General features: G+C 33.6%; 3 protein-coding genes and 1 long non-coding RNA gene across 5 annotated transcripts; 2 read left to right on the top strand and 2 right to left on the bottom strand.

Annotated features, from left to right (window-relative positions):
* Positions 1 to 15289: 15289 nt before the first annotated feature.
* LOC106115207 (cadherin-89D-like) lies at positions 15290 to 42155 on the top strand. Its single transcript, XM_013308525.1, has 12 exons — positions 15290 to 15384; positions 25070 to 25169; positions 37077 to 37263; positions 38937 to 39045; positions 39128 to 39330; positions 39417 to 39545; positions 39635 to 39821; positions 40029 to 40187; positions 40439 to 40572; positions 41158 to 41761; positions 41877 to 42052; positions 42138 to 42155. The coding sequence occupies exons 1-12, from the start codon at positions 15324 to 15326 to the stop codon at positions 42153 to 42155; spliced, it is 2067 nt and encodes a 688-aa protein (XP_013163979.1). The 5' UTR covers positions 15290 to 15323.
* LOC106115318 (uncharacterized) lies at positions 26896 to 27916 on the bottom strand. The gene is made up of 3 exons (XR_001227751.1): positions 27885 to 27916; positions 27449 to 27587; positions 26896 to 27035 (listed from the first exon to the last, which is right to left on the bottom strand). It is a non-coding gene; the product is annotated as an uncharacterized LOC106115318 (long non-coding RNA).
* LOC106115317 (facilitated trehalose transporter Tret1-2 homolog) lies at positions 28425 to 30321 on the bottom strand. 2 transcript variants are annotated; one of them, XM_013308681.1, is made up of 4 exons: positions 30280 to 30321; positions 30087 to 30184; positions 29841 to 29979; positions 28425 to 29767 (listed from the first exon to the last, which is right to left on the bottom strand). In XM_013308681.1, exons 2-4 carry the CDS (start codon positions 30180 to 30182, stop codon positions 28515 to 28517), a joined length of 1488 nt encoding a protein of 495 aa, XP_013164135.1. In that variant the 5' UTR covers positions 30183 to 30184; positions 30280 to 30321; the 3' UTR covers positions 28425 to 28514. The 2 variants fall into 2 exon arrangements, with proteins under 2 accessions (XP_013164135.1, XP_013164136.1); XM_013308682.1 differs by lacking the exons at positions 29841 to 29979; positions 30280 to 30321 and having other exon boundaries at positions 30087 to 30173.
* Cad89D (cadherin 89D) lies at positions 41973 to 49389 on the top strand. Its single transcript, XM_013308680.1, has 11 exons — positions 41973 to 42023; positions 42123 to 42303; positions 42415 to 42578; positions 42660 to 44815; positions 44903 to 45112; positions 45197 to 45366; positions 45521 to 45589; positions 45670 to 45873; positions 47079 to 47396; positions 47901 to 48020; positions 48249 to 49389. The coding sequence occupies exons 2-11, from the start codon at positions 42194 to 42196 to the stop codon at positions 48754 to 48756; spliced, it is 4029 nt and encodes a 1342-aa protein (XP_013164134.1). The 5' UTR covers positions 41973 to 42023; positions 42123 to 42193; the 3' UTR covers positions 48757 to 49389.
* The last annotated feature ends 17062 nt before the right edge of the window (positions 49390 to 66451 follow it).

Raw genomic sequence — 66451 nt, forward strand, 5'->3', positions numbered from 1 at the left:
AACCAAAATATTTTAAAGGCAACATTATGAAAAGATAAATACATTTAAACGAAATAAAATATTGTGAAAATAAATAGTATATTTCACGAAATGTAAATTTGTATAATACGTAATTTCGACCTTCCCTTCATCGTCTTCAATTACTAGTGTTGTGCATGTATTTAGAAGAAATAAATTAATATTTTCTAACATTATGTAAATGTGTAGCAATTAACAAATTACGTTCTACTTCATCACTTGTACATTTAAATACCGCATCCAATCGAAATTTTGTTATTACTCCACTTTGCAAGGCAGTGAAAGTAAAAGATTTCAATGCAGGTGACCGCGGAGGAACACTTAGCGCTTAATGGCTCCATTGCCCACTGCCCACTGCCCACTACCCACTGCCCACGATAATCAAGTCAAGCTTTTAGATCAGACAATGCCGCTGTATCCGTCTTTTCGGTAATTCTATTATGACATGAATTATGAATCAATTAAATGCACTCTTGTGTTAAAATATTTATCTGTAAGAGTTAGAATTTCTACATCACATATATAATTCCGAGCGTTACCTTAATTTACTGAATTCATACCAAGTTATATGTATGATTTATTCTAAGGAAATAAGCCACAATTAAACATATATTAATAGTAAATATTGCAAAATAACTTTGAAAGGTAAATTTGACATGTCAATGACACTTTAATGTTGCCGTCGTGTTCCGACATGATTAAACTATATAAGTTGAAGTGAAATTAGCAAGTTAACCACACGTCCGGCGAGCGGTGGGGGTGGAGCGGGTAGGAAACCCGCGGCCCGGCAGCTTGTTGCAACTTAACTCGGGCTCTCCTAATATGTGTTATTGCTATATAACGAAATGATTACTTTCTTCCAACTGGTCGATACTTCCGGCAAACGCTGCGCAACTTTTCGCAACAAACCTGCAGTTTGTAAACTTGCTGGAGATTTTTATCTGCAGTTAATTAACTCTAAAACAACTTAATGATGAAGAAATCTAAAGCATAAAAATCAAAACAATGTATTTTTTTCTATTTGGTCCAATTGTCATTACGAAATCGTAACTTTTTCTATATTCAAATGAATTTTACAACATCTGTGAATACATAAATATTCCAAAGTGAAATATATATTTCTAACAGTATAAAACTATCAAAAACAAAATTGACAACAATAAGATAACATCGTCTTTTGTTAAATATTGAGTCCTCGTATATTGCATATTGCAGACAATGTTCCCGCCTTATTGGAGCTTCCCGGAAGTGCGGACATTTTGTTGAGTACGTTTCGCAACATGGCCGCCACACAACACAACACAACACAACACCGATGATAATTGTTCTCTATTCTGATATCATCTATAAGAGTGTTGCGTAAAATTAAAGGAATTACAAGTTATATTTATTGCAGAACAACACAATCACTATTTCAACACTATTTAACAGTATTTACGATGCTTTGACATATAATATGTTATTCCCTATTTTTTGTTTATAATATTTTATCACAATAATTCTTAAATTTTCACAAGTTAGTGGTGTTATAAGATGAAATTTAAATACTATAATATTTTATTTCAATTCTTTTTATTTCAATCAATCATTATTTCACAATTAGCTGCTGCCCGCAACTCTGTGCGCTTGGCATAAAAAAAATAATAAGTAGCCTATGTGTTTTTTCAGACAATATATAACTGTGCCAAATTTCAGCGAGGTCGATGAGGCCGTTCTGGAGATACCTTCAAACAAACATCCATCCATCAAGACATTCGTATTTATTATATTAGTACGATTTTAGACGGTAAGACGCAATGTAATGATGCATTTCTATAATAATGATATACCTAATTCGGTGATAGACTGCAACGTAATATAACTGTGATGAAATAGGAATTCAGAGAGGGCGCTAATATGATTCATTCTTTACTGTCCGTGGAAGTTAACCGTAATTTACGTACAGCTTTGTAAAGTGGCGAATACACTATCTGTTAAATCGAAGCTAAGAATTAATCGTAAGTAAATGTGCGTATAAGATATATTTATATTATTATGTTATATTTTACTAACTTCTAATAATTTCTCTAAATTTAACATTTTTCAGTGTAACACAATGTGAATGTGTATATGTCATGTCGGCTTTTTATCTCAATTTTTCAAAATTTCTTCTTTTGGAATTTCGTTGCAATAAAATTACGAAAAAGTATTTTGCATAAATTAAAGGAACATCAGAAAAAAATGTAATCAGTTTAAAATTTAAATATTAAACAAAATATTTTTTATTTCTCAAATACACACTTCCTCAATAACTTGTTATCTTTTTCTAGTTTTTACAAAACGATGCTGTTTATAGGTTAATAGTATATGCTAGATGCATACATTTAGTATTTATTTCCTTTTTATAACAAAATTACGTAAAACAACTGACAGTAACAATTTAATGCCGAATTTTGTACCAACATTCCATTTAGTAAACTCATAAATATATAACATAGGCTAAATAAAATATTGAGTTGGAATAATTTACGATTTAAATAGTTATTATGACAACTGTTACGAATAATATCGTCTCTGTGTGTGAGTGTGTAGTGAGGAATATCATTGAAAGTGTTATTTAATAATATTACGTAAAACTAAAGTCATAATGTTGGCATTACTGAGTGTTAAAATTACAATATTCATGTCATATATTGTAGTGCTTTAGGTCATGGAATAAGTTCAGAGGATATTGACTTGTAAGTGACAATATAAAGCTTTTTGTGAACTTTAAAAGGTTATCTGTTAAGTATTAGGTATTTAAAATTATTACTTAATTGTATTGTTTATACACCATTCTATGAGCTGCGATATTAAGAGCATCCGAAAACAAAGAGCACATATGCCGAGAGATGTCAGGACCGTACCAAACTGAAGACCGTACCGGATTTTTGCATATCTGTGTTACAGATGTGTGCAGTTTGTAGATTGTGTAGTGTAAACAGTTCTTAATATTATCGGAAGTTAATCAGTAAGGTCCCACGGTCGGCGGCGGCGGCGGCGGCGGCGGCGGCGCGGCTCATTGGGCGAGATGTTTACATAGAAAGCTTCACTAATCGTATTGTTACACCGCGGCCGGTGTCTGCTCCTTGCGTGATATAATCATTATTATTTGAATTTAAATTAGGTTAATTAAGTTTACGGTTTGTGCTTATTGTTTCCCCACAGAGCTAAGATGATGGAAATTATACTTACGACAAAGACTGAAAACACCAAATGACGGTCGAAATTAAAATTACTTGAGATCGATCCGAAAGTGATACTAATTACTTTGAAACTGTGTACAAAAAATTATTTGATCGCCCTTTGAACAATAGATCATGTTTTCGTTTGGTTAACCAAAATGGGGTCGAGATTATATATTAATTTCATTAGGCATCAATATTATTTAAACTGTAAAACTAAGGAGAATTTGAAGAGAATTACTTTTTTCCTGGAAATCTTACACATGGAAAGAGACATTTTGTTTTTACGTCATCAAATAAATCTCCATTTGTCAGTTGACGACAGATGACATTTGTATTGACAAGACATAAATAAGGAAGGCAAGCGGCCGAGTGTCCAGGAAGTCACAATACGCCATTCGAGCAATTTCATGACGACAAATCGCGCTAGGCGTTGCGTTGCCTCATCTCTAGCTCTCATACTAGCTGTCGCCCGCGACTCCGTCCGCCTGGAATTCCAGTTTTTACACACAGGTACTAATTACGTTTTTTTGTAATTACAAAAAACGTAATTAGTAGCTATGTGTTCTTCCGGATTATGTTCTAAATCTATGCAAATTTTCAGCAAGATCCATGCATCCCTTCTAACAAACATACATACATCCAAATATCCGCATTTATAATATTATTAAGATAACTGGTATGTGGAAGTCCACAAAATAAAGGAACGATTGAAAATTCATCCCATTAAGTGATAAATCGCTTAAAACCTCTTTCATTATTTCATGTTGTTAAAATAACAATAAAAGAATGATTGCCGCTAACTTGTAGTATTCAAAATTACATGTTAATTTAAACTTTCCTCCAGTAGAAGGCAATGAATAGGCAGGTAATAGGCATGTTATTACGACCGCCTCTAATGACAGGTTGCGCAGCCTCCCGCTACAGAAAGCCTCAGATATCACATCACTCTGCTGCGTGGAATATCTATATACCATAAATCAAGTTGTATCTTGATATAGCGATATATATATTGTAATATATCCATTTAATTACTTATATATTTTGTAAGATATTGCAAAATATTGTAGCTTATGAATTTGGCTTTCAGACTCGCAGAGTGACTAATAAAAATGCTCAATTTTTTTAATTATTAATTACAATATATAAATATGTTTGTTAACTTGTTTGTTAAATCGAATTGATTTGAACTTATGACCTTATGTTTCGTCACTTTAACATATCAGACAAACGTATCAAACAGTGGAATACAGGCATTCTTAACTGCTATAATTAATAAGCTATAAAACGTAACAACCGATGATCGTAAACATATAATATGAAGGAATTGGAAAGGTGCATCAATACTTACGCAAAGCGTTGCATCAGTCGTGCGACATTATACGAGTGTTTGACACACGCGACAAGTCGTGCGATTGTGCGACTGATTGCAGGGGACAGTCGCAGACCAGCCCTCGGTTACACAAAGCATTAGATGTCCGTAACGCATCATCGATGATTGCTAACTCCGATGTTTTCCTTTTGGACTCATTCTTGTTTAATAATATAAGAATTTGTTTAAAAAAACAATTCCAATGCTTTTCACTTCTTAAAGTGTCCATTGATAATTTAAATTCATACACACCTTGTTAAAGGTATGAGAAAGGGAAAATAAACACAATTTAAAAGCATCAACGTAAAACAAGCCGTTACTTCGTGGCGCAAAGTGGAAAGAACGAATTTTAGGTATAGAGTGGGATTAAGATGTTTCCTAAAAGTATATATGTTTTACCTGTTAACATTTGCCGGTAATGTATGCCTGTACGTCATTCTGGTGGCCTATTTACATAAGCCGCGGCGCGACCGACACCCGTCAATCAGCGCGGCTTCGGTTCCGATCACAACATAACGAAATGCGAAATATATCTTAATCGCCGTCGATAATCTCGGCTCGATTAAAGTTCGAGGATCAATTAAAATTACATTAAGTCGGATGTGCGCCTGCGCGGCGTTGAAAGGCGAGCAACTTGTTAAACTTTAGACATGCCGACAATTTTATACCACGATAAAAAATAAATGGTAAATAATATATTTATAAAGACATCCAAAGATTGCTAAGTAACCTACAGATATACATCCACTTGTTGTACATACAAAATAAATATTTACTTGCAAGGAAACAGCAGCGATGTCACGGGAAAGGAGAATGAGAAGGGACTATGACCTTGTACTATGTGCTACATTAGGTAACCTTATATTTATTTATGTTACGATACATGTTCTCCAATTATTTATTATAATAAAAAGAATAGTATATGAAGCACGATCAATCAAATACAGTCATTAAGTCATTACTACTTCAGCAATGGAAAATAAATTAAAACGAGATGGCGCTGGCATCGCACATTAGCAACAATATCATTGCGACACGGACTCAAGAAAAATGGACCGATTAATTTTGTTAAGATTTGAAATTGATTAGAAATGATCTGACGAAACTGATTGTGGAATGTTGTAAGCGCGATTTGTTGTTTATTAATTTTAGTTTATTTATTTCTGTTGCCAAAGTAAAGTCAAAAGGTTATGATTCATTATAATATCAGCTTAACCCTTTTAGTGATAATTTGCTACGCGCGACTGCGTTGTTTTTTATTTTAATTGTTAAAGTCTGATTTCTAAAATTCAATATCATGTATTCAATCAGCTCAACATTGTGTAAACAAAGTAATAAAATTATGAAAATGTTATTAAATCACAACAAAATGTTTTACGTTAGAATCATAACAAAGTACGAGTAAACCAGTTTACGCATGCATAATGTTAAATTTCAAGTTGTCAGAGTTACGCTACACTGACATAACCTGTGACCCAGTGCGCGACCACTCCACATGAGAAAGTAAAAGTGGTCGTCTTCACTACGATGCTACACCCGCGCCTCACAGCGGCCGGAACTACTTACTAATCTTCACACAAACACACAAGTAATACTTCATTCAAACTTAATGGCGTCTCTAGTTGATGAATGAACATGTATGAAATTATGAAAATCATGTTATGTCCAGTCTCTCCGAGCCGACACAAAGTTTGCATGACATTATACAACAAACAACACTCAGTGGTTGAGACCGAGTCAATGACATTGTTTTAATTACAAATGAAACTGAATTTTGTTATTTTACAATAGTTATATTTAATTTAAGAGAAGTTTGTGTTAGATACGCAATAACTTCTGTTTTTAAGAAATTTAAATAATTGAACTATTTATTTTTATCTTATTGTGAATATTTAATCCCAATTACCAACATCCGCATTTTAATGTTACAGCAAGTAAAGTGATAATTATAATACATCTTATACATATTATTGTTCTAGCTGTATAAAGGAATCACTTATTGAATATTTTTATTTATTTATTTGGTGTAATTATTCCACCACTAGCTATTGCCGGCGACTCCGTCCTCGCGGAAGTAAAAAAACTTAATTAGCGTATGTGTTCTTCCAGGATATGTTCTACATGGATGCCAAATTACAGTGAGATCCATGCAGCTGTTCTGATAACTTCTATCAAACATTCATACATCTAAACATTCGCATTTACAACAGTAGTAAGATTTTAAACAATACCAAAAATCATAGCCGATCAACATGTATATGTATATTAGAAATTCAGGCCGTATTTATCATTTTAGATATAGCATTTTGAAGGAATGGTTTAGATATGTGTACTCGAGGTAAATCGGTCCATTTGATAGAGTATAAACAAAATTTAAGATGATAAGTAAACTATGACACAATGAATATCTCTCTTCATTATTCATATTTAATTGTTCATTATTCTATTGTTTTTACATCACGGAATCAATGGATTTGATCAGAAATGTCTAACTCAGTAGGTCAGCTTTTGTAAGGTCACACTAAAGTTAATATATATAATAAATTTCACTGATATTCGATTTTGAATACGGTGTATATGAGCAACGAGAAGGGGTAATCATTGCCCAGTTTGTCACCACAACTAAGGACTATAATGTTATATAAGATTCAAGTTTTTAATCTATAGAATGTATATTAAAGTCCTATCAAATTAGGCGTGATTAGGTAATAGAAAAGTGATAGTCAAAATCGTCTCGAATTTCGAAAAATATAATCATTAAAAAAATACACTATCATAAAACTGTCAAAAAATCGCGTAACTAAAATTTAGGTCTTGTTTGTAAATCGTCCTCTGACACGATTCTGTTATATTTGAAACAAGTTGCGTCGGTGTGCACGCGGCCTATTGCACAACATTTAACAGCCGTAAAAGTAAAACTTAAAGTAATTTAGAATCAAATTTTATAAAAAGTTTGCGTCGGAGAAATTTATCTAATTTAATATACAGAAAAAGGCTTGTATCTTCGCCATTGAATTATAGCTAAACTATGTAAATCAATTATGTAAACTGATATAATATCACAAGTTAAATTGCCTACCAAAATAGAGACGTTATGCAATTTATTATGTGAGACATTTTTAAATAACTAAGTAAAAGATCTTGTTCGATAAACACCTACTTTTTATGCTTTTTTTGGAGAATTAGGAAATAGAAAGTGTATATATTTATTATATACGAGGATACCTATAATAAGTAATTATGTAAAAACTAGCTATCGCCCGCGACTCTGTCCGTAGTGATTAAAAAATAATTAGTAGCCTATGTTAACACATACCAGACTCCATTGCAGACTGTGTTCTACATGTATGGCAAGTTTCAGCGATATCCATGCAGCAGTTCCGGATCTACGTTCTAACAAACATCCATCCATACATTCGCATTCATAATACTATTTTCATATAATTACGCGAGCATTAAAATTAATTAATATAAAATTGTTAGCTTGATTTATGTCTACAGGAACGTTTTTTCGAGCCTTTACAATACAAGTAAATAATAGCAAATGGAAAAAAGTGTAAACTATTGTTTTTTAATTTGTCTAGCTTTAACTTTACTTTTATCCCTAACACAAGTTGTAACGATTTCAAGTTTTCTATATGGCACAATGCTGACAGCTCAAATATTCTAAATTCAAAAATTCTGGACCACATTCTTAGTCGGAACATGATAACAATACGAATCATTCGAAGCATATTATAACAATTTATTTTTCATAATAGCTGTCGCCCACGATAATTAAAAAAGACTTAATAGCGTATGTGTTCTTCCACACTTTCTTTTAATTCTATGCCAAACTTCAGCGAGGTATGTTGACTCTTTCCGGAGATATCTTTAAACGAGCATCCAACCATCCATTCATACATCTATACATTCGAATTTATAATATTAGTAAGGTTTTGAAAATCAATGACAACCCTAATTACGGCGGCCAGGTAATTGTCAGTAACGGTAGGGTTGTCACCGGACCAGTTTAACCGCGCTAGGTTTATTGCGATTTCGTACGCGATAAATCGAATATGTTACGCGTTACGAGAAATTAGCTCACAGGAAAATTTTAATTAACTTAGTAATCATTCAATTACATCATTATATTAATTCTTTGATTCAGGAAATTTCTAGTAACAATTTTAACTTTGCAAAGCGTAAAAATTAATTTGAAGAAGGGCCTTATTTGCCTATTTGTTCTGTGAACCTGATTTAACGATGTTTCGTTGTATCTAATTATAAATTAAACTGTTTATAAGGTAAAGAATAAAAATTTGATAATAATTTTGTGCACAACTAGCGATCGCCTGTGACTTTGTCAAGGCAGAATAAAAAGTAGCCCATAATACGCCCACATATATCAGCTTCCTTCCCGTCAAAGTCCTGTCTATAAGATGAAAAATCAATCCTCAATTGTTTCTAAGATAAAAATTATATCACACATAAACACGTACAAAGAATATAATTAAGATCTAAGTTAAGTGATACAAACGACCGCACGCACACATACAAGAGAGATGTTACATTTCCCGCGCCATAAATTAAGTAATTCAGTAAGTAACATTCAACTTGGCGCCGATAAACAACAGACAAGTAAACACACGAAGAAAGGGTAACAGGTGAAGCACCACCACGGAGGCTGCTTGAACCACGTCTGCCGTCAGTCGCCACTCGATCGCCGTTCCGATTACACGTGGTCCGTGTGCTTTCTGATATTCCGATTATTACGAGAAATTTGACGCTTTCTGACTTGAAAGAAATTTATGTCAAATTCAGTGCATCGGTCGCAGCTCGCACGTGTCTTTGATTGTAATTAGCGCGTTTGTTGTGTGGATTTTATTGTTTTGTTGTGGTAAGTCTGTTTTCACCAAAACTTTCATCGGACTTTTATTGTCTTAACAATTCAATATTATTTTATATTGCTTCATTAATGCGCACATGTTTTAAACTTTCTTTACAATGTAATCTGTAGTTAACTTCCTGCCAATATCAAAGATTTTACAGTTATTTTTTAAGTCCATTAGAATTCGCATTTTATATGTTTAAAACATACGAAATAATATTTTTCATGCTTTATATGAATGTCTGATTTATTTGAATGTACTCAGATTCATATTAAAAAAAAGTAACGTATACAAAAAGCAATTCGTTTCCCGCCAAATCTCACACGTCATGTATAATTTGTATTCATAAATTGACCGAAAATATATTCCAAGACACTTAATATAGACTTTAGATGTTTATACAACTGCATCTGCATGAAAAATATCGCTAACCCTTTCATTCTATTTGAAATGAACAGAGATAGTAGATACTAATACATAATACAAGAAAATCTTAATAACGTTATTCAATTGTCAATAAAAATTATTCCTTGTGCTATTATGTTGTTCTTTACATTCCAAACTACGTAATAATCAAATGGCTACAGATGGAAACAAAAACTTTCGTTTCATAATGTAATATGTTTTTGTTAATGTAATTTTGCTACGATTGAACTAATCATTGGCAGGGCTTGCGTGAGTAAGTTATTTTCTTCCTGTTATATTATTTGCATACGGCATAACATTTGCATTAACTTATTGCATAAAGGAAATAAAAATGTTCATATTTCTGTACCGTCTTTTCGGACTCTTATGTGTGACTGAAAACTAAAAACAATACATTTTTTCAAGTTGAAAAGAGTCATAATATGTTTTCGTACCTTCGATTTGGCATCGGAAGCCTACGATTAGTTTGACATATCACTCTAGTAAATAAATATTCGATAACTTTTCGTATAAGTTTATTACATTAAGGGCCTGTTTCACAATGTATAAGTAAAGTGCTGGATAACTAATGAAATAAATTAACCGCCATATTAAACGAGCTGTCAAAATAGTTTGCGTTTGGTTAATGTGAAATGACCTATGACTACTTTATTTGACTAATAAGTGGTTATTTCAGGACTTACTTGTATATTGTGAAACAGACCCTAAGTTCAAAAGAGCTTTTTGTTACATTATAGTATTTTAATAATGTATAAACTTAATAATTCATGTTATTTTACATTAATTAATCATTTAAATGCCTTAACAATGTATGTATGTTGAAGCGTGATTAAAACATTACATAAAATTGAATTGAAGATCGCGAATTTCGTAATTAAAAAACTGAACCGAAGTAGAAAAAAATATTTTGACATCTTGCGTAACTTCCTATTCGAAATTTAAAAACTATTCGAATTTCAAAAATGCAAATTCAATACCTAATTTGGAAACTGGAAATAACATAAAAAGTTACGTAAGACCTCATAATGACCGAAAAGACCTTAACTGCCTAAAGAAAGCGAACAAAGTTACATTTTTATGGTTTTTTGAATAAAAGGCATATCGATTAGATTGTAACGGAAGTGAATTTAAATATCAGGTTCTGCTAATACGACAACTTATTACATAATTAAAAGGTAAAGGGAAAGTCTTAAAATTGTTTTAAATTAGACGTAGAACCTCTTTTTAATTATAGAACTTTAGTTACAAATCTAATTAGAGGTAACTTTCAAAATTGTAGCTTTGTTATAATTATTAAAAGTTTGATTTTTCTATTTTCGGTAATAATGTTTACCTTAACTTTAATAATGAAAATGACTTAAAAAATAAAAAAATGTACACTATAGGGGCAAATAAGTATATAATTTCTAATTACGTTTACTCTCTATCACGATTAATTTTAGCCGTGGTCAAATAAACCTCTATAAAAAGTCATCAAAACAAGGTTTCTCTCCTTAAAATTATCTCATTGAAAGTTAATTTCTTCTAAGATAAATTCATTTTTATTTGAAAATAATAATGGTCTAAGTGAAGTCAGATAATTTAATTTAAAAAGTAAAGATTGCAAATTCGAGTTAAAATTCTACAACAATTTAAAACAGAAGTAATGCGTTTTATAATAATGATTTGTGTAATCAAATCAAATGCTATTACGACATTATTCTATCACGCTTTCCTTTTATTTTATTTCAAATTACGCTTCGAAAGCAACTTAGTTATAATATAACGTAATGCAGATCTGTTCAATTAATTGAAGACAACCGGAAAAGATTGTTCATTCTGCGGCATTAGCCAGCACTTTTTAGATGTAACGGAGCCGCGAATCTTCGCTAACAATGCTCTCTTCTAAACAATTAGCAAGATTTACGAATATTACGATATGCGTATGTAAAATATATTAGTACATCTGCAATTCTATAAAGATTTTGTTTAATATGATACTTCTACTCTATTTTAGTTGTTTGAAGTTTTGAAGAATATTCTCGTGTAGTTATTTTGGAGTTAGCCAGTTCAATGTTGATTACTTTGTCGACTTTTAATACAAATATCAGCAGTTTTTTTTTTATTTTTGTTTTAAACATATTGTAAAATTATGAAAGCTGTCAAGGAACTATGTATAAATAGTTTGCGTATAACGAGATGCATCGCGGAGGACGGGGGTGGGGGACTGGCACGGTGCTGCCATCCAGCGGTACCGCTCGCGCTCCGTTACGCGCACGGTTCATCGGGCCAGTTAATTATTCTGCTCAACATTACTCTTCAACTTACTCGTGTGGATGTACCTTATACTTTAGGTCTTATATTTAATGTCAGAATAATAGCAGTAATACTGTCCAAAAAAAGTCTACTGACACTTCGTTTTGACTTTTAATAACTGAAAAACTTTTTAAAATAAGTTTTTGTCTTGCTCCGTCGTTTGAATTCGCGTTTAGCAAAAAAATGCAAGTAAAACCAAAGTAAAACATTTATTGATTATCAATCTTGAATTCTTCTATGTGTTCTATGATATTTCCGTCGCGATGAACGATAGTGAAACTTACTTGCGGCTGTACAAATCACAATATGACAAATGCAATAAAATGAAATGGTACAATATTCATGTGTGTGAAAACACATTTATTTATAATGCTTTTCGAAACTTAACTTATTGGAGATATCTATTAACGTACACACGTACTCTGAAAATAAATATTATTGTGAAATATTTTGATCTAGATCGGAACATCCGATGACAATCGATATATCGATAAATTATAAATGGATGTAAACATAACCTAAACGTTAAAATTACCGTTAAAATATCGCGTGCCTTTAATTGTTAGATGTAGATGCGTGGGGAACGATCAGTGTTCAGTCGTAACATCTCCGTGTACAGTCTGAGCCAGTTTTTACTGTTCAGTCGTGAACACTTGCATTGCGAATGTTACGTGTTCAGCAAAAAAGTTTTCCTCCGTCAATGATACAAACAGGTTTTTAAGGATTAATAGAAACAAAACAAACCTAATCCGTGAACTGCTCTTTAATAAATAGACTGAAAAATATGAATAAATCAGTCATCCATAAAAACTGGTTGTACAATGAAATTAACACAATAATTTCTGTGCTGTTCTTTCGGAACCCTAAATTACAATTAATAAATAATATTATTACTTCTTTGTTTTATTTATTCGATATAATTTTATGGATTCAAAAATATGAACTCCATTGAGGTGTACAGTCAGCGTCATATAGATCGTCACAGACAAGATATGCAAATATATAGGTACACCAAAAGTATTCAATTATATCGGTACAACAAAAGTCCTCAAAATAATAGATACATTCACCCTGCTCAAATACATCGGTACATACACAGCGTCAAATATATGAGTACATGCAAGATGCTCATAAATATCGTAGCAGCCACAGCGTCATAAGTAACGAAGCAGTCAAGGTGCGCAAAAATATCGGTACATTTGACAAAATTAAACTCTATCTCTATATACTTGTGATACAATTTGGAATAAAATACTTCTCTTACATTCATTTGACATTTTGCATCAAACCATTTTTCAAAATTTACTAAAAGTGTTCGACGCGGATGACAGATATTAGGTAGATAAAACCAACATCAAATTTAAGTTTGTCATCATATATGCTAGTTTGGTCTCGTGGCCTTACCGTTCGCTGCCGTTGGTACGTAAGGTTGGCGGTTCAAATCCCAAGCCACTATTTTTTTTTGATGTTTAAACTTTTTAATTTTAATATCGAAGCACATGTAATAAAACTCTATCGCCGTAGTTATTAGGTACTTTTTGATATTGCCTTGGACTAATGAGTTTGACCGTTAAAGTACTTTTCTATTTCAAACAAAAATGAAGGAGATAAAGCGATGCTATTGGCATGTAATTTGTTTATTACTCATGTTTGTTAAACTTGTACCGGTAAAAATAACACTTTTACTTTTACCTTTTACTGATACTGATTATATTTAAGAAACAAAGAAAAAAAATCTGAATGTCAATATCCAAACTACATCAAATTTTTGGTCGATTGCAATAAACATTCCGGTGTGCGTGGGCGCGCACACATATGTAGATAACACTTGTACGTATAGTTTCCGCGCGTACCATTCTTAAAACCCGCAAAGACAATCCACGCTCCGCCCACTCACTTCACCCGCGATGGTCTGACCTAATTGTTGTTAACTTCATTTAAATTTCTTTCTACCCGACAGCGAAAATTATAAAAAAAAATTGTCGAGCAAAATTTTATATTACCAAATTTTTACTGGTTATGAAAAAATAACCCCGTGATTGATAAAATGAAAAAAAGTAGCCTGAGATTCGAACCGGTAAACTTACATATTACGGCAAACATACTAGAATACTGCGCCAAACTAGTATTATATATATTGTGACAAGGCAAAATTTGATATTAGTTAATACGTATCTGTCATATTCGGCGTGACAAACTTTTATATTTAAGCGTTATGACAGGAGAAGATAAATATTGGGTTGCCCAGTAAGTTCGTGCCGCTTTATAAGGAAAATTGAAACCCTGTTCTCTTAAATTTTTGGAAATGTTTTTAAATTATATTGGTACGACTCTATACCTAAAACGTCTTTTATTATTGGATAAAATTTTAAAAATTAGTTTTTATCTCAACCAATGAAATGAATTTATTCACAATATAGAAATTTTTGTTACGTTTGATAATGGTGAAAATCCGAAAATGAATCTACTTCAGCTACAGTCTATTGTAAGCTTTATATCAAAAATCAGAACGAACTTTCCGGACAACCTATAATGTTAATACAAAGTGTCAAATGAATGTAAGAGAAGTAGTTTATTCCAAATTGTATCACAAGTATATAGAGATAGAGTTTAATTTTGTCAAACGTACCGATATTTTTGCACACCTTGACTGCTTCGTTACTTATGACGCTGTGGCTGCTACGATATTTATGAGCATCTTGCATGTACTCATATATTTGACGCTGTGTATGTACCGATGTTTTTGAGCAGGGTGAATGTATCTATTATTTTGAGGACTTTTGTTGTACCGATATAATTGATTACTTTTGGTGTACCTATATATTTGCATATCTTGTCTGTGGCGATCTATATGACGCTGACTGTACAAACCCGCGACCCATGTTTTGCAATAACTTGGGAATCAGTCGAAACAATAATCCAATGTCACGTAAAATTTTGATAGTGTTTTGTTGCATCTCCCCTCTTCTTTCATTCCTTTTCCCTAAAACTAATATGATGTCATTTGTTTCAGATCAATAATACCATCAGAGTGCGCGCTATGACATGACATTAGGAACAGTGCTCGTGTGGTGACAGTGCGTGTGTTGTGTTGTGTTGTGGTGGTATGCGTGTGTCGGCAGCTGACCTGAGGTGAAGATGGCGGTGGTCAAAGTGTTGGTGTTGTTGCTACTGACGACTGCGACGAGGCACACCAGTGGTATGTAATTTTAATTGTTTTTAATTAACTACTGTCGATAATTACATATGTTTAAATGAAAAAATATTTTATTACAAATTATAACACCAAAAAAATATATAAGATAACGGAAATTATGCAGTTTCAATATGGCAATACAATGTTTACATTAAATATTAATCTTATTAATAATAACGCGAAAAATCTGTAGAAAAGAGCGAACATGATTTTTGATACACTTTCTTCACTTGGTTTTACAAATTTCTCGCGTCGCTGATTTTAAACCGTTCCGAAATTACTTTCTTTGTTATCTGCGGTTTCTTGACAAATATCATTTGATTACAAACTCAACGGTCGATCATTTACATTGACAAGTAATGATCCTTACATATGATACGATGTAATTGTCACATTTACTAAATATTAGGCATTCATTAAACTGTTAAATGCGCGACGCGGGTTGTTTACAAGTAATTTAATTGTAATTATGGTCAAGAGTTCATAACATTACGCGCTTTCAAAACTTTCACCGGAGCGTAACGATATTCATTTAAACCATTCAATGTAACAACATTATCTAAGGAAAATGACAGCCTTGCAATATCAATATTTCAATATCTTCCTATACAAGCTAACACAAGCTACAAGCTAAGGCTTCGGTAACCAATTTAATTCAAAGTTTCTTTTTTTTACGTAATAATTTGAATAACAAGAAACCGTAATCACAAATTCAAATCCACTAAATTGCAATATTAAACTATTAGTTTTAGTTCCTATGTTATTGCGACTTCGACATCGGGAGAGAAATGTAAATAACTTATGATAATCATCTAAGTTAGTCTTTGTTTCAACTTGATTATATGTTATTACAACTGCGCGGATTACCGCAATGGTGCTGTATATTTATAGACCTTCACTTAGCAGTTGATAGCTAAGTTAAGCATTAACTGCGGATGACGCAAACATTGGCTTTAACAACATTTTTATGTTTTTAAAACTCTGCTTTACGTCTAATGCAAGACAATTTCACAACTTTACTACAATATCTTTTAAAATAATAAGAAACGGTTGTAAGAAATGTCGGAATTTAAAATTGATGGTACAAATTCACCATGACCAAGAGCACATACTTCAAATTACTTTTATCGTGCGACACAGTTGAGAAATATGTGGAGCGCATCTCACGAGCTCAATCCCGTACGTCAAGTGCGCGGTATGGTATTTAACTGAACTGTGACTGACGAGGAAAGTTATGTTAATTGCCAGTTAGGTTTGAATATCACGGTACTACAATTATTTAATAACTCTGTTACAATGTGTTTAATGGAATGTACAAATCTTACCTTCCTATAACAAATAAACATGTATAGAACTACATATATTTGAGAGGATATTCAAACATTTGTGTAAAAACAGACTCCCATTGAATCAGGAAAATTGACTAACTAGAGTAAGCCCGAACCCCTCGGTGAGGATATCTTCATGACATCTATGGAAATTCTAAATGGAAATCCATTGGTGGTTCACTACCGCCGTTAGTATTATTACAAACTTTTATGCACACTTTTATTTTATTCAAATTACTTGCTTGTCTGTGGTTATTTAAACATCATATTCATGGTGTTCTCAGAAGCGATACGGAACGGTTCCCCCAAAAACGTAGTTAACCCACTTTTAATTTTTCTTGAGAAGATGTTTCTTACTACAGTTATTTTATTAACGGGTAAACGCGCTATAAACCGTTGGAAAAAAGATTCAAAATTTCAATGAATAATTATTATGGAAACCATAAGGATCGAACCTACTCAAATTTATTGTTTAAATTTAAACTTTCTCTGTTTATTTTCTACTAATTGAATATCAACCTTTAACCTCTAGTCATAACAAACGACATTCATCTGAACATAACTAATTATTAATTAAAGCACTATATGTATGGAGAACATTTAAAAAGAAAGTCATGTACTCGTAGTTAATAATGTCACGTAAATTTTGTACCAGTATAGAATCGTGTTAATGTCGTATGTATTTTAATAGTGAATGAGAAAGATGGGAATATAGTCGATAGCTACGCTCTAAGCTTAGTCGTGTTGCATGCCTCGTGTCCTGGAATCAATATTGCTCTTATATTAACATAATACAAGACATGACGTCGTAGTATTTGGTCAGTTTTCTCTTCCATTGTTTCCGAACTAAAGATGTTACTTGACTTCCTGTCCGTTATTGTCATAATCGCATCGATTAACATACAAAAGATGTCACTTTCTGACATGTAGACGACGGATTACAAGGAGTTATGAATTCATTTGAAAAGGAAATTTTACTACTTTACAAATAACTTATGGCGATTTTGTTTGGTACAAAAATAATCTATTTGGAGCTTATATTTCAATAGTTCTTAATCAAGCTTCGACCACGTAATTGGATATCCCAAGTCTTAACCATTAAGCTGTTAGCGCTTTTAAAAACAACGCCATAAATGACAAATTATTGCAGAACTTTTACAATTAGTAACAACCAGAGTAAAACTTGAGCTTCAATTACACGAATTAACTCCTATCTAGCATACTTATACATAAACTTTCTAGAACACACGTGACATTCGCAGTATTAAGACTAACTGCCTGATGGCGTGACCTTACACTGAGTTACCATGTAAGATAACTGACAACTCCCATGGGTTTCTCTGCACTGAGACATTCAATTAACACTAGAGAACTGCTGCGTTGCTCACATCCAGTACGTGTGCCAAACATACTTAGCTTTACAACTATGATATGCTATTTACAACTTTATTGGACTGTAATAAAGATGTTACTGATGGTATATATTTCTTGTTATGTAAAGTCGATCGTGGGATGCCTTACTTAGCATTTGGAACAATACTTATGGAATTGATTGAGGTCTTTGTGTTATATACTTTTTGAGAAAAACAATATTAAAAGAAGTCGAAGAAATCCCAGCAAGTAAATAATGAATTCGGCTGAACTGCTGTACCTAAATTACGGAATAAAACATTACAGCTTAATTTTTATACATTAGTAAGTTATTTTAGTTTTAAGATTTCTTTCAATTAGAAACATTACGAGTGATTTTTGGCCAATTATAGTACCATGTGACATAAGCGATGGCACAACCGGAAAGGGCGTCAATAGCTTTCCTGTAAAACTTGTTGTAATGAACGACCAAAGTTTCTTAACTATGGAAAATCAATGTATGTCAAATAGTACTAATATTTTATGAAAAATACGCGTCAAAAAATACTAGAATAAAATAATTATCTTAGCAAAAGTATTTGTTTCAATAAATCACTATTTATTACTATAACTTAAGGATAAAATTTCACAAAAAATGTAAATAAAATATATCTCGTTGTAACGGTATAAACTATAATTTTTTTTTAAATGCCAGATCAAACACGATATAATACAAACATTTATTTTGTTAATAATTAAATACAAGAAACATAGCAATAAATTATCGAAATAAAAATTAAAGATTGCCAATCAACTTGAGAGTTTAATTGGAAGTAAATGTTTTCAAGTATCAATACTTGCTAATCCATAACCAGTTGTAGTTAGGGTTGTCATCTCTTCGTTTTTCTGTCCGCGTCAAGGACACAAGAACTCAACGCTAAAGTCGCTAGTGCTCTGATCAATCTTAATTGAAAGTTGGCAACCCTGTGTGTAATCCCAGCTTGGCCATGCTTGACACACCACTTTCGCTGGCGTTGCTCGCCGCCCCCCGTGCCCCTCTCTCCGCCCCCCGCATGCCTATCACGTTGCAAAGGTACCTCCGCTCATGACCTAGGTTCTAATACACAGAAAGCGCCGTAGATCAGTTACATTTGGAATGTTATATGTATGGTAAGTGAGAGTTGGTGAGTCAAGTTACCTGTACGACGTATAAAGGAGACATTGAATCGAAATTTCAGTTAATACTTTGACGGTTATATTTTGTATGCCTTTATCTGACCGTTTGAAACAGTAAAACTAAATTGCTATTAACTTTATTATTTCTATCAATTCTCTTATAAAAACAACTTAAATTTAATGTTGTTTGCTAGTTAAAGTTTATCACCTAATAAATAATCAAGTCATAAATCTAAAAATCTATTCGCGTAGACCTAATTAAGAACAGTTTCTTGATGCTAACAATCTTTACAAGCCTAGACCGCTATGCTAGGCTAGGTCATTGACATCGACAAAAAGGCGGGAAACTGTGGTTGAGAATTGACGTGTGGTGTGCCGCGCCCGCGCTCCCCGCGCTCCCCGCGCTCCCCGCGCCATCTCGCGGTGGGAAGCGATAGTTCCGCCTGATTGTGTCCGATACAAAAAGATATTACAGATTGAGCTTTAACGCGTACCACTGCGCATTCCGATCTAGTCCATGTCTTAGGTACAGCGTGTAATTTGTAGAAAAACAACTGTACGATATCGTTTTGACATTCTTATCGCAGCAAAATCATTAGATGACTACAATATGGATCAAAAAGTTATGTCAGTCCGTGTGTTAGTCATGTGATTAAAATATTTTCTTTAATTAAAAAAAAAACTTAGTAGAATTGAAAACAAAATAATATTATATAAAAAAATTAAGTTATAAGAACTATTTAATTCCTATTACATTTACGACATTATCGAAATCAAAAATTAATTTTTTAGTAAAAGTTTATAAATAATTGGAACTGCATCAAAATCGTGATTGTAAAATATTGTTTCTTGTTCTGTCTGTACAAAACCACTTAAACCAAACTATAGCAAAAAGATACAGTCGAGATAATGCGTTACTACGTTCATAATGGAATTACATAAATGAATGTTCACACTTTAGGAAAAGTCGCAAGCCATTTGACCGTTGTCGGAATGCATTATTTCATACCGCGATTACATAATTTGCATAGTCATCAGACGAGGTGAGATGATCTCAGGTATTACCTCGACGTTTATCAAAAGCGCACTTTCATATCTTCCTACTTTACAATTACAGGTCATTATCACGCGTAAGTCGTTAACATTATGTTACTGAAGTCAATGAACTTACGTCATTTTAATATTATAAAGAATTATGACCACACTCTCACCAATACTGTGCAATAAAAATAAAGTTATGCTTTTTAAAACTATATAACTGAAATGCGGGCGTTCTTCGTGACATTAATTAAATATTTTAGTGAATTTAGAAAGCAACGAAATGTGACAGGAAATGGTAACTAAATGCGGGTACAAATACGGATAATTTGGAGATAAACATACGTTTTTTTTTTATAGAATACTGCACGACAATACTGCTTTCTTTTTTTGATAACATACCAATATGTACAAAATGATTTTAAAATAAAAAAAATAACGAGTTTTATGTATTTTTTATCTACTAAGATATTTAAAAAAGTAAAAACAATAATAACAAATACTAAACATTGAAATATATTTATTCAGATGTATACAATATTAAATTCGCCTTGACTTGTCGCCGACAATACGACCAAATAAGTGTTGAGTAAAGTTTAATTCAAATGTTGGCTGGGATTTGATCGTGATTGATAATTTGTTACACTCGAGTTACGAGCGCCGGCCGGGGGTTAAGGTTCACATATTAAATTATATTTAAATGCAAATGTTCAGTCACCATTAAATCTGCATTAACCTAATGTACAACAGGTGGAGCACATTAGTACAAAACATTTATCTATCGAATTATTTGTTTACAATTGTTCACTAAGAATTTGATAGAATTCTTGTAATATTTTTGTGTATTCTGCTCTGGTACAGTCGAAAAATGTCTTCCGGAATGTACTCCGCTATATTATTAAATCATTTACACAAATCGTATGACAAGTAAAATTCAAATTAATATTACTAACTTACTAATATCATAAATGCCAAAGTTTAAATACATGTTTTGTTTGAAGGTATCTTTAGAACGGCAACATGAATCTCGCTCTAATTTGGCATAGATGTAGAACAAAGTCTAAAACACATAGGTTACTTATTAAGTTTTTTTAATTCCGCGCGCGACAGCTATTTTTTCTAAAATGTTGATGAAACATATAGGTTAACCATGCTTAAAACTATTTGAATTAAAAGCCGATATTTATTACCGGCGAACCAATCAAAATATTTAGGTATTAACATAAATTATATAAAATTGTATAACCAATGATCCATCAATGTAAAATACAAATCGCTTAACTTTTACTCGATTTCGTTTCTTGCATAATATATTTTTGGCATACAATTAACAAAAATATATCGACACATTAATAATTAATAAACGATTGACATTTAATTTAACAAGATACAGATTCTGTGATGAATATTTCTCGTACACGTTGACATATTTCTTATTCAGCTGATATTAAATGAATGCTGTAAACTGCACACAATCTGATAGTATTCACGTCTATTTTGATCTCATAATAAAACAATTTGATTATACTATGATATTAATTTATGTAGCTTCTATAAAGTATTGCAAAACATAATAAAACAAGAGAAGATGTATTGTGTAATTTCACTACTCAATTTCTCATTTACGTCAAGACTTATGATAAATATATACAACATTTTCTGGAAATTATAATGATACTGAATGTTTTAAGAATAACTTACACACTATGTAGAAACAGTTTTGTATAAAGTGCACATTGTTGCACGTTAAGAGAAAAGTTTTCTTGGCGTTCTCTATATTTATATAACCTATTACAACTTCCAGGAACTCTTCAGCTCAAAGTCGACAAAATAATAGACGCAAAGTAACAATTTAAAACGAGACCCCTCATCGATAGCTGTCGAGATTGGTCTAACGGTCGTAGGTAATGTAGGGCTAGACATGGCTGTAACTAAATAAATAAAACATTTAGAAACGGTACTTTTATTTATAAAATTAGTAGCTGACGCAAGCGAATCCGTCCGCGTCGAATTAAAAAAAAAATTAGAAGCTAATGTGTTCTTCCTGACTATGTTCTACATCAAAGCCGAAATTCAGCAAGATCTGTTCTGGAGATACCTTCTAACAAACATCCATCGATCCATCTAAACATTTGCATTTATAATATTAGTAAGATTAATGATTTTATTAAACACTCTTTATAATTAAAGCGATTGGATTGACACAAACATAAAGCATGTTTCATAAACATGGGCGTGGGTTCGAATCCGCTATTTTATAAAGCTTCATATCGAAACCATAATTAAGAAAGAGTATGGAAAGTGCTGATAAGAAAAGGTCACAAATTAAAGCGCTCGTTCATCGTTACATAACATACTACGTTGTTTGACCGCGTATTACGTATACTTAGTGGTAAAGAGCAGTAGCATGCAGGTGATAAAGTGACGATCGTCAACAGGCCGACAGATGTCGCTAGTAGAAAGTGGTCCCCGTGACGTAAACACAACCTAGTCGCTTATACTCTGCCTATAATTAATCACAGCTTTAACAAATGATTCAGAAGGTACTCAGTAACATGAATTAAACACTTTCTTTTTAATTTGAATAAACTTTATAGTAGTTAGATTGGCCATTCGTGTTATGTTTGATTACCTAATTTGTCGTTTACAAGCGAATATTGCTTTAGGGAATCAAAGAAATGGAAGACTCAGGGTACATTCCTTTTCTGTTTCTTTAATCTTTTTCCGTGGTTCTCCAATCTAGAACCTTCACTGAAACTGTACAACGTGAGATTAAGATAACAGTTTTGTTCTGTCGAAATTAAGAAATTTATTCATTGCAAATATCTAATGTGGAATTTCTTGAAAAACTGTTTAAAAAAAACAAAATAGCTTTACTAGAATTTTGCAAATAGCAATTCAACAAGCCAGCGGTTTATCTATTTTATTTGTGTACGAAACTCAATCGTTTGTGACTATTAGATCACAATTATTTTGAATATAGTACGCATGCCGCATAATTTCCGCAGCTCTGTCTTGTCAGGACGGATGTGTCCCGCTAGATTAGCCTCAGGTACGATCCCATAGCTTACGGTATCCATAGCATTCACATCAGCGCCTGTAGATGAGTCCGTTTTTATGAGTGCACGATCTCACGGCGAAGAATAAACGACGTCATCTACGTAATATGACATCATTTAAGACTCGGCTAGATTTACTGTTAAATGTGGTAAGCTTAGTTAAAGACATATAGTTAGTGTTTAGATCTTGGTTATTTTGTATACCGTACTTCTCTTAAAAATAAGATCGAGATCGATAGATGTCTTTAAAGTTCGCGTAATTGCTCGGCCCATTAGCTTCCGATTTGTTACGAAATTTTCGATTATCGGATGAGAAAATTCTTGTTTACAATACCGTAACTTCACTGCTCTTCGAATAAAATTATTACGGATGCTTTAGATTTTGCTGCACATTGCTAGTGTTGTGCAAACTTGTCACGGGTTATGAATTTTTATTTTAATACTAGCGGTCGGCCGCGAATCGTCAGCGCCGAATTAAAAAAGGTAATAATAATAAACAAACGCGAGCTTGCGGACAGACATACAGATAGACAAAAATTTTACAATTGGTTTTCATTCTTTTATACAGACACTTCAATTTATTAATATACATTACTAGATGCTAATTTAATCAATCAAATAAAAAATCGCTTTAACTTTGGTTATAGTTCTATGATACATAATTGTGCTTTGTGATACAAAAACATGTTTTTTTTTTATTTCTTTGTTTTCTTATTTTAATAAGAGAACGAGACACAACTGAGCGTATTTCACTGACAGTAAAATTATCCACACTTTTTTCTTATAATTTGTTGTCACAGTAGAGTAGGCACGTAATGATTAAGTTTGGTCATCGATCTGATCAATGATTATTTCTCTTTCAAAAACAACAAATATTGTCAATTCTCCACGCTGCTTTTTAATACTTTTTTGTTCAAATATTTGAAAATCAATTTGTCGCGGCGATTAGAACCGGTATTTTTTTTTGTTAATTTAAAGTTGCTAACTCGACTATAATGTTGTTTTATAGATACTTTGTATCGTAGCCTAGCGATAAAATAGACATAGGATATGAAGTACATACATACTTATTGTAAATTAAGTCATATCTTACTTCTACTGCTGTCTCTACTGTTCTGTTAAACGTAGGATTGATGTAATAATATTGCGCTATTACGCATGATATAATAATTATTAGAGGAAATATTTATCTATAAGAGCCTATATATCATGAAATATAATTCACCCTGTATCATATACAGTGGGAACATGAGCCAATCTATCATTACAAACATATTTTTTAGTTCAGTGACAGCAGAATGGGAGCTATGCTAGAGCTAGAGCGGTATTGCTGAGACAATCGCCGATTGAGAAACAATGAATGATTCGACTCTATTGAGCTGTAGGACCGGACTCATTTGTATGGGAGTATTGCAGTATTGTCTTCATGGAAGATATTTAAGTTTTTGGTGTTGCATTATAATGGCTACATTGTCCCTATATAAGTTGATATAATAAGATTCAAACTTTAAGCCAGCTCGTAGCGAGTGTGTCCTCACCGCGGGCGGAAGAAACATCCTACTGATATATAGAATTATACGCAAACTGCGAGCGGTTTTGGATGGCATGTACATTCTTGTTTTGCGATTTAACCAGTCAAGTTTAGACTATTAAGAGTATTAAGTTTTTACCTATAAGTATTTACAAAATCTTTCGTCACAATGCGTTTAGGTTTAATAATAATTGTATTGTTTTCAGGTTGTAATTTCTATCCTGTGGGTGAATATCTGAAGTTTGTCAGGATACCGGAGAACTTGAAGGTCGGCGATGAAGTTTTACAAGTTGAAGTTCATCCGAGGTAAGGATCTAACTCTAGGTTTTATCGTAGTCATGTTCTACGATTTCATTTTTCGTTTTCTAAATGTTCAAATAAAAATATAAGTCAGCCTGCGATAGTTTTTAATCAGCTTCTATTGCATTGTTGTAATTAAAATTATCAACATTTTATTAATAGAAGCCGCTCATGCAGTTAAAAACCTGCGAGACGGTATGCAATACATTACATGTGCAAATTGTTGTCTTAACACGATAATACCAGGTTTTTTTTATTTAATACATTAAGAATTATAAATCACCAAAAAGGTCGTATAGTCGAAGTTGAATAATGCTCTGAATTTAATTTAAATGTTCTAAAAGTAACTTATTTGTAAAAAAATATATTTTATATGGTTTAAACTTGTGGTTAAAGGATAGAACAGTGTATACATTTATGCATGCAGATAAATCTAAATCAGATTTCCCCAATAAATTGTCTTTACCCTTATTAAGTTGACTGAGAAAAAAAACTAATCTACTAATATTATACTTAAATGCGAAAGTTTGTATGTTTGGATGGATGTTTGTTAAAATGTGTTTCCAGAACTAGGCTACTAATTAGGTTTTCAGTAACTATGCGCGGACGGAGTCGTCGAGCGACAGCTTGTATAGTACTAAAAGTTTTCCCGTTCCGAATTAACAAATAAATTTTCTATCTCAAGAAGTGTTTTGTCCTTTGTCTCTGGTAAAAAATAATACAACAATATCAAACAAATCATTGCTAAAGAAGCGTAGATAAAGCATGCTCCTGATAATCCACATGTGGAAAATAGAAAGGGGCCGATTTTAATAAAAGTTGCGAAAACGAAGGTCGCATAGAAAGATAATACGCAAGCAAATACATTCCTAAACGACAATGGAATGAGTTCGCTCACGAGAGATGTCGACATTATCATAGGCCCACAGCTTATAGATAAAGTGTAACATGTTAATAATAATAACGATACATACATGTTCTCCTTTATACCATAATATCCCACTATGAATAGATACAACGCTAATGAATATAAAAACATAATACCGAATCCCGATGTCAAAAATAAGAATGATCTTCTTCTTGCAATTTTGGATATGGCACAACCAATATGCATACCCACAATAGTGACCCCGTCCAAAACTAACATTCCTGTGTAAGCTGATGATTCACTGCCGGTTATTTTCTTAATAATATCTATTGCATAAACAGTAATCGTTATTTTACCTAAAGAATTATAAAGCGTTATAGCTAACATCGATAGTAAAAGCGGCTTATAAAATTTTCTAGACTTTAAAACTCCGTAATATTTCGTTATATAATTTTGTAAATTATTCCTTACTCCTTCTTCTCTCAGATTTGTATACCGATGAATTAAATTTTCCAATTCCCAGTTCGACTCCTCTCTGTCACCTTTCAACCAGCGCTGAGCGCTCGCGCACTCACGGAATCTTTGTCTACTGGCCAGCCAGTACGGTGACTCCGGCCACCTTGCAATTATTACCAAATTATACAATGTCGCAGCACAACCCAGTAGGGCAATATTATTCCAGTGCCAAAACGTTCCTATAGTGTTAGCTATCCAGATACCCCATAGAAATGACACAGATTTCATCGTTAGGAATATTCCTCGATAACGAGGTGAAGTATATTCTGTTATTATCATTACAGATATCGTTAATTGACTCGCAAAGTAACTTCCTTCAAAAAATAATCCAATAAATAGATGCGTTGACGTTTTAGCAAAATACAATATCAAGAAACCGATCAGCGCTACCATTGTTAGAAGAGAGAAAGATGCCCTTCGTCCCATACATTTTGGTAGAACCGTAACGAACATCACCAGCACTGTTCCACCGTAGGAGACCGTGGACGCTGAAATAGTTAAATTAATAAATGTTAGTAACCAACGCTTCGATAGTACATTGAATTATTTAACAATGGTAGAATCCGCGGAAGAATTGGCTGCGAATGGCCTCTTCGCCATGAGCAATACTACGACCACACAGGCGACAAGCCTCTGATGAGTGTGAATGTCGAAGACCAAATTCTATTCATTTTCCGCAAAGATGAGAATGTGGAATGTGTATTTCACGTTGGACAGGACGTATAGGAAGAAGTATCTTTTTTCTGTAAATCCCCTTCCCTGACCAAAAAAGGTAAGCAACATATATGCTACCGTTTTAAATAGTGCCAATGTCTATAAGTCTATGGGCAGAGTGACTTTGCTATTTTAGCGAAACTACCGCTAACATGTTTGCAATTTACTTTAAAAGGGCGAAACATACATAACCATGATGCCATGGATTGAGTGATAACATCTGTTGAATTTGCTTCGCGACGAATTTGAGGGATGATAACAGTAGGAGCGCCAATGCAGAGACCATTCGTAAAATAAGCAGACCAGATTACACTGCAAACCATCATCTGCCAATAAATAATATAAGCTTTAAGCCAAAAAAAACTTTCAGTATGATAAGGAAATAACTTTAATCAATTTTCCTTTATTAAAACTTCACCTAATGCCATCCTTTATGTTTTTGCTCTCTAACTTTGCTCTATATTTTTATTTTACTTGCATAAACTTTAAATTTTATTAATTAAATTAGAGAAAATGTCTATTAGGTAACGTAAGGACTGGCATTTCATATCTAATACATATAACTTGTAATAATTCTTTACAATTTTCAAATGAGATAGTTGCAAAAAGTTTGTTTAACTTACTTGGCGTAAGAGCAGAATCCAATTTAATTTATTTTCCCCATTCTTAGACTTACTTTCTTCTCTTTCCACATCTGTGTTAACTTGTTTATAAATATAATTTTCGACCGATGCCATAATTATTCAATGTTTCCATTAATTTACATTAAAATCCTCCAGAGAACATTTTAACAGTCTACTGAAGCAAGAATATTTTAAATACATATTTAACATTGCATCGCATACCAATGCGGGTTTATCTTTGTTAATTTGCTTGTTTTTATGTTTCAATTAACTCTATCGTAATAATTTATTTTTAACGTCTAAGTATTATCTATAGTAATATTATGAAAGTTAATATATGTATGTTTGTATTTAACTAATAAATTCAAAAACTACGCTATCGCCGAGTTACATAGCCTGTATTTATAATAACTAAAGCGAAGCTGGAACAGGTTGCTTGTTATAATATAAAAGAAAAAATACTTGTGTTAAATTGTATAATAATAGCTTAATATTAGTTCCGAGGATTTCGTATGGGCTTTAGTTAGTCATATAGAAAACAAACACATTTCTATGTTCAATCGACTTATATTTGGTAAACAAATTTTGGGCTACCTTGATGTCAATATTGGCTAAAACAGAAAAATAATTTTACTCCTTCCGCAGTTCGCTTTGCTTATTGCTCTTCGGTTCATTATTTGTATGCAATTGTTCTATTTCAAGAAGAGTTTTGTCTTTTGTTTCTGGCAAATAAATGAAGATCAATATGAGACAGCACAAAGCTGTGGAAGCGTAAATGAAGAATGTTGCTGCAAAACCATAAGATGTAAAGAGGAAAGGAGCTATTTTTATAAAAGTTGCAAAAGCGAAATTCGAAAATGTTCCGATAAGAAAAGCAAACATGTTTCTATTAGATAGCGGCATTAGTTCACTGACCAGAGACGTGCTCATTATCATGGGGCCGCCGCTGACTGTAACTGTGTAACACAACAACAGCAACAAAGACATATGTACGTTATTTTCAACAATACCACTCGACACCAAGTATAAAAACAAAGATAGTATATATAAAAACATTATGCCGAAACCCGAAGTAATAATTAGAAAGGATCTCCTTCGAGCATATCTGGAAATAGCACAGCCCACATACACACCAACAATAGTTACTCCGTCGAGTACTAACATTATAGTGTAAGCTCTGGACTCACTGCCTGTGAATTGTTGAATTATATCTATAGCATAGACTGTACAAGCCATTTTGCCCAATGAGTTATACAGTGTTAAAATTAACATGGATAATAACATAGGTTTGTAAAATGTATTTCTCTTAATAACAGTACATAACGTTTTTAAATTTTCTTGATCGTTTTCTTCGTCGCGAGATAAATCTGTTTGCCGCTCGATAAGATTTTGAAGTTCTTTCTCAGATTCTTCGCTATTTCCTTTAAGCCAATGATGTGCAACTCTGCACTCATTCAGTCGACCTCTAGTCGCAAGCCAGTAAGGTGACTCGGGCCAATTTAAAGTAGTTATTATAATATAGGCAGTCGTAACACATCCAACCACAGCAATGTTGCTCCAGTGGAAGTAAGTTCCTATGGCATTGGATACCCACACTCCCCACATTAATGATGCAGATTTCATAGTCAAGAAAATACCTCGATATCTCGGCGATGAGTATTCAGTGATGATCATGATGCAGATAGTAATTTGACAGGCGAATAGAACTCCTTCAATGGATTCAAAAATAATAAGATGTGTCGCAGTTTTTGAGAAATATAACACAACAAAACCGATCATAGATATAAATGAAGCAAGTAGAAAGCACGACTTGCGTCCCATATATTTTGGCAGAATTGAAAATATAATCACTTGTATTGTTCCGCTGTACGCAATTCCTGAAGCTGAAAACAAAATTTTTTTTAGTAATTTGAAAACATATAAAAAATAACAATTCTTCTACAAAATTGTCCTCACATAACCATGAGGCTATTTCTTGACTTATTGCATCTGTCGAATTAAACTCTCGCCGGATTTGCGGAATGATTACTGTGGGCGATCCGAGACAAAGGCCTAACGAGAAATAACTGGACCAAATTGCACTGCAAACCATTATCTAGAAAATGCACAATAATTTACATTATCGTTGGCTTAGGCCATCGTTTTATATCAAGAACGTTGAATTATATCTTTACTAATCTTAAAAGTGTTAGTCTTTGTTACCTGGCGCAGCAACGAAGTCCTATTAATCTTATTTCCTTGAATGTTCTTGTGATCTGCTTCCTCCTCCACAACTTCTTTGTACGAGTAGCTATCCATTGCTGTTATTAAAATGTTAAGTAATTGTATAATAGTTATAAAGTCCAGCAATAGAAATATTGTTTAGTTATTGGGTAAACTAAAATTGTGTACTTACCTTATGTATCTTTTTCTTCACAAAATAATATTTATTTATTTTTTCTTAATGTACAATTTTTTTTAATTATGTTTCATCTTAAAATTTGCAAAATACTTTTTATCATTCTAAAGAAAAGTAACGTTTTGTTTCAATAATTACGTTTATACAAGTGTTCTTTATTGTGACTATCACAAGATCATCTGTTTGTCAAATTGTTTTTCCTTATCATAGATTGGCCTTTTTGTTGTTAATGAAATAAGAACTCCACGTATTAAAGATAAAAAAGTTTGTACTTCTTTATATCTTAATTAAACATTATAAAGTAGTTAAAATAAAACCAAACAAATTAATTATTTGACCTACATACCCAGTGTTACCTTTAAAGCAGGTAAACTAGTTAAAATAACTATTTGCAATGGTAATCATTGAAATTAGTAATTTACACACTACAAGACTTACTCATGTTCATAAATATTCGCCTTTTGTCTAACGCGTTTATAGTAATCCTTTTGTATGAAAAAACATCTCTACTTGATGTTCAGGAGTGCCGCTAATATGTGTTATCTGATAAAACTAGACTAACGAATCTCCAGCTACTGCTTTTGCTCCGGAAAACTCGCTAGACAAACGAAGAACGGCTTTTAATGAAGGTACTAGCGGATCGGCTCTTACCACGCGGCCCAATTCACATTATCAGTCGCTGGAGATGGTAAAAATGGTACGCAAGTTGCACTATAAAATTATTGATCAAAATAGAATTTGTAATAGAGTGAATAGGCACTTACTAAGCTAGCGCGTACCATCTTTCGACCAAGTCTCCACTTCACCAGGTGGGATCGTGGTCAAGCGCTGGCTTATAAAACGTAAAAAAAAAGTAATCCTTCTTGTAGGAAGCCCTTTAGAGTAGTAATGTGATGATATTTATAATATAAAATTTATTACTTTCATTGGCGTAAAATAAAATGCATTTTATATACAAAAATTTATTTTCAATAAATATCGACTAAGCCGCTATGTTTTAGTTATTAATCTTTCAATTTCCAATAAAGTTTTGTCTTTGGTTTCCGGTAAGAAAATGTAAAGTGAAATTGTAAAAATTGTAGAGAGTATTGCATAAAACAAAAACAAACCAGCAAAATCCCATAAAGAAAAAAGATACGGAGTTATTTTTAAGAATGTTGCAAAACAGAAATTCCCAAACATGCCAATAATCAATGTAAATATGTTTCTGTGTGTCACAGGAATAAATTCACTGATCAATGAAGAAGACATAATTAATGGACCACTGCTTACTGCTAACGAGTACAAAGATAAGAGGACGAGACAAACGTAAATATTATCAGCTACAACATCTAGATGAACAAGATATATAAACAAAGATAAAAGATAAAGAAAAACAATTCCGACAACAGTGGTTATCAACATGAATGGTCGTCTTTTTACTATTTTAGAGAGAGCACTTCCTATGTAAGCGCCTATTAAAGTAACACCATCTAATACAAGCATTCCTGTGTACGCTGTAGATTCTGATTTTGTTATTTTGTTTAAAATATCAAAAGCATAAACTGCGTAAGTCATTTTACCCAAAGAATTGTACAACAGATTGACTAATATTGTCAGCATTAAGGGTTTGTAAAAACCTTTCTTCCAAATAATCTCGTTTTCATTTTTCGTGGAATTTCTTTTATCAGGGCTAAATCTTGGATCGTCTTTGTAAAAGGCTATCAAATCTCTTAATTCTTTCCTTGACGTGGAACTGTCTCCTTTCAGCCAATAGTGCGCCGTTTCACATTCTCCAAACCTCTTTTTGCTCGCTAACCAAAGAGGAGATTCCGGCCACAATAATATTGTACCCAAGATGTAAGCAGTTGTAACAATTCCAACTAAAGCGATGTACTTCCAGTGAAAGAAGGTGCCTATGATATTCGATATCCAAACTCCCCACAAGAACGACGCGGATTTCGTTGTTAAAAATATTCCACGGTATTGTGGCGAAGAGTATTCTGTAATAATCATGATGCTGATAGTAATATGACTTGCGCTGAGGATACCGTGAACTATCGTACTTATTAATATTTGAGTTACCGTTGTAGAAATATAGAGGAGCACGAATCCACCCATAGCTACTATGGATACTAAGAGGAAACAGTGTTTTCTTCCTAAACAGCTCGGCAGAATGGTTAGGATAACAACTTGTAGCATGCCGCTATAGCTGGACGAGGACGCTGCAAACATAAATAATAATATGAATTGTTAAATATATACCATAAGAAATAAATAACAAGCCTTATATACTGTAATATTATGTAGACTTTAGTGATGATAACTTAATGAATTTTGAACAATAAACCAACAACGTAATACTTACACAACCAAGAGAGCATGTCATCGCTGACGACGTCAGTAGAGTTGGCGTTTCGCCGCAGCTGGGGTACTATGACGGTGGGCGCGCCCAAACACAGACCCAGCGTGAAGAAGTTCGCCCACACACCAGATGATATTAAAACCTGGAAATATTTCCAATACTACGTGACAATCAAGCGAACACAACAAATGTTAATTTACCTTTGACTATAGTCAATTGCTACTTTTATAGAATATACCAGGTCCTTATTTCGTTCCTTGACTATTCGTGTCTCCTTACGCATTAGAATAAAAAAATATATTTTTGGGATGTAATTATAGTAGGATGATAAGTTTTTGAACTCACCTGTCGTAAAACATATTTCCAAGGTATTTTATCGTTCTCCTTGTTTATTACGTCAATAAATTCTTCTTTTAACTCATAATCAGTTTTATTTTGTAAATTTTCCATTTCTCTAGTCATCGTCATAAACAAACCAAAATAAACTTTTGAATAAATGTAACGTTACTCATATAATATCGATTTTACCTTCTTACTGGCACCAAAATTATTTCAAATAGTTTTTTCTATTTTTATTTTTAGATCGCAAATAATATTTATATTAAAATAATTGAACGAAGGCAACAAACAACATCGTAAGTCGATTGTAACAAAATTAATATTCAATAGAAATTTGCACACAACACTTTTATCTTCGACACATTCCAGAGGATTCGTTAACCTGAATGCGTACTTGTATATGATCTCATTGAGTCTGAACTATCAACATAATACGTATGGCTTGCTAAGTAGATTAGACCACAATTAAACTAAACTTTAATATAACTGAAAGGGAAAACGCGTTGTTCTAATACGTTGTTAGTATTTATTTACACAGTTGTTACAGAACAGTTTAAAGGGAAATGTGTTTGCCATTTATATCTAATTTTTATGTTGCGGTCAAAGTAAACTGTGCGGGCATTTATCATGGTACCTAGGTTATTTAATTTTGAAGTGATATTTATCTTTCTTTCAAGTTTACCTTTCCTTTGATTCATTTACCAAAGCGTTATGATAGAAAATAAATCACTCTAAAGGTATTATAGTTTTCAAATATCTTAGGCGCTCTTAACTTCGCGGGAGTTACTGCGCAGAACACAATGTTTGGTGTAGCGAGGTGTATCGGGATGCGGGGGGAGGGCACTGCGCAGTGTGCTGATCGTTGGCCGCCAAGAAATTTGAACAGATTAATATCCTGTACGCTATGAGTGAGTGTGCGTGAGTGAATCAATAAAGTGTATAATAAAATAAAGTAAATAAAATGTTAACTTTTACAACACTGCTGTTATGTGAAGTATGTCATACTACACTCTAAATCATAAACAGATGGTGGTACTAATAATAATGTCTCATTTACATAGCGGTTGTATTCAGGTTAATTAGATTATACTCTGATGATATCTGATTCCGCCTGCTTCACGTGTGTGAAGGCGAGCCCATCCGTGAACTCGGCTCAACTTGTAACTTCACAGAGTTTGTGTTACGAGTTGAAATTATGAGTGACCATCGTACATCGCGATGACCTGTGAGCCGTACGACAGTTCAAGTCTAAGTGACCTGAACTTTTTAACCGGTTTACAGCTGATTTACACATGTTTAATAACCACATCATGTTATATCATCGCGTCATGTCGTCGTGTATGAGAAACAAACGGCGATAGAGTCCGGATTAGCATGCCCGCTCTTCCGGTGCGATGTGGCTCCAGAAAATAGGCGTCAAGTGGATCTTATAGCATCTGAACCACTTTCTCTTTCCATCTTCTTCTCAAGGAAAGGGAAGAAGTATAAATTATTGATATCCTAGACATTTCTTCTGTTGTTGCATTGCTAAACAGTTGCAATAAATGTGCAACTGCATCGTAAAATCATTGCTACATAATCCACTTTGTATTCAAAGATATTAACATCTTTATTAAAAAATGTTAAGCTACGATTAGGTAAATAATGCTCTCTAGAGATCTGTCGTAACTTACCGCATGTGTGCACATGTTTGATTGCATTGCATTATATTGTTACATCATCAATTGATTTAGTTGTAAATGAGAACGATAAAAATACTGTAGAAGAAATATAATCTAATTAATATTATAAATGCGAATGTTTATTAGAAGTGATCTGGAGATCTCAACATCTTCTAAAGAACGGCTCAACGGGTCTCAATGAAATCTAACATGGATGTAGAACATGTCAGGAAGAACACTTAGGATTTAAATCTGCGCGGACGGAGTCAGGGGGAAAATACTTGCTAAACTAGCTATAATTTAGCAAGTATTTTTTCTAATTCTGTAAACAGACATGCATTAAATAAGAATTACTTAAATAAATCAAATACTATAGTAAGAGTGCGGTAATTATAACGAACTGGTAGTATTCGCACGGAGCGTGAAGAAATGCCCTAGTTAACACTATCACTCATACTGGTAAACACTGATTTGAACTGTGTTTATTAAAATATATAGAGAAATATATAGAGTATATATACTTTGTACTACAAATTTTAATTTTCTATTCTATTTTAGTACATTATAAAGATAATATACTTATGTGACATTTCCTATTAAACTAAAACATTTACATGACCTTTACAATAATAAAAACTTACTTTTGTAATTATGTAAATATTGTATTCAATGCCATCTCATAGAATATTATCTCGTATAATTTAGTATTCATGTGTGTATGTGTGATAACAGTTCATATTAACAGAGAACTTTGAGCGAGGCTGAACACATCCTTGCGCAATGCGGAGACTAAAAGTACAACACGTTTATGTATTGGCCGGTACAAACAAACGATATTAAAACGCTTTAAACTTACATCACATCAGCTCAACAAATTTTGTCATAAATATTTGTTCCTCGATACTTTCTGTTATAACACAATATTTAAATCTTATAATCTTATACAAATGGATTAAAAATATTATGTAATTAAAAGTAGCAAAATCAATTTGAGATAGAATATTGATTTCGGCAATATACGTGGATTTCACGATATAATACCCTAAGCTAACAAGCGTTTATAAAACGCGTTTCAGCCGCTCGTTTATACATGCATCATCTCGACATCAATTGGATTGTATCCATTGACAGGTAATTACGAACATGTTAGCGAATGACTCGACAATTGACTCAAGATGTATCGAGCGGACTACATATCGAAATACGCAAACACACTGACGAAACACTTTCGCCCTAATTACATATCAAAATGTTACGCGAATTTTTTAACCTGAAATTTATAACCTTCGTTTTAATATTACTGTTTATTTTTATTTACTTACGGCTGAAATTTAAATTCGATATCAGACCATTTTTGTTCATCCGCAGTTATTTTATTCTACGATTTTAAATCTGTTTGGTTTACATTTAAATGATTGCAATAACAATATTAAAACATTGCTTCATCGTTAGGAATCATTGGTCAAATATTGATTTCAGTAGTAAAACTTGTCAGCAAGTGTAAAATTTATTTGAATTTTTATAATTTGCATTGTTATTTAATTGTTAAAAATAAACTACAGTTAAGGAGACCTGTTTTTATTCAATTATAGAGCGATGACTCTAGTTTCACTTTTATAACATTTCTTGCGACTTGCAATGATTACAGCGACCATCGACCATCGCCCGTTATCTGCTTCATTACAGGACTTTTACTTTCTAACATTAATCGAAAAGCTTCTAATTATAATATGAATTTTGAATAAATTCCTTGTGTGTATCTCTATTCATTCCGGAGAATAATGTATACTGAATATAAATTAAAACAACAACGTTTTGTAAATTCTGTCCGTTACAATTTATTCTTATTATTATATCTATTGATCTCCGCACCTGACAGTTTAAAACCACCAAATTCACACCAATCTATCCACCATAAGATGGCTATAGATCATGTCTAGTAGCTAACTCAATTCTTTGTCAGACGAAAGAATTCCCACGCACTGCCAGCTCCGGAAGCGGAACCTATTATGTCATAATCATCCGAAAAGTTCTTAAGGCTTTTGTATGCTTATCATTAGTGATTCATCTTTCAAAGTAATTATGTTCTAAATATAGTTGATGGGTATTTAAGAGATAGTTGTAACATATGAGAAGCGAACGTCAAAGTTGACACACATTAAAATTTAGTATCAAAAACGTTAAAATTTGTTTCAATGACTCAACTGTGGAAAACGATCGTTTACGTAGGGTCGATCCGATTTGCATAAAAAGTCTACTAGTTTGTAGCGCACTTAAAATAAAACGAGGTATGGAACCCTAAAAATCTTATTATTACATCGTACAGCAGGTTTGCCAGGCAACAGCAGGTTAGAAGTAATGCAATAACTTCCGCCTAACCTTTTGGGTAACTTGCATACGTTACTTTATTGATGTTAATGTCTTATTTAAAATTATTGTTATTGTTTCAGGAAGAACTTGGTGTTACAAGCAGTGGACAAGGAAGAAGACGCTCATTTGTTCACATACCGCGATGTGAACAGGACTCACGTGGCGGTGTTGCTGGCTCAAAGCGTGGACCACCTGGTCGACCGCGACGCCCCTCAGAATGTCGTTAAGTTCCGTCTCGGCTGCGACTTCCACACGGGAGACGACCTAGTGAGTATAACGCAACTAACATTGCTGTTAGAGCGACATAGGTTGTCAATTAGTAACATTGATAGACTATGTAAAATTTGCAAAGAAGTAAACACGAAGCAAAAGACCAAAACAACTCCCATTCTTTCAAATTATGAAAATCACCGTATACTGCCATCTAGGTTTTACTTTTGTAACTACTTGGTTTTCAAAGTTTTTACGATTTTTCCACTCGTCACAAGATGGCGCTTGAAATGCATCAAGTGCTGCCATCTAGGTAAAACTTCCTTAAACTATTGAACTATTTTAATCCAGAAACGATTCTTTTCCTCGCTGCTAGATGGCTCTTTTTCACATTTGCAACGACGAAATAAATTTCGCGCTTTTTTGTACTTGAAAAAGACATGATATATTTCTTTACAAAATTCTTTAATGTGGCAAAGATAAATATATTTACTGCATACGAGAAACCAGAATAAAAAATGGGTTTTGATTTTTAATAATAGTTTCATAGAACCTCTCTGTTATAAATGCTTATATCTATATATCTGCTTGGGTAAAATACATATTTATCCATTAATGCTATTTTCTGTATCTTAATTGGCAATTAGAAATCGACTTATCCACGATCCTGTCGAATTCCGCAGTCGTACAGGAAACAAAAGATCGACAAATTCTACAATCGCTGTCGACACCTCTCCTCGTAAACTGAGAGATGATTGAGCGATGCCAACGACCTCTATCGGCCGCCGACAGAGTTTAATGCCTTACCTCAATACATAAAGAATAAAGTTTAAAATTACATAAAAGCTTTTCAGCAGCCACAAGAGTAATTAGCGAAACGCAAAATTTTTGATGCGTTGGAAGTTAAATTTATTTTCGTAATATTGTTACTGCAAAAAATAATATTACCATAATAAAAAACATTCACGCCTGTTTAAGATAAGCGTTAATTATATACTTACTTATTTATTTAAAGGTTTTTTGTTAGACCTTTCTTATATTTATAAACTATGATAAAAGGTAGACGGTTTTGTTGGAACAAGGATGGATAAGCAATATTAGAAATATTTAATTTTGGACCTTTTCAGCACAACTTATGAAATATATTATTATACTACTTAAATTGTCTTCTGTTTATGTGCAGTCCCTTTCTAATCCGTCACTATATCCATCCTATGTAAACGTTAGATATTTTATTAATTTGAGGAACGGAGAGAGGCCTCTTTAGAGCGGAGTTTATTAATATTAAATAAAAAGTCTATTGGAGCGCGTAATAAATTTAATAATGGTGTGTAAAGCGGCATCGCTCGCATACAGCCGCCATTGCCGCCGGCCTTCACCCATTTCCCTTTGTTGAATTATTTGCTCGCCGCTGAAGCCTTCTGTTCCACTCCAGTTGCCTTGTGCATGCCTCTGCTCAATCATACCGATATTTACAAGCCTTTAAATCTTAAACAATGTTTACTTTTAATATCTATAGTGGATGGTCAATTGAAATAAAGGATTTTCAGTGAGAGCTTTCTATTTAAAGTCTTGAATAGTAATCTCTATATTCTCATAGAAGTTTTAAAATTATTATGTTATGTTGATGACTTTAACGTTTTCTAGTATAATCGTTTATCTCTTTGATTGTACACAATAAGTAATTTGATTTGAAAGTTTAATAATCATTAATGATATTTCTTGTTCAGATCTCGGCGTACCTGTCGGTGACTGTGTACATAGAGGACGTGAACGACAACGCGCCGCGCTTCCTCGACCTGCCTTACAGAGTCACCGTAGACGAACTCACACCTCCCGGTACACACACAATTTCCCTTTTTTTCATTGTACCAAGTGGCTAATCAAGCAATCGACCATCTTGATTATGTTGTTATTACAGGTCTGACAATATTCAAAGGCATTCGTGCATTTGATCGCGACAAGCCCAACACTCCCAACTCCGAGGTGGAGTACAGTATCACGGGCGGTGACCCTGCGGGCAGGTTCGCCCTGGAGGGGCCGCATAAGCCAGGTCTCGTGCTCGCCAAATCAATAGACTACGACGCAGGAGACCGCGAGTTTCTACTCACTATTACTGCATCTGTTAGTATATTATGTAACGATTACGTACATATCTTCTAAGAGCAGTACTTACTTATCGATGTTACTAATTATGACGTATGTTCCAGGACCGCGGGTCGCCACCGCGCAGCACCAACACGACGGTACACGTCATAGTGGCGGATAATGACGACCTGCCGCCGAAATTCACGCTTGACGTCTACAGAACCAAGATACCAGAGTTCTATCCTCTACTGGTGAGCACTTAAAGCAAAGTTTAAAGAGTGTGCGGTCTGGTTTTTCACTGCTCGTAATTTTATACTAATAATGTTCTTATTTGTGTCAGGGCAAACGCATCCACAAGGAGTTGGTGTTCGAGCAGGCGGTGCGAGCGTTCGACCAGGACGCGGGTGTGGGCGCGCCGCTGCGTTACGAGCTGATCTCCGGCGACACGCGCCGCTTCTCGCTCGGTCCCCTCAACGCCACTCTCTTCCTCGACGCTGAGATCGATCTGGACGCTGAGTCGTTGCCTGGTAAAATGACATCTGTGCTGGAGAAACTTATAACTGCCGATTTCTTAGCTGGAGGCTTGTATAATCATCAATTATGAACAGTTAGAGCTTTAAGTAGTGATAAAATATCTAAAATAAAATGACCGACCGACTTGTTTTTGATTTACTAGCACATGTTGTTCATGTAGGAACAGTTAAGAGTTAACAATTGTATCTGTGTGTCTTCAGGCAATACGTTTGTGCTGGGCGTGCAGGCAGTGCAAGTGGACGACCCGCGGCGTGCGGCGCGCGCCCGTATCGAAGTCGAGGTGCTGGATCTCAACGACAACCTGCCCGAGTTTGAGGTCGACTTCTACAACATCAGCATCGTCGAGAACTTACCCAACGGTTACTATTGTCATTCTGATGTCTTCTTTTGGTACTTCTACTAATGTCCCGTTTTCTGTTTTGTCTAGTTGCATTTATACTGATCGTATTTTTCTTCTCTTCACAATTTTGTGCCAAATCAATGGCCCTCTTAAATAATTTGCGGCTGCTCCGGTCTTAAATTTTAAAAGCAAGACATCTCAATTTTCCTCATATGTTTTCATAATACAACTTCTGTGATATTCAAGCAGTAATAATATTGTATAACACAGGCTTCAGTGTTCTCCAAGTGATGGCCACGGACAAGGACCAGGGGGACAACGCAGAGTTTACGTACCAGCTGAGCGACCCTCAGGGCGCGTTCTCCATTGACCCCAAGAGCGGGTGGCTCACAGTCAGGAATCAGGTATGTACAGAACAACAGTTGTGGAATAATTTAGGAATAGGAAAATAAAGATAAACGTTAATGGAATATTTCTTAGCATAATATAAATATATTGACGCCTCTTACTTTTTATCTTTCAAAAGACGATGCTTTCCTCTTATCAAAGTCTTTAAAATAAGTGTTTATTTAAGATTACGAACACTAAAAAAGACTGAAGAACCCACACTAAAGTTTCCTGATAATATCTCATTAAGAGAAATGTTTCAAAGGATCTTTTAGTCCTGCCCTATAAATCTTGTAAACTTTTTTTACTATCTTTTGTACAAACATAATTCGTTAAGTTGTGCTTAATACTTTTACCTAGATCCCACAAAACATTCCATTAAACAACAACTTCTGTACTTGCGGACACAGAAATACTTAAATACAGTAATCCTTGACCCGAAAACAACAGTATAACATTATTTTAATAGTTAAGGTTGTTAATATGATATTTACCAAGTAAACATGAAATATTGTAATGTTTTGGATGTTGTAACTTAAAGCCTCTAATTTTTGACGTCGCAAAAAAGTAATGTAAAGTAATTAAACGTTATTTCTTTTTAGACTGTTTTAGACAGAGAGCAGCATTCTTCTTTAAGAATGAAAGTGTACGCAAAAGAGAAAAATCCGAGCGTAGTCGGCACATTTCTGGACAAGCAAAGACTATCAAAATGGCGCCGTAACCCTCTGGTACCCGCTCTGCCGTTAAAAGAAAAAACTACGTACGTTTATCCAGATAAGATAGGCACCAAGAATGAAAATATCGAGTACTTCGAAGATATAAATCAGCTTATGTCTTTTGTAACAGTTGAAGTGACACTACTCGATGCTAATGATAATAATCCGGTGTTTGTTCCGAGCAATCTGTACGAGTTCACAGTCAAATCGAACGCTAAAATCGGAACTTTCATCGGTAATGTTAAAGCAGTAGATCCAGATCTGGGGACCAATGGAATTGTTTTCTACGATTTACAAAGAACAAGTAATCTAACGATTACTTCCCCATTTCAAGTCGATGCTAATTCTGGTGAGGTTACAGTTGCTCAATCTCCAATACTGGAAGGGAGGCATGCTTTGTTTATAGAGGCTTCTGATCAGCCCGCTAATCCTAGTGAGAGAAGATACTCCTTAGCCGTGGTGACGGTTGATGTGACTAGGTCTAATACAGGTAATAAATTAAAATATTATCTCTTTTCTTGTCAACTTTTGAGTTATAGGAATTTGAAATAAAAATAAATAAAATTACAACACATCATCCTTTCAACGTAATGTTTAAATGACAGACAAACCAGATTTCATCGGCGCACCGTATGAGTTTTGGGTCGGTTCAAACGTCGGCATTGGAACAAGTGTTGGTCAAATAAGAGTCAACGAAGCAATGGAAAAACCAGATATATCTTATGATCTCTTACATGGATATGAAGAAGGAGGTAATTTTAATCACCATATTGAATTTTTAGTTTATTTTTTCGCCTTGATAATGAAACATAAATTTTTTCAAATGTTATATATGACTTTCTTGTTGTCAGTGCCATTTGCGGTAGAAGAAAGATCTGGAGTGATAACTGTTATACACGAACTATCAAAGTTCAATCGTCTAATGTACGACTTTGAGGCGGTCGCTATACAGGAAGGAATCAATTTGAGCATAGCCACTAACGCGACTATACATGTTGTGGATGCGGATGACGAGAGAGGTTTCCTATTGAAGTAAGTTTAATTACTACTATATAAAACACATGCTATTTCAATTTCATTAAAACAATATTACTACTTGATAAAGTTAATGTATAATTTTTGGAAAATTATTTGCCATTTTAGAGGTACCCAATCACCGATCACATTCCATGTTAAAGAAAATCTATCAGGAGCTATGATTGGACAAATTTTCAACATGAATAGTAGCAGTACTACAATAAATAAAACTGCAAATATAAGATATATCATAGCCAATCAACAAGATGTCACAGATGATATTGCTATTGGTATGGTTTACCTTCAGTTATTTTGAGAAATTATATATAATGTTGAAATGTTTATGTATTTAAATGTTGTGTTTTGTACAGGTCAAGATGGCACTATCTATGCGCAAAAACCGCTTGATCGAGAAAAACGTGACTCTTACAGAATGACAGTTATCGCCGAATTTAACAAAGGAATCGTATCAGGAGCAGGAATTTATCAAGTGAATATATTGGTTGATGACGAAAACGACAATCCTCCAGTATTCGACAACCCCATTTATGAAGGTGTTATCACTGAGAATGCTAAAAAGGGCACGGAAGTGAAAATGACAAACAAAATTAGAGCAACTGATGCTGACTTTGGTCAAAATGCAATTTTCTCGTATACATTGTTTGGAGATGGCCACGATTTATTTTCTGTAAATGAATTGAGTGGGGTTGTTACTTATGTTGGTAACAAACTTGATCGAGAAGAAAGAGGTTCATATTTATTGAAAGTTGTCGCCAGAGATAAGGGAAGTCTTAAATCTGAAGCAAAGTTGACTATAACAGTACTTGATGAAAACGATAATGAACCGAAGTACAACCAAATAATTATTCCATTAGGAGAAAGTGTAGATTTATTAGAGGTCCACGGCAGAACAGATGTGAAAATATTTAAAGAAAAGAAAAATGACGTGAATAGTGGCGTTGCAAAAATAGAAGTTAAACCAAAGAACAAGTTTTCAACAGCTGTTGACGCAACAGGGCCATTATTTTTAGTTCCCGAAAATATAGCGATTGGATCAACAATATTGAAATTAAACGCTATAGATATGGATAGTGGAACGAATGGTCAAATTCGCTATGAATTTATGTCTGAAGTTTTCATACCACCAACCGCATTGTCTGGAAATGCTTTGCAAGTACGAAGATATTTTGTTATCAATGAGCGCCATGGACATATTATTGTGGCTAGGGCATTACCTCCAGAAGCTGAATTTAGGTTAAATGTATCCGCAATAGACGGCGGAGGACTTAGTGATCATATTACAATACGAATATTTGTCAAAGATATTAATGACCATTTCCCAATGTTTAAAAAGTCGTGGTATTCTTTTAATGTTGATGAAGCCCAATATAGTAGACGAGTTCTTGGAAAAGTTGACGCTACAGATGCTGATTTTGGACAAAATGCGAATTTAACCTACTTCTTACAACCAGACAGTAAAGATTTGCCATTTGAAATTTCTCCATTAAATGGAGTTTTAAGTATAAATGGTGAACTAGATAGAGAAAAGGAAGATAAGTACATTCTCACTGTAGTAGCCAGAGACAACGGCTATGAAAAAAAGCTAACTTCATCCGTAAGTGTAGAAATAGAAGTTTTAGATGTGAATGACAATTCGCCTAAGTTTTACGCCTACGACGAGTTATTAGAATGGAAACACCCAGAAGCAGATAATATTTCTAATCACAATTTTGAATCAGTCATGATGATTCCTGTCTATAAAACTACCTTAGAAGAAAATACTCCAATTGGAAGTGTAGTCACACGAGTCTATGCCAATGATTCCGACTTAATAAGCAATGGAAATGGATTAATACTTTATAGCTTACCGCAAAGAAAAAATCAAATGAATATTTTTTCAATAGATTCAAAAGAAGGAATAATTACCACTACGGGAAGGTTAGACTATGAATCTCAATCCGTACATAACGTGACTGTTGTCGCATCAGATTTAGGTTCACCGAGCTTAAGTTCCACCGCCATAGTTATGTTGACAGTAAAAGACGTACCAGACGAGATTGAAATCTCAGATAAACCAGTTTTCATATCAAGGTATTATGAACTGGAGATCGAAGAAAATGTTCACACTCCCGTGGAACTTGTCACTCTGAATTTGACGGAACATTACGAAAATTTCAAAATGAGGTATTTCATATTAAATGAAAATGATACAGATATCAAAAGAACTTTTGTAATAGATCCACGCAATGGAACATTATATCTAGTCCGAAGTCCAGATAGAGAAGTCAAAGATGTCTACGAAGTTTTGGTTAGAGCGGAAAGACAAAAGATAAGCCGGGAGCTGCCGCACATGATTTATCCGGTGTCAGATGACGTGCTGGAGGGAATGACGAAATATGATGTAAAAATTGTAGTGAGAATAAAAGACGTCAATGATAATGCACCGAAGTTCGTTAATGGAGGTCGACCGATGGTTACAGCTATACCAACTACTGCTCCTTTTGGATACGAAGTGATTCAATTGCAGGTATTATCTTATTATATTTTAAAATGTTTGTTATAGTCTTTATTCAAATTAATTTTTATCTTTTTATCTTGGAATATCTTTCTACAGGCTATCGACGCTGACATAGGACTGAACGCGGATATTCGCTACCAGGTGATTAATTCTGCGGGCGGGCGCTTCGCGGTGTCCCCCCGCAGCGGCGCGGTGCGGACCGCGGGTAGCTTTGCACATGACGCCGGCAAGGTTTTCGGCTTTGATGTGAAGGCTACCGACCGCGGCGGCGCTGATGACGGACGATCTGCTATCGCTAATGTCTTCGTATGTCATTTCTTTAAGTGGAATTCCTAATATTTTGTAAATTGGTAAAATGCTTAAAAAATGATTGACTTTAATTGGGAACAGGTATACGTACTGGATGAAAGTAAGCAGCTGATCCTTGTGGTTAGCGCGAAACCGACTGAAGTTGAGAAAGGAATGGAAAATATAACGAGATCCCTCTCTAATATGACGGGCTATGACATCCGAGTGCGAAGGCTAGAGCCTAGCTTCAAGGGCTCCATGGATGGACACGCGTAAGTTTTTACTTTAAGAAACGGATTTAACTGATACATGGGTACCTAATATCACGCCCCAAAAGCACGGTTTTCTCAGTCGGTGTACATACACTTTAGAGATCAAGACTTATGTGACGAATGCATATTTAAAATATATTTTTTTTTGTTACAGAACCGATCTATATATTTATGGTGTTGATCCTTTGTCAAACGCCATCATCGATATGGATGTTTTACAAAAGTGAGTATTTGGCAAATTGTACGATTAAATTTCCACTCACAATTTTCAACATTTATTGACTATCCGTTTACTTGCAATAGATTGATAATGAAACGTGAGGTGTCTGAGCGTCGCGAGATCGGTGGCTTCAAGCTGCTGAGTGTGGGTGATACGAGTACAGTGCAGGCGCGCAGCGGAAAGCTGCTCAGCACCATGGAGATCGGCGTGGTTGCACTGGGCTGCCTAGTCTTCATCGGCGCCTGCACCACCGCCGTCTGCATACTCTGTGTCAGAACTAACAAGAGGTAACACACACTTAACTCTAAATATTACACTATAACCAACTTCACTCATCGCATGACACGATTACCACAGTACTAAGTTCTTTGGGTCGCTGTACAAGAACGCCAAATGCTCATAGCTTGTCCGTGTACGGCGGCCTTAAACACATTATGTTTACAAAGTATCGAAGAATAACGTAAGATATTCTACTCTATTATTTAAATGATAATTTTAACTATAGGAAAATGTTTGTTAAATGGACTTTTCTCCATTCTTTTTGACCTTTATCTCCCTTTCTGTCTTATTCGAATTCTGGATGTAAAATTTCATTTTTAATCATCAATTTAAGAATATCAATTAACTCGACAGTGGCAGTGAGTTTCAAAAGACAATTAAATATATTCAATTGCATACAATAAACGTTATTTCCAAGATGATAAAATGAAAGTCACCGAAGTATCGTAGAGACTGCAATCTCAGTGAGGGCCATTAAGAGTTCGTATTATACAGATTCTTTGGTGTTCCGTTTATTGCTCCTTTGGAACTTTGTAGCCGCTCGATGCTCGCCTCTCATTCGACTAATATTCAATTCTATATTTGCATATTTAAATTCTCCTTCATACTATCTAGATGTGCCGAAGTCATTTTTTAATTGATTTAATTTGTAATAAACATATATTTTATATGCATGCAGTCTATAATATTTACCACATACAATGAATAAGTTTTAAATAACAGGTCTTAACGTTTCTTGGCCTTAGTTTAATTCCAATGAAATGTGGCATTTTAAGACTTTATGTTTCAATAAATCAATAACTAATGTTCCTCTTACAAATAATATAAACCTTAATGTTATTCTCTAAAAACCCTAAAACATTGTCTTGGTGACAGATAGTATTAGTTGCTAACTTCTTCCCGTGCAATTAAGTTTAATCAGTTTATAAGATAATTAACTAGTGATGAGGTAAGTAACAATTTATTTTACTATTGCTTTTCAGACATCATCATCATCACAAAAGAAAGCATGTCCATCAATATTTCATTTAAATCAACCAAAAGCACGTACTAATAAATTAATTTTAATTATTTATTTATTTAAATTTAGTTGTTAAATTGTAACTTTAAATAAATTATAATTTCAATGCAAAAGAGTTTTCTTTCAATGATCACTTAGTCCCGGTCTATAACTCTAGATGATTGACTCCCATTCTATCTTTTGCCCTAACAGAAAACGCCACAAATCATATTCCCAACAACGCCTTAATGCTTTCTCCACTGAGCACCTTACAAAATTCAGCGGCCTCTTTCCATCCGGAGGCAACCAGTGCCAGGAGATTAACCAGTCGTATAGCGAGGCCGACTCCTACATCGACGTGCTCAACCATAGCACGTTGAAGAACACGTGTCCTCATGGTAACACGGTCGAGGAGTTCGGCAAGGCGCACCAGAAGTGCGTTAAAAACCAGTTCAGTGAAAACTCCGATGTATTCGGTCAGAAGCACGAGAGAATGTGCATTAAGTACAACCAACGACCATTGCAGAAGAGGTGAGACCAAGTTCTACTGCATTCATGAAACCGAGTCAACGGGTTTGGGGATTTCTTCTCGCTTACTTTTTGTAAATTGCTGTGGAAATTTAAATAAACATTTTTCTCAAACAATATTAACAGACTTATGCCTAACCTTTTGACTCTGTTGGCTAAAACTCTAATTCTTTTTAATTAAAAATGGTTATTTTTTTGACCAGATCTTTTGTTTTTGCGAACTACACTTTTCTTACTCTAACCAAGCAACTGCAAGACATAACACATAAACTATGCCAAGTTACACTTCGCCGCTTCAAATTCACTAACATTTGACAATGATGAAATTTACATTAAAAAAAAGCTAATTGGTACTTGGTGTATAGCATGGACTAGACTAAAAAAATCTTTTATTAATGAGTCGATTCGTATTCTATTAATGTCGATGATTCTTCATAAATGTAACACTAACCATTAACTCAATGAACAAATCAACATAGACTGACACACGAACACGTTCCGCACTAGGAAAGGGCAGGACACTTCGATAACGTCAGTGAATTCCAGTGGACAGGACTCGGGGATAGCAGAGGCCGGCCGCTGCCCCTGCGGTCACTCCACCACGCACACCTCAGAGGAAAGCAGCGGGTCAGTATACCCATAGACAATGATTGTAGTATATGTGACCATAAATATAATAACTGTAAAAATAGACCAACTGTAATAATTGATCCAGTCATTTTGAATATAATTTCTGATAAATGTCATTTAAAACGTTAACAAAATTCCTGTATCATAAATTCTCTCGGATCATTCTTTAGGTATAACATAGACAAAGGTTAAATACTTTAAAGAAGCCTAATTATAATATTTTAGTTGCAGTTACGAGGATTCTTTGAAATCGAACCACAACCTGGATCCGCATCCAAAACTGTATCGAACTGAACCGGAAACCCGTTTTCTTCGACGAGCTTCCTTCGGTCACCAACCACTAGACGTGCGAAGATTTAACGCTCGAAGACAATCATTTTCTGAAAATATTCAAAGGCATTTCCCACCATTGGAGAAAATGGGGACTGGGGGAAGACTGACACGACAAATATCTACTCCAAATGTCAACGTGTCACAGACGTATTTTATGGGTGGTAAGAAGAATTTGCGAAGGATAGAAGCAGTTAAAGAGCCAGTAGTTGATTACGATCAAAGTGAAGCGGAAGATCTCTTTGACACAAGACTGGATAGAAGATTAAGTGGACAGAATCGCAAGAGAGCAAGCTTTATGGAGTTGAATGGTCAAACTGCGGTGTTTGTCGCGACTCCAGCCGCAGCTGAAATCATGAGGCGACAGGGAAGTGAGCGACTGATGTTCGCGAGACCTTTATAGCAGTTAGAGTTTAAAGGAAATGTACAGAAGAGGCTTTAATTTATATTAATTTGTTAGAACAGAACGATAAGTTGATGAGAGAAAAAGTTATATGAGGGCATTTAAAATCAAGAAATTCGTTTTATTGAAGTTTTTTAAATATACATGCCACTCTAATTAGTACCTAATGTAAAAGTCTAATGATTTTGTCTTAGATTGAGTAGGTACTGCTACTTTTTATCGAAAAACGATTTAACAAACAACAAAAAGTGACACATTGATTGGATCTCAGTTCCAATATTTTTTTGATGTTTAATATTTTTGTTTGTACTTTTTTATTTCGATTAAAATTTTAAATTAATAATGAAATGTTACCACGATGTATAAGTTAAGTTCTAAGATTTTATAAGACATATGTAAATTGTAAATGTGTAAGTATTGTCTTTGGAATAAAATGAATCCAAAGAGAAACATTTTGTATGTACTCGTAGTGCTTATATAAGTAAGTGCCATTTGGTATAGATCTTCTTACAGGAAGATATTTTAACTTTAACCACCTTTATAGGTTTAATTTGTATAAATTTGTCTTAATATTTATGTATAAAAAGTGTAATTGTAATTCGTTGTAAATAATATATGAATTTTCTTAAAATATAAACTATGAACTCGTTTATTTATTTCTCAATAGCTCAAGCAATAACTTAAAAATATCCTTATAGAGTAAAATTAAATCATAATGACTGAACTATTTCACACAGAAGATTTTATATATTTAAAATTTAAGTATATTAGAGAGAAATTAAAATAAAAAACCGGACTTTTATATTAGCATTTAATAAAGTAGTGGATTCAAAAAAGGTAACAGGTATTGGAAACAACAAACATGATGAATCAGTACTGTCTCGAATGAAAGTCAAATTTTCTATTTTACGAGTAAAATGTCAACCTGCAGGTATATGAATCAATGTGATTAAATTCCCGCTTCAATGAGCGTGACGTCACAATGCAGCACGTCACGACCATAACAATTGACAATATATTTATCTTCTCTCTACTAGTTCAGCACAATATCACGATCTGTCTCCACGTACCAAGTCAAAAACATGCCGCATTTTGATTAATATCAACAATATTGTACTGCCGTTGAGTTATGACGGAGAATAAACAAAATTCCTACGATTCGGTCCAATACAGATCTTAAAAAAACTATGTGGAGGTTTTCTGTTCATTTATATTGTCCATTTCTTGTCTCATGTCCGATAAATATTAGTATAAAAGAAATAGGATCTATATTTAAACTGGTCACTGAACTTTGGACTTAATACTTGTAACTAGCTTGTAACGTTTTAGACTTAAAATGAAAACTTGATAAAACGATTTGGTTTTGTGATTTAAGATCCTAAACCACACAACACTTAAAATAGATTGTTGATTACGGAAATTACTGCGCAAGTCTTTAAATTATTGCACGAGTCATTAAACCTTAAATAAGTATAGTAGTTAAATTAAAAGATCGAAAATTTTAGGTATTAGACAAATTTCTTTTTCGTTTAACTCTCCGTAGTAATAGATTTCTTATTGACTTAAATCCGCATGTTAATTAAAGAAAAAAAGCTATCTAAAATTCTACGTGCAAATCGTGAAATTCCTGATTGCCGTCTACGAACCTTAATTGGAAACGAAGTCCCTAAAATTATATTGAACAAGCCGCAAATTGAATCCGAATTATCTAGCTCTATTCAGACGACGATTTCTTTGGTCCTTTTAACTTCAACGAGTAATTAGAAGGTAAGTTGAAATTGATTAATCCATGTCCCAGTTAATACTGTAAAGGAATTAAAAGCGGCTTGGGACTGGTCATGATCTAGATGTGAGTTGGTCAGTGTAAGCCATTAATATGAGTGTAAGGTCAATGAACTTTCGACTATATGATTCAGAATCGCTAAAATAGCGAAGTTCTTACACGTCAGAGAGTTGCCTGTCGTAGGAACTAGAGGCGTTTTTGTTTCTCATTAGATTGATGTAAAGTTGAAGAAGTCTAGAATTTGGCTTCCGATACTAAATATAATTAAATTTGAAACCAAAATTCATACCAAATCAGTATCTATTCAATTATAACATATTTTCAAGGGATGTATCCTGAAAGTGGTTGTTGTCTCCCTCAGTCTATGATCGTAAACGGGTCCTTTTAAGATGGCGGTAAAAATTAATGGACGATAATACCGGACTCGGCCATTCATTTACTCGGCCTTTTTTGGGTTTACGACATTTTTACGGGGTGAGAAATACATAGGCGTATGTCGCGGCCAAGAGCAGCTAAGCACTGGCTGTGACTTATTGCACACCTCTGTTTCTTGAAGGTAATGTAACCTACTAAAAACTACTAAGTATTAAAATTTACAACCAAAAGTTTAGCTAAAATTTTAAAGATCTAAAGTGTAGAAGATGTTCCAGGTTTTTTGGCACTGCAGACTTAGCAGTAAAACTTTTAACCATTTAACTTGTAGATTTCAGCTTTCCTTTCGCCATCTTGTGGTATTGGCCGATAAATACAAAGAGATATCGCTACGAGTGGAACACAACCTCTTATCCCTGGGTTTTTCAATCTAAACTTTTACAACACACTTGCAAAGGGTTGAACGAACTGTGTATAAGAAAGATGTTAGGGCACGGATACATTAAAGTGTTTGCATAGACAAAAAGTAAGCAATCTGTCTTGTGATCTATATAAATACAATATTATGACTGGTAATTTTTTTTAAATATTTATTTCTGGTAAAACTATTTTATAGTATTTTCTGTAATTAATAATCTATGTAAATTCCAATTAAGTATAGCAGCTTCATCACTGTAGTGTATGCTAAACCTAATATGTGCGAACTTTGCCAAACAATTTAAGCATTAGTCAATTGAATCGCAGTTTTTCGTATGATAATAAAATTTCCGGCCCGAAAATGTCACTTATCTTCTTAATTGTGAAGTAAAATTTATTATATTTGATGTTATCTTTATTAAAGTAAATTCAAGATGAAGAATTTAAAGTTTAAACATGTTTTGTTTTAGTGTTGTGAAGTAAACAACTTTCTTCATGTACTTAAAGTTTATATTTTGGTGTATTATAGATAAATTTATATTTAAATAAAAAAAAACAACAAAATAATGAATATCTAATAACAAAAGAATCAAGACTAACTTTATCTGAAAGAAACAATGAAAGAGTTCAAACAGTTTTAACTACTAATTTACATATCATAATCCAACTCAAGTTGTTTTTTAAACCTTCCACCATTTTAAAGTGTAGGAGCCAGCGCTAAAGAAATGCTGACTGAAACTTAGGATTCGATATTTTTATCGCAAAAAATAATATAAGTGTGTACGTAAGCGGACCCGAGTAACTTTACTCTGACTTATAAACTGTCACATCCAGTCATTGCATTGACCATCTCATGCATTTTGTTGAATATGGAAGGATATTTTCTACTATATAAAGAAAATTCCCAATCAATATATTTATGAGTATAGGAAGTGATGTTTAATTTATTCAAAAAATATTACATATACATTCTACTCATATCTGGTTTCAATTTTTTACTAAAATCTGTATTTCAATTAAACATCAATTATAAAAGTTTAGAAATAACAAATAAAACAAACAAATCACATAATTAACTTAATCCAACTTTAACTTAATAGATTCTTGAGTCAATAACAGAGAGCAGAGTCTTAGAGTTCTACTTATTAAGTACATAAGACGTTGTAACTCCGATTATCGTCGTATACAGACATGTTAAGCACATAATATAAAATGGGGGATTAAGTTAAGCCGTGTTACTCGTAAACTGGGCCTCGGCTAACTATAATGGCTCACTTAGTTGTACTATCGCACCGCACTTACTATAACTTAGGATTAAAACTGATTTATTGATTGTGTGTTAAAGCGTTGGAAAAGTACGAATTTGTAGTCATCTTTATAATAAAAACATATAGCATATTATCGCTCCCGTAACAAAGAAGGGCAGGCAGAGACAACTGTAGTATCATTACATGCATGTTCGACAACGTGAACCTCTTATATTGCCTTTCACGAGAATAATCTGAACTACGTAAATTATTACAATAATCGTCGTTGTATTATAATACAACTAGCGGACCCGACAGACGTTGTCCTGTCTACACGTCTTTAATTCGAATATTATTTAAAATTTGACACTGCGATGGTAGCGCCGTCTGTCGGATCCAATGTAAAACATTCCAAAATCAACAACTACTAATAAATTAAAAATAAATTAAAAAAAACATTGTCCAGCGGACAAAATTGTGAATCTAAACCATTCCCAGATCTCCTTGAACACACACAAAAAATTTCATCAAAATCGGTCCAGTCGTTTGAGAGAAGTTCAGTGACATACACATGCACAGAAGAATTATATATATAAAGATAACTTATGAAAAGACGAGAGTTTTAATTTATGGAAGAATTTAAATTAGAAAATAAAAACTATTAATTAGGTATCGCTACGAGAAAAACACAAAACTTGGGAATACTATAGTAGTGATAATGATACGTGATATATGCGAGCTTATTAAAATTTAAGTTTCCATTAAATAGAGTCCCTCTCGTACAGCTCCGTGTGTTTAAATCCGTGTAACTGGCTGAATATCACGTTTGCCGCAGCCTCGCGTGCGATGTGCCGAGGTTGTTTTTACTCTGGGTTTACACTGCTCAAATATTACATACACGGTTCTCTATAAATGGTAAGGTGATTGCTTTGGAATGACAGTTTTTGCATAGTTCCGACTTAGATGCGCCTCCTGAAGCTCCTTACAGTTAATTCTATCCATATTGTTAGTTCCAATCCTCACCACCGCTATGAATCGCAACCGTCAGTGCCAAAATGGCAAAGATCAAATAGGCACAAAATACTGAGGTTTATAGCCTGGCCTTATACATTACATATGTTTTCTTTTTTCTTTTTTTTAAGACTGTAAGAGTGTAAGGTCTTGGCTGCAGAAGTTGACGGCTACATTGTCTTTTTTGCATTTTCACTTTGCATGTTGATTGGATAAGCTGGGTTGTGGTGTGGGGGCAAGGAAACAACGTTACTAAATCGTGCCTACGAAACCATTAAGGTAGAACATATTCAAATTAGAATTCTAACTACAAAATTGTGTAGTCTCTATACATTGCTTTATTTATCAAGTTAAGAATATAAAATTAAAAAACATAATTGGGAAAATTACCGTTTTATCCGTTATAAGTTGCACTTAATTTTAAAAGGAAGTGTACATTCAGTGAAGAGAAATAGCTGTAATTCTTTAGCGAAACTATGAAAGGTAAAATCTATCAGAAAACAATAAATCGTCGCATTTTGAACGGCATATGTCACGGGGTCAATGACCCGCCCAGTTCGCGGGCTTGTGCACGCCATCTAGACGTCGACACACAAACCTATGGTAGTAGATCCTCTATGATGTATGACAAGTTGACTTACACGATATTAAATATTTCTTGAATTCTTTGACAAATACTATCGGGTACTTTATGTTATGGTAATAACGTCTTCAATTACGTACTAGGTGCCGCCCGCGACTCCGTCTAAAAAAAATAATTAGCCTATGTGTCCTTCCAGACTATGTTCTACATGTGTGCCAAAATCCATTAAAATCCGTTGAGCTGTTCCGGAGATACCTTCAAACAAACATCTAACTTTACATCCATCCATGTAAACATTCGCATTTATAATATTACTAACATTTCAGGATGTTCGTGTTAATGCGCTTGTGCCGATTGTTGGCATACCCAATAGCGGTAGCGCGAGATTGGGCGATCGCCCAGGCGCCACAACCGTGTACAGAGGGGTTTTTAAATCTGGCCTAGGGCGCCAAAATGCTAAAACTCGGCTCTGCTTTAAAGGACATAACGTACCAGTAAAATAGAGAAAATAAGCTTTTAGTCAAATCTAGCTGACAAGAATTTTAGAAACTCGTACAATTGATAATAATAATAATTTATACAAAGAGAAAAATATGGTTACTTTTGTACAAACAAGTCGGCCGCAACTTGTGTAGAGATTGCTAAATGTGCCGTAAATGATACAATAGTAGATGTTTCTCTCAATTGTAAGTCGTTTGCGGAGTTCGCTCCACATAACACAAAGATTATACTCGTATGACTAAAGGTCTTTAACACATACGCACTGTTGTTCTATGTTTATAACTCAAAGGTACACAAATTGTGTTCCTAAAGGATATTCGATGACGGAGCCAACGACCCCCGGGAGTATGTTTTTGTTTGAACTTGTTACCGTGAAGGAGAAATCTTTGTGGTAATAAGTTCAAACGATCATTGGGAGAATTTTATTAGAATTCTGTTTAAATTCTTTTTTACTGTAATTGTAATAAAGCTGTATAGTTATAAACAATTTAGTTATTACTTTTATGATTTAAACATTTAATAAAAATGCAAAATAACTCACGCATATCAACTTATTTCCTATCCAGCTGTCACGATTATGATCAATGATGGCAAATTTCGATTATTACTTTCCTTGTATATCGCTCTGTTTTCATAGCTCCATGTCGGGATTTGAAGGGTCCCATGCGCTAAGAGCTTGTGTTCTCGGCGCAAAAGTGTCTGATTACTATCGGATCGGGTTAAGCGAACGACGCAATACAAACATACAAATAAAATGTAAGTATATAAAAATAGCAACCTTAATTAAATAACAAATGACAAACAAATATGACAAGCGAAAAGTTCATAATGATTCCCGATCCTAAATACGAATACCAGTGGCGCCATCTAGTTCGTTTCTTCAACTTGCTCTATAGTTCAGAACATATACTTTGATATTTAAACGATTGGTAACAGAGACGATCTTCCATTTGACTAGTAGCGTGAATCTGTAACACCAATATTGATGGCACTTCGCGGCCCGCACTCTGCGGCGGTCGGCAAACTCTTTGCTTACAGAGTCAACGCACTTTGTTCTTAACTCTTTAAGGCTGAGACACACTATTTAAACACATAATGCAAAAGTTAATATTATGGGTAAACAAATGCAAAATGTATTATAGAATTGTAAATTTTAAATTCGTACAGCAATTGTTGGTTTGTTGGAAATATTGATATGTAATTTTTTGCGTATATTTTGCACGTTGTGTGTTGCCAGCCTTAATTATAGTCAAATAGAGAATGTGTCATTGCTGTGCATTTTAATATGAGATTAATGAATCCTGAACAAATTTTTAAACTAACTTCAATCGCTGTCTATCGAGTTTTTAGTATTAAAAATAATTTCACATAGATTTTGGTTAAATTATATATGGTAGTACGATAACACAAGTATGTTATTGTATTTATTCAAAAAAAGTTTGTCTACTCTCTTATATCTTCTTAATGGCTTATAGAAAAGCAATTAACAAAAACAATATTCTACAGATCTATTAGAAAAGTATTTCCCTTGTTTTACGAAGTTATAATTTTATATGAAAGGTATGAAAAAACTTTTGTTATTCTATTTACAAAGTTGAATGATGAAGGTTATTTGAATAACAAAGAATAAATATATTTATATGATATGTTGTTAGATGAGACGTAAGCGAGTTATAGTGATTGTTGACGATGTTTCTTACAACTAATAAGTTGACTGTTGATTAACTGAGATTCTGTGAGACACAGCAAATGTCTTTGCTTCTTTATGACGACGGATTATACAAAAAAATATTGTTTACTTTGTTGTTTGTAAAGCGATGAACTATAACAATTTCACAAACACATCCCAGAGACAATGAATTTAAATAAATTAATAATACAAGGAATGGTTTAAAGCATTTTGTATTGTACGATTAAGTTTATATAATAATTTGATTTCACTCAGAAATTAATTTAGTCTTAATTAAGGAATTTCGTTTATTTTAAGCAACATTTCGCGGAAAGGAAGCCTTCAGTTCATTCACCCGCGCAACACTTTTTGTGGGAAGATTTTAAATAGGACATTTTTATAATCAAGATCATTACAGACATTAATCAAATTAATTAACAAAGTTTTTGAATTAAAAAAAATATTTTATCCGCTTTCAACATAAATTTTCAGCGACTTGCAGTGAAAAAACTGAATTTATAAAAAGATGACTAAAAAGATTTAAGATAAAAAATATTTTAAGGATCTATTTAAGTTCTCGTGATACCTTTAGAAAAGTTATTTTTAAATATGTAAAAACTCTCTATAAGGATTAATAAATAGCGTATTAGTGCATTTTCTTATGTGATACTCATGTTATATGGACAGGCGCAACCGTAGTATTCTGTGCTTGTTTGATCTTCACCATTTTGGCGCTGATGGTTGCGATTATAAGCGGTGGTGATGATTGAAATTAAAAATAAAGAAAGAATTCAGTTTAAGGAACCTCACGAACGGGTCTATGTGGGAACGATATAAAAACTGTCATTTCAAAGCAATGACCTATCCATTTACAGAGATTAGTGCATGTGATAGACACTTTCTTTTGTTTTATTTCGAAAATCTATGCACGCTTCACTTGTTTTATCTCCTTTGCTTAACTTTTAGTATGTGTAGTATTTTACGACTCATATAAACTTCCTAAGTCCCGTAGTTTGCGTTTAAAGTACGAATGAATGCATCTGAGACGATTAATCCTTTAAAGATCATTAGCATTTCAACTATAATATATCCATTTTTACGTATATATCTTCACGGTGACGTGTTATGCTAAAGTAAATAAATGCATTTAAATAATTTCAGTTACCATCAAAGTACAGAGCAGGTCACATTCTGCTTGATTTTTACACAAGTTCAGTAATCTTAGTGGACTTGTGGAAAACACCATTTTATATTTTTTCTCGCCTTTTCCAAGACTAAAAAGCGATGATAAATTTTCTGCGTAAATATTAGGCAAAGGCCTGAAAGACTTTTATTTCTTTTCAAAAAGGTCACTGAAATTTGCTTTTGTAATGCGATTCAACGAAGTGATAATAGTTGCGGAGGCTTAGTAATATAATACATGTGAAACTCAAATATTTTTTACGTGTGAAAGTGAACCCGATATAAGCTGAATTTAAATTCATCTTATAACACCTACAAGACTAACTAATACTCATGATCATTGTTGTCTATGTAAATGTGAATTATTTTGTAAAATAATAAGTGAGGTTTTTATCCCAAATGGAAATCCGCAATAGGTCGTGGTCGAGAGGCAGGGTACTTTTTAATTAATAACAAAGTAAATCAGAATGAAAGAATCCGATAAAACAGATATATGTCGAACGTTGAATAGATGTCAGTGTGGTCGGGGCGACTTCCTGCCGACCCACTTTGCCTGTGCCGGTATCGCAGTTTCCTCTCTAGAGCCGACTCCGCACATCTGTTCAAGCGTGGCATTATGCAGAAACTGCTCGATCTTAGGTAACCTAGTTAGAACATTAATAAATTGAAAATAAATTTTTGATTTAAATCCTTCACAATTAGTGCTTTTGGACTTGTGAGATTTAGCAAAGTTAAAAGAGCAAAATAATACATATCTAAAATGAATAATTAACTCAATAGACGAGACAATTGGCCAAAGTTAGTTTGATTTATAATACATAAGTGATTGTCAGGTTCAAATGATAGTTAAATGATGATAATATGTAACTTAAAAAAAAACAAGACAGAAGGTGATATGTAGAAATAAGTTACGTTAAGACAAACAAATAAACACTATTGTTTATGTGCATATGATAAAAACTTCTAACAACAAGATGCTTATAAAACAAGGAGACTTATTATGGCACATAACACAATCATGTTTCTTTGCACCCCCTAATATATAATGTTTGAAGCAGACAAAAACTTTATGCAAAGTATGTATTATGTGATATTCATGCATTGACATTGACCCGCTTCCCGAACATTATCGAATATTTGCTTAATAATTCGTAAGATTTGCTGAGACACGTCATCAAAGGTGGCCACAGAGTTGCGCCTATGGCAATAAACTTTTATGGAGATTGTCATAAACATTGACGTTACATTTGATCTTCTCAATGTTAGTAAAGGTTGAAGGTTATGGCTGAAACCAAGGATATGTTTTACTGCGGAACAAAACACATCTGAGATTATTGACAAAGTAGGATGAAAGAACAAGTAAAAAGGAAGATCTAGCTTTTATCTATCGTTTGATATTCTGTAGTCGTAAAATTTAATAAGCCTTTTGTATTTTTTTACTGGTTTCATATTTCGTATGCGTTTCAACCCTGTGACTTGATGAGACGATGTTCTTTCCAATTGAAGTCAAATCGTATAACATTAAACACGAGTTCTAAGCGTACTCAAATGTCATTCAGACTGCAGGCAGACCCTAGCTCGTGACCTGATTACCTAGATCTGCGGGGCCTTGTCTCAGCCTCTCCACTTTATTTACTGTTCGTCTTCCTGCAGGAATTATATTACTGACAGTTCTCATACTTTACAAGATATTGGAAGTAATACTATAAACTTGTCTGTTTTATGGATGTCATTTAGTAAACTTATTTTGGGAAGGGCATAAGATTATTTTGACTTTTTGCGTGTACAGCAAACGATATTGTTTTAATGTTTACATCTAAGTAACAGCTCATGTTACATATAAGTGTTACATGAGCTTGAGCATAAACATAAACGTAATTTCATTTCCTACATTAATTCTATCTTGCTAATATTATAAATGCGAAAGTTTAAATGGATCGATGTTAGAAGATGTCTCCAGAACCTCTGAACGGACCTCGCTGAAATTTGGTATAGATGTAGAACATATTGTGGAAGATATCATAGGCGACTAATTCGGTTTTTGTTTTAATTTCGTGTAGATAATGTCGCGGGCGACTATGCCTAAATAGCTTTTCAAAGTGTTATAATGCAATGATGTAAAATAGCATTTTTATTAATATTTTTACAAATGATTGCCACCAACCCTGAAGGTATATGAGAACGGAAAATAGATTGACATTTAAAGAGATCATGAGAGCATTCCATCACAGGCGGCGAGCCGCAAAACGGGTCAAGTGCGCAGGGGGTGCGGGGGGTGCGGCCAAGTCGCCGTGCAATCTGCCCTGAACATCTTTCTCATGTTTGTTTCAAGTCGTCTCTAAAAAGAAATTAAGTTTTCATAAGTTTTACTTGGCATCATTGGACGATAGGCTGATACGACGGGGAAGTCACTTACTGGTATGTATTAAAATAAGTTAGAACTTTAACTATCTCAACTTCGGATTATACATATATCCGCCTGCTATAACTAAGAAAAATATAATTTATTAATAAGATCTTTGATGACTATGATATACTTTCTGAGTTAGGCAGTAAATCTCACACGGTGTGGTGATAGACCCTCTCTCAAATTTTAAGTTTTGTCTATAGTAATGGGTTCTATACATCAGTTTAGACAACCAGTGAAGACTTCGCCTGTTATACAATAATGACAATATACAATAATGCAGGAGATGGTGCGGACAGGTGGCGCTGAAGATCACTTGTGGCGGATGCCAGATCCCACTTTGGTTGCTGCGGAGTTAGTAATGCAAGTTAAGCTTTATATATTCTATTATACTGATTATTTACGTATTCACAAGGTTTATATTACTCGACGTTGCGCAAGTTTATAAAAAAATGTTTTTAATTGAATGTTAATAATTGTATTAAAAAGAAATAACAACAATGTTTATGCAATCAAATGCGGTTACCTGGCGCACGGGCCGTATCGATCTGAGGTCATGCGGAGTGCAGCGCCCTTGAACCGCGACCCGCCGGATGTAGGTCAGCGAGACCTACCCCTACCCCTACTCGAACCCCGCCACGCTACATTACCTCTATCTTCTTCTTTCTAGGCTTCATGATAGTATACAGTTTTAGTTATCTCTGATTTTTGTTTTCAGCGTAAAAATAAGGCACCATCACTCATCGGATAAGACGCTTTCGCTTAAACACATCTTACTTTTTACTATGCAGGCTTAAAGTAACCATATTTTTGTTAAATAACGCAGAAGTTCTCATAAGGCTGTGTAGTAATAGCTGCAAGTCTTGGTTGCGCTGTCAATCTTAAGAATATTATTATATAATTATTTCAGATAATTTAAAACTTCTATATTTGATAAAAACACAGCACACCAATACAGACGAACTTATTGAAAAACATATTGTTTATGTTAAATGCTTGAGTGCTTTCAAACTCCTCCTATGTTTTTCGTAGTATCCAGAATTTAAAACAATATTGAACCAGATGTAATTACTAGGAAGACATTGTAGGAATAATCCGGCGGGGTAGAGCGGCACTGAATGCATCGGGCACAGGGGATGCGTGTACCTTGAACTGGTATTCGGGTCAGGAACGGCAGCCCCACATCGCGGGACCGATCGGGCCTTTGATAGTTCGGGTTGAAGGTTACATCGTACAAATTATAATGATTTTAAGTTAGTTAATAAATTTGTATAATATTATTTAAATAGCAAATATTAGAACAAACAAATATACTTTATTTTCTAGTAACTAAGGCTTTATCTTCCATCTCAGTATACCGTACTACAGGAATGGCGAACCAATGACACGCGTACCAATATTATGAGGAGCGAACGCAAGCCATCCCTACGCTATGATATGTTTACAATAATCACAAAGTCAAAATTATTTGATTGCACGTTCGTACGTAAAAGTTCGCCATCCCTTCCGTAGTATATACGTAGTAGGAACTGGGTAAGGAGTCAAACTTAGTCGCCATGATTTAGAAACCTTCTTACTTTTCAGTTACTGATGCGTAAAGTTATACACAATCGCATATTTTAGCTTTTTTTTATTGCGCTGACTCTTCGGTGACGATTCTACAGTATTTACTTATTAAATTATTCAAACTTTCGTGAGACATTATACTAAACTGATATATAAACACGGCTAAACACTCACGTATATTCGTCTGGTGGCGGCACCGACTAGTTTCGAGCCCATCGGTGGCCCTTCTTCATCAGGATGAGTGGTACTGGTATATACGTGAGTGTTTAGCCGTGTTTATATTTACTTATTGTTCTGAGAATTTTGGCTGCTCACGTAATTAGGAGGAATTAATATTTTTCATGTGTTTTGTAAAAGTAACAATTTATTACTAGCCAATTAAGTAGACGTATTGATCTCGCTCGGTGGAATAAAATACAATTATATTGTATAATTTGATGTCGGTGTTAAAGTATGAGTGTAGTAAGTATATGTTTGGTATGAGAATGCAGCCTTGACGTGTATGCTTCAAGTTATCGCAAGCTATCGGCGGAGAGGAAGCGACGTCGCATAATTAGGTTATATCTAGGGAATGAGAAATGTGACCTAGAGCCCTAACTAATGAGTTTAAAGCCTTATCGCGCGTCCCTGAGGGGGCCGTGAACCGAGCTTTTTGGGTCACCGGTGCGAGGCTGCAGCGAGGTAGGCTGCACTCGGCGATCGCTAGGGTTGTCACACTATCGAAAATGTGAAATACAATGTTATGCTTAATTAATTGTAATTATCATGTCCGAGTTATTTATTTACATTAAAAAAACTGGAATTTAACAATTACTTAAACAACTATATATGATTTATTTCAATATTTTGTTTGTTTAGGGAATTGGAAATAAGACCGTATTTATTTTATCGACCTGTGAATTCAATACTGGAATTTATGTTTATATAAACGTTTCCCGATGCCTTGATTCGACAAGGCTAACATAGGCCTAAAATAGGCTACACTTACTATGTTATCTATGTTCTATCTTTGCATTAATCTAAAATTCGGTATTTAAATATATTAACTACAAGTAGTCATATATCAATCAAACTGATGAATGATGATGGCAGGGATGATAATAAAAGTTACAGGAAATTATAGTAAATTGTCAGGTATTGGTTAGAAGTAAATGTGTCAACCCTATGCGGTGCGCCGAGCGCTGTGCGCCGAGCGCTGTGCGCCGTGCGCCGTGCGCCGGGTATTTCATGGTCGTGTTACTTTTGTTGATTGCTTCGCTCGTGAGATTAATAGAGGTTTAGTTTTCTTTTGAATTTATTATTTTATATTTAAAACATGTCATCATAGTACACTACAGTGAGTCTAGTGATTCTTCAATTGAATGCTTACTGACTTTTTGTCAATTAAAATATTTACAGTACTGTGAACTTACCATGAATATTTATCGTATCGTCATTAGTATGAGATTTTTGATGTTCTTTCCGCCCGATAGGGGCGCTGTAAACATTTTAATACAAATTTTGTTAATGATCATCCGCATGCGATTGCCACAAATATGCGTACTGAGCGCAGGGCTAATAGAAACATTAATGAATCCTTAATTATCGGAAAAATGACGTTTTAAAAATATTACAATCCATTAGTTATTTAAGTGAAGAAGATTTGTCTGATTTATGAAACGAAATTGGATTAACCAAAATCTATCTCACAGACTTTCATAAGCAGATATTTAGACTTTATATTTAAGATAAAATTTGATTTATTATTACATAATTATGTTTATCAGAGCCGGAGCTGCGGTGAGGAGGGGGGGGGGACATGGCTCGGAAGATACATCCTGTATGGAGGCGTATTTATTCTTAAAGATATGTGTACATATTTCATCGGCAGGAAGAAGCAGAGTTACGCGTAATTTAGCTTAGAGCATTATAGAAATCAGAGCTAGCTTGGTGTATGTTTACATAAATATAATTATTAATCAGGTTTCTTAGACTCCATAATAGTTATGTATTCAAATCTTTTAATAATCCATTACTTGTTTGTAAAGGGAATTACAATAAGATTTTTGCTCAGTTTAAATTCGTATTTGCGGAGTTTATACGAGAGTTCGTTACCCTGTCACACAGACCTTTATTTCTTGGAGTGGGCACTTAACGTCTACGTCACGGGGGCGATGACCGAATCACAAAATGTGACGTCAAAACATCGTAACGTCTAAAAGTTATTAACGATGCTTCTCTTTTAAGTCACTTCTATTGCTCATATTTATCTTATGCGTTAAATACCCGTTAAAATAGGTAATTAGACACTTTATCTATTAAAAAGGCAAATTATTAAAATTTTCAAAAGGTATAAAATGTAACTAGGAAATAATTTTTTTTAATGATATTTTTATGGACCAGATTGAGACTTATTAGACAGAGTATTTGTTTATGTTAACCATTCCAAATAAGCTAGAAACTTGTGCTAATACAGAACTAACATGAGCAATTCGTACCTACGTCCGCGAGTTTGGAAGTGCCCTTAATAATTAGATGATTAGCGGTTGTTATAATTAAGCATCGGTAAATTTATCTTTAAATTGCTTATGTGTTTTTCATAATTGCTATAATTATTAGGTCATCACGATGTTATTTTCGGAGCTGGCACAACATTGTTTGATGTGTGTTACGTTGGATCGATTTCCATTAATTATTTAGGCTGCGACGTTATCAAGGAACAATCGAGGCCATTGTCTATTCCAAATTTGTTTTCTTATTTGGATTATAGGTTATTTTTGACAGATTTCTTATTTAATTTTGTCGCACATACAGCTTCGTTAAAGTTGGCGTTATATATTTAGATTGTCTTAGGTAAAATAAAATATTTAAAAGAAAACACTAATTGTTATTTTACATTAATTTATTTATTTTAACTTCAATGTCTTGTACATAGATATTAACATTTTTCTAAGCAACTCCAATGAATAAGTTGACTGACTACAGCCATACAATAAGTTCATTTCACACGTTACATTCTGAGTAGGAATCAAAAATAATACAGATTAAGGATTAAAATATATTATAAACTAATTTAATATGGACTAAATTATCTTTTAAATAAATTATAGTCCTCATGGAAATTTAATAAAAAATATAAAAAAGAAAACAGACGAATATTTCTATTGCAGACATTAACAACGATTAAAAAAGCTATAAAAATTTGTGCTTTTATATTGTATACAAGTTTTAGTACAAATTGTATTCTAATAACATTCCATTCAATTCCAAAATAATTAATACCTTTGTCATGTTCACGAGATAAAGTATATTATTGCTATTTCCAACTGTTTGTATTAAAAAGCAACTACATACATTAGTAAACTGATATATAAACACGGCTAAACACTCACGTATATACGTCCGGTGGCGGCACCGACTAGTTTCGAGCCCATCGGGGGCCCTTCAAGGGGGGCCTTTCTTGAAAGGCCCCCGATGGGCCGTGTTTATATATCAGTTTAGTATAATGTCTCACGAAAGTTTGAATAATTTACATACATTAGTTCTTATATTATCTAAAAGAAATTATAAACAAGAATGTTTTCTTACCAAATTATCTATATTAAAACTTCGATGTCAAAAAAGAAACTTCCGAAACATCTGGTAAATATTGATATGTAATTAAATTGTACGGAATTAGAGAAATCTGATTATGTTTAAATTGCTTTAGTTAACTTTGCAGTCGATAAGTTATTAGTTAAATGTAACTTATTACATTGACTATTGTTAACATGATTATAACATAAATTATCAATTAAACTTATGATAATAAACTTGCTTTAAAACTAGTAAAAACGATGCTTAAACTAACAAGAAAATAATTAAAGCAACAAAGAAAAAGTAGTTTAAAAAATCTTTAGTTGTATTCAAAATTAAATACCTAAGAAAAATAAAACACATAATACTATTTATCAAATTTTAGATGTAAAAATAGACGTGCTATAGCAATAACCTGTCAAATCCTGATGCACATTGCTTGAGAGCTAACTTACATAACTATGTATATAACTGTAGAGTTTCACTGCCGTGACACCTTGTGTATTGTCGTCCTTGTCATTTCCTTTCACAAAAAAGAGACGACAATATGTACTGATATTAGTGATACGGCAGTCAAAGTCTACGTTAAAATTACAAATTCTTTTTACAACCTAGAACTATAGCGAAAACTACAAGCGCTATACATATAAAATACATAATATATTACATACAACACCAAACAGTTTATTATGTACAACTATTTATGTAATTATAAGTTAATTTAGCGCAAGACATAAATTTGCACTCCTTATTAAAATTATTTTATTAAAACAATTCCGACACAGTTATATATGTAGAATATTGAATTATGTATTTAAAACTAGTTTTAAATATGTTATAGTATATCAATATTTTATATTCTTAAATTGTAACACCAAACACCGCAACTCATAGTAGCAATATACAAGAACGCGTCGCGTCTACTTCAACTGAATAAAAGTTAACATCTACATTTGTTATTGTTCTATTTAATATATAATTTATAAATATTATAATATATTACAAAAAAACATGAAGAGTATATGTATATAATATGTATACAAAACAACATTCTCCTATGAAATATGTAAGTTTAAATGTTCGTTAGAAAACTACATATATATAAGTAATCGGTGTATTAATATAACAAAGTATATAAGATGGTGTTTTTATATTTATTGTACATTATCAGATCAAAACAAAGTCAACTAGCTTACATATTGCCATCATTTATAAAATGCAGAAATATACTGATTCTTATAAAAAATACAATTATTGCCTAATCAACTTAATTCAAGTTTGATGCGTCAAATCTAAGCTCACATTGTGAATATTTTTATCTAGAAAAGAACTTTAGAATTAATAGCTTACTTAAAAAATGTTGCAAATATGTTAAACACATTATTATGTTAAAAATTACAGC

The sequence above is a fragment of the Papilio xuthus genome, unplaced genomic scaffold, assembly GCF_000836235.2.
Source record: "Papilio xuthus unplaced genomic scaffold, Pxut_1.1 DF827870.1, whole genome shotgun sequence".
Classification (NCBI taxonomy): Eukaryota; Metazoa; Arthropoda; class Insecta; order Lepidoptera; family Papilionidae; genus Papilio; species Papilio xuthus.

Excerpts from the sequence above, each read along its gene's own strand:
- LOC106115207 (XM_013308525.1), top strand. The coding sequence starts at position 15,324 with ATGGCGGTGGTCAAAGTGTTGGTGTTGTTGCTACTGACGACTGCGACG. Across the intron at positions 39,546-39,634 it reads CAGAGTTCTATCCTCTACTG|GGCAAACGCATCCACAAGGA; the intron begins GTGAGCACTTAA and ends TATTTGTGTCAG. Across the intron at positions 40,573-41,157 it reads GGCTCACAGTCAGGAATCAG|ACTGTTTTAGACAGAGAGCA; the intron begins GTATGTACAGAA and ends ATTTCTTTTTAG.
- LOC106115317 (XM_013308681.1), bottom strand. The coding sequence starts at position 30,182 with ATGGATAGCTACTCGTACAAAGAAGTTGTGGAGGAGGAAGCAGATCAC. Across the intron at positions 29,980-30,086 it reads GGACTTCGTTGCTGCGCCAG|ATAATGGTTTGCAGTGCAAT; the intron begins GTAACAAAGACT and ends TGCATTTTCTAG. Across the intron at positions 29,768-29,840 it reads AGAAATAGCCTCATGGTTAT|CTTCAGGAATTGCGTACAGC; the intron begins GTGAGGACAATT and ends TTTTGTTTTCAG.
- Cad89D (XM_013308680.1), top strand. The coding sequence starts at position 42,194 with ATGTACGACTTTGAGGCGGTCGCTATACAGGAAGGAATCAATTTGAGC. Across the intron at positions 44,816-44,902 it reads ACGAAGTGATTCAATTGCAG|GCTATCGACGCTGACATAGG; the intron begins GTATTATCTTAT and ends ATCTTTCTACAG. Across the intron at positions 45,367-45,520 it reads GGCTCCATGGATGGACACGC|AACCGATCTATATATTTATG; the intron begins GTAAGTTTTTAC and ends TTTTTGTTACAG.